The 72,089-nt window shown below is 43.5% G+C and overlaps 1 protein-coding gene across 1 annotated transcript; it reads right to left on the reverse strand.

Moving 5' to 3' along the window:
* Nucleotides 1-2,652: 2,652 nt before the first annotated feature.
* GOLPH3 (golgi phosphoprotein 3) lies at nucleotides 2,653-38,693 on the reverse strand. Its single transcript, XM_073620684.1, has 4 exons — nucleotides 38,290-38,693; nucleotides 16,960-17,091; nucleotides 10,891-11,005; nucleotides 2,653-4,963 (listed from the first exon to the last, which is right to left on the reverse strand). The coding sequence occupies exons 1-4, from the start codon at nucleotides 38,482-38,484 to the stop codon at nucleotides 4,539-4,541; spliced, it is 867 nt and encodes a 288-aa protein (XP_073476785.1). The 5' UTR covers nucleotides 38,485-38,693; the 3' UTR covers nucleotides 2,653-4,538.
* Nucleotides 38,694-72,089: the final 33,396 nt, after the last annotated feature.

Genomic DNA, 72,089 nt, shown 5'->3' on the forward strand with positions numbered 1-72,089 from the left:
TTATCTGATGAATTCTAGCAAAAATAAGCTACTGAATCTTCAAAGTCAGAGAACTTGTGTGATTTTTTGTTTTATTATCCCCAGATAACTGCCTTAACAGTAAGGCTCGGTTCACACTGGTGCACTGTCCACGGATGAGATTTACACTGCAGTGTGGTGCGAATCACATGCAGTGTCTGTGCGATGTGAACTCAGCCATACAGGTTGTATGGCGGAATATGCATCGCATTTGGACCAAACTCGCACAGGACCTTTTTTTGGTCCGCACCAGAATCGGATCACATGGGTGTGAACACACATGCAATCCAATTCCTGTCCGAATTGACAGTTCGCACTGCAATATGCCAACTGATTTGGGGGTGTCAATAACATTCTATTGACACTCCCAGCAGTTCGTACTGCCTGCGAGTCAGGCACGATGGTAGGAACCTGCAGGGGATTGGCAGGGTTCTTGCATCGCACCAATGTGAACCGAGCCTCAGTGATCTTCAAAACAAGTCCTCAATGCCTTATAGTTGCAGGCACATCTCATGCTCAGAGTTCACAGCAAAAGACCTGAAGTGGTAAAGTTATAATTGTCGGCGCTCTCACACTCTGAATCATAAATACTCAGTCATGCAACACAGTACCCAAATTAAATTGTAATTTTTTCACACAAATAGAACTTTATTATTTCGGTGGTATTTAATCACCACTGGGTTTTTTGGGGGGTTTTTTGAGCTACAAATAATAATAAAAAAAAGAATGCAAATTTTGAAAAAAAGTTTTTTCTTCCCGTCGGTTATAAAGTTTGTTAAAGTAGTAATTTTTCTTCATACATTTTGACCAAAACGTATTCTGCTACATTTCTTGGGTAAAAAGAACCCAAATCAATGCATATTATTTGGTCTGTGTGAATGTTATACCTGGTACACATGATTTTCATGTTTGTCCGATCAGATAATATTGAATGAACTTTCGTGATCGGCTCTCGAAAGCGGTGTACTAAATGATCTGATTATCGTACGATTGCGTCGAGTACAGTATTTTTCATACGATTATGGTGCCAATCCAATTCCTTTTTGGAAAGTAAAGTAGACAATCCAAGGTGTTTAGTAAGAGTAAAACTTCAAAAGAGTTTTTGAAGTTGTAATTTTTTTCCCCCACAATTCTTTGGAAAAAGTTAATAAAATGTGTTTTTTTATTTTCACAAAAGTTAACACTTGCACACGGCATAGGCCTAATTGCAACTACACCCCAAAATACATTCTGCTACTCCCCAAGTATTGCGATACCACGTGTGAGACTTTCACAACCTGGCCACATGGAGAAGCCCAACATCCAAGGAGCACCTTCAGGCATTATTCACTTTAAACCCAGGCCTTCTTCTGACACTTTTTTTACAAGAAAAAAAAAAAAAAACAGTATTTTTTTTTTTGCTAGAAAGTTACTTGGAACCCCCCAAACATTATATATTTTTGTAGCAGAGGCCCTAGAGAATAAAATGGGGGGGTTGCAAATTTTTATATCACATAGTATTTGCTCAGCAGTTTTTCAAATGCAATTTTACACATAAATACACTAATTAATTTCAATGCAAAAAGAATATAATACCCACATTTTTGGTAAAATATGGTGTTGTGCCAGGTAAATAGATACCAAAACATGTCCGCTTTAAAATTGCACGCGTTTGTGAAATGGCGCCAAACGTTGGCATTTAAAAATCTCCATAGGTGACGCTTTATAAGACTTTATTGGTTACTAGTTTAGTGTTACACAGGAGGTCTGGTGCTAGAATTATCACTCTCACTCTGATGTTCTCGGCAATACCTTGCATGTGTGGTGTGATCGCCATTTACATATGCGTACGGGGCAGTGTATGTTCGCCTTTTCAGGCGAGCATAGGGGGGCTCTTTACATTTTTGATTGACAGATGTTGATCGTCCACTGGTGGACAGTGACAAATGTTTTTGTGCACTGGGACACTTGGACAGACAGTGGTGTTTGGTGTACTGTGTGGGGATGGTTGCAGCACGTGTGATCTCTGTAACTGAACACTAAAATCATCAGTTACGCAGAGCTGTCACAAGCTGCAGCATCCCCTGCTCCCCCTCCCCGAACTGGGAGAGCAGACACAGAGACGTGTCTCTGTTTACACTGTTTTATGGCTGTAATTAGAGATAATCACATTATTTGGGAGGGCCAATCACAGTGCCCATGTCCCGATCTGTGATGTGCTGTGTCTGAAGTACACAGCCATCAGAGAATTGCGCTGCTGTGTGGCCTTGGGACCGTGTGCAGGCACCCGTTCTGAGCGATTTATGGGTACATCCACTCAGAACGGGTAAGCTCCCACCTGCCCAATGTACATAAATTGCCGGGTGGGAGCTTCCCCATTCTGAGTGGACGTACTAATATGCCACTCAGAATGGGTGCCTGCGCACTGCCCCAAGGCCGTGCAGTAGCGCGATTCTTTGATGGCTGTGTTCTTCAGGCACAGCACATCACAGATCGGCGGCGGTTAAGCAGTAATCAAAATACAGAATAGTTAGCAAGTAAAACTGTGAAAGTCTACTTACAAATAACATAATTTATGCATTATTGACTCAGACCCATTTTGGAAACAAATTTAGCACAAGTTAAAAACAAACAAAAAAACTCCATGAACACCTATTTCAGGCACTTTAAAGATCATAGTTTATTAACCGTATAATAAAAAGCTAGTATACAGAGGGAATCTGATAACTGCAACGATTGTTACCACCTCATTTGTGTCATTTTCATTTACCATTCAACCTCTAACAAAGTCGCATGCCACGCCCCCTTTCCTGCGCTGCTCCTGACACCACTGTGTGTACAGGTCTCAAATGCAGCAGGGGATGAGACTGCCCATAAAGCACCAATCCATTCTATGAACAACTATGGAAGCAATGTGAAAGGCAAATAGCGCTCAAACATTAATGTGCTTAGCCACATAATTTCACATACATTTATTATAATTAAAAAAAAAAAAAGGAAAAAGAAATTAGTGTTTTCCTGTTTTGTTTCTTTGTTGCAAAAAAATCTCTGTAGCTGCAAATGAGCACGTGCAACTATTGTTTTAGAGTGACAGTCTTGATTGCATTTAAGCCTATACAAAAGACAGTATCAGGGAAATGCGTTGACCTACATGAAAACAAATTAAAGGGTCGCTGCACCAAACACTGATATTTCAGTTACAAGTAGACTCTGATGGGCTTCATTGAATTCTGACCTCTTCCCACCCTTGGGGTACTGCAGTAGCAACATTTTGTTGCTGGAGCTCCCACCTTCGTTGCCACAGGGTCTCCCCAAAAGGAGGAGCCCTCACAATGTCTGTGCTTTACTTCCATAACATATAGTAAATGAAAGATCAGGATCAGGCAGCTTAACTGCAGAAATTTGTCATCCAGAGTTCCAGCATTAGTCCACACTGCCACAGTCTCACTCCTCCCGATTCAGAGGTAGAAATCCCTTTGTACTGCATTCTCAATAACCCAAAAGGAAATAAATCAGGAAGAGTAAAACCCCTATTTCTTGCCGTAGTCGAGTGGAACTCTGAATTCATACAGAGATCATGCTGCCAAGAATTTTTGATGGATGCAAACCTGCAGCAGAAATTGAAATATCAGTACTAGGTGAATTGATCCTTTAAGATAAATAATGTACCCAAGAATTGCAATTGCAAAAAAATTCACATAAAAAAATAAAAAAAAAAATAAAACACAATGGAGGACAACTGAGCCACGAGTACATGCCAAACATGTAAAAATAATGGTACATGTGCCACAACAAATGTGGGTCACAGCTCACTGCATGTTCTCACTTTTAGCCCTGAGAAAATCAGAGCCTGAAATGTGTTGGAGACTGGGGTTTGACGTCAGATATACCACCAAAATACTTAGGAATTTCTTCAACTATACAACTGGAACTATGTACACAATTTAATGGAATGTTTTCCCCCCATCCCAAAAATGGCTTCCAGAGACCATGGGATCATTTACACTAAATACGTAAAGATTTAAAATTTTGATTGACAGATTTACAAAAAAAAAAAAAAAAGCATGAGCACAGCGAAAAAAAAAAAAAAAAAATGAACAAATTTCAGGTGTGTAAAAAGTGGAGAAATGGAGCTATTTGAACTTTGGTGACTGCAAGGCCCTTTCGTGACAATTCTGCTTATTTGTAAACCATCTTGTTGGATTCCTCAGAGGAACTTGAGGCAAAACAAACCCAACGTGCATCCCAGTGTGTCCATCTCCATCACAATTGATCTAGGCCTTCGATAACCTTAAGCCACGTTTTGAGATGCACAAATTTAAGGAGTAGTGTGATGCCAATATGGCAATAAGTATTTGAAATCTCTCATCAAGCTGTCTTAAACCAGTCCAGGTCCTGCATACAATTCAACGTCTTTCTGCGACCAGTCAAACAAGCAAAAAGATAAAATTACTGAAAAAGAAAAAAGAAAAAAAAAAGAAGAAAAATGTCAAGCAGAGACAACTGGTTTGACGTAGAACGAACACTCCAGTCCACTAGGTTTATTTTGTGAAGGTGGCCACCACGGCCCATAGGATTTCATTAGCGTTTGGCTTTGCGGCCTCTACTTCCGGATCCAGGTCGAGCAGCTGCCGGACTCGCTTCATGGCCAGCTCGTACTGGTCGTCCAAGAGGGGGGCGAAGGCATTTTCGATGACGTCAGAAGAATGAGCTAAATAGATGAGGGCCAGCAAACGTTTATCCATGCGGTGAGGATCCTTCACCCACTTGTCAAGCACGGCTTCCTGTACCCTCTTGATAAGACGCTGCTTGATGTTGTTGTTGGTGAGTGGGTGCGTGGTCATGTCAAACAGCAGGAAGTTTTGCTTCTCAGTTGTCAGGACACCCTTTTCTACAAGGTTTTTAGCCAAGCGTTCTCGCACGTTTCGTAACTGGAAATGGAGCTTCAGAGGGTTCCAGGTCTCACCTGAAATAAAAAAAAAAATATATATATATATATATATATATATGCAAGATGATTCTTAAAAAAATCACAGGGCCTTCCCATAACATTCTCTTTCCTGCCTGACTGAAACCAAATGGAGTCTTGTTGGAATAAAATGGGTGTAAAGCTCTGCAATTAAAAATGAATAAAGCATATCCTTCTTTAGTTCGTACTTGTTTCAATTCAAAACACTTGTGTGATTTCTGTTTCCTCCTTCATTCCTCGGCTAACTGCATGAGTCACTTCTGACAGGCGGTGCAGACTACACTGGATAGAGGCAAAGGGGGCTCAAGCACACAGCCTGTGACTGAGAGCCTCAAATGTGCATATTTCCTTACAAGAGGGGGTGTGTTCATTCCCTCCACTCAGGTCTCAGATTACATTCAGCTCTCCTCTCTATGCTGTACGTTGTGTGACAGCAGATCCTCACCTCCCTGAATTTTGACATTTAGAAATACTTTGTAAACGGTGCGCTTTAGAAGGCTGTAGAGGAGAGAGGGCTGCAGATAAACAGCTGCAATTTACACAGGGGGAATAGTTTTATTTCGGTGCATTGCCTGAGGCCAGTCACTTTACTGGGTATATGTAAGGGTTTACAACCACTTTGTTACAGGAATGCGTTTTAAAAAAGGTCCAGAAACAGCTTTGTTCCAAAAAAAAAAAAACAAAAAAAAAACAAAACCTCAAGTGGACAATAGAAAGAGGGGCCAAGTTGTACCTGGACCTCCAACATTGGTCAGGCTGGGTTCACATACATGTAGGGCCGATTTCTGTGCAGGGTCCGGTGCGGTTTGCATTCAGCGGTCCGGGACTTTTTTTAAACTGCACCACAACTGGCCCGCATATGTGTCTTAACCCAATCCTGTCAGTTTTAAAATTTTCATAGACGCACATAATTTCCCTAATCAAAGGTTTAGATAAATAAATAAAAATAAAGTGTGTGTGAAATCTAGCAGAACTATCCAGATTTCTAAAAAGCAGGGACAGGGTTGACAGCCATATATTTCAAAACGTATCAGTTCCGTTAAAGAGCAAGTCCAATCAAATTATAGGGCAGGATGTTTTAAAATGAAGAGCTTCTAAAATCAAAAACAACTAATAAAGAGGAAGCTTGCTTGTAGGCCAAGCCATAGAAGGTTATGTAGCAGAGTTTGCCTCTTCCTCTGTAGAGTCTACAAATATATTCATGCTAAGTGAAACGCATTAGAGGGAGTAGACAGGGTGGTTTTCCTAGTACCATGTGAAACAATAATACATTGGCAAACAGTGCAGAGTGTATTTCATTTTTCTTGTTTATGTATAATAGAGAGAAAAGCAGACAAAAGGCATTTTGACCTCGAAGCAATTGTGAAAAAGGTTCTGTGCGAGTTTAGTGTGATGCAGTGCGATTTTGTGGCCCATAGACTTTATTGGACACGCATCAAAACCGCATCTGTGTTGTTTTTTTACCTAGGATATGTGCTGGTTGTTAGGATCCGGCATCTTACCAACCAGTGACTTCTTTCAGCTTCTCAACAACGATGAGTCATCCCCGCTGTCAGCATAATGTGAATAAAAAAAAAAAACACAGCATGAGCATGGGGTTCCTCCTCCAATCCATACGGGCTCTTTTTTTTTTTTTTTTTTTTTTTACAGAGCCAGTATGGATTGGTGGAGGAACCCCACGCTCACGCTGGTGTTTTTTTTTTTTTTTTTTTTACAGAGCCAGGTCTTTTATTCACATTATGCTGTCAGCGGGGAATCTAGCTGACAGCAGGGATGACTCATCATTAGGAAGTCGGCTCTAACAATTGATGACTAATCCCTGCTGCTGACAGCAGGAATGAGTCGCAGTACTAAAAACTTGCATGCAACTCGCTGCTGCCCCTTGAAATCGCTCTGGAAACCAGATTGAAATTGCACCCCTTCAGTGTGAACCTAGGCTTACAGGCACTAATTGCTTAGCATGCTGCACATATATATGTGCAGTAACTCACAAAACTGAGTACACCCCTCACATTTTTGTAAATATTTTAGAATATCTTTTCATGTGACAACACTGAAGAAATCACACTTTGCTATAAAGTAGTGAGTGTACAGCTTGTATAACAGGGTAAATTTGCTGTCCTCTCAAAATAACTCTGGGGGGAGAACCTCTGGGGGAATCTAGGATGGAAAAGGACCTGGGGGTCCTAGTAGATGATAGGCTCAGCAATGGCATGCAATGCCAAGCTGCTGCTAACAAAGCAAACAGAATATTGGCATGCATTAAAAGGGGGATCAACTCCAGAGATAAAACAATAATTCTCCCGCTCTACAAGGCTCTGGTCCGGCCGCACCTGGAGTATGCTGTCCAGTTCTGGGCACCAGTCCTCAGGATGTACTGGAAATGGAGCGAGTACAAAGAAGGGCAACAAAGCTAATAAAGGGTCTGGAGGATCTTAGTTATGAAGAAAGGTTGCGAGCACTGAACTTATTCTCTCTGGAGAAGAGACGCTTGAGAGGGGATATGATTTCAATTTACAAATACCGTACTGGTGACCCCACAGTAGGGATAAAACTTTTTCGCAGAAGAGAGTTTAATACGACTCGTGGCCACTCATTACAATTAGAAGAAAAGAGGTTTAACCTTAAACTACGTAGAGGTTTCTTTACTGTAAGAGCGGCAAGGATGTGGAATTCCCTTCCACAGGCGGTGGTCTCAGCGGGGAGTATTGATAGCTTCAAGAAACTATTAGATAAGCACCTGAATGACCGCAACATACAGGAATATACAATGTAATACTGACACATAATCACACACATAGGTTGGACTTGATGGACTTGTGTCTTTTTTCAACCTCACCTACTATGTAACTATGTAACTCAACACACAGCCATTAATGTCTAAACTGCCGGCAACAAAAGTGAGTACACGAGTACACCCCTAGGTGAAAATGTCCAAATTGGGCCCAATTAGCCATTTTCCCTCCCCGGTGTCATGTGACTCGTTAGTGTTACAAGATCTCAGGTGTGAATGGAGAGCAGGTGTGTTAAATTTGGTGTTATCTCTCTTACTCTCTCATACTGGTCACTGGAAGTTCAGCATGGCACCTCATGGCAAAGAACTCTGAGGATCTGAAAAAAAGAATTGTTGCTCTACATAAAGATGGCCTAGGCTATAAGAAGATTGCCAAGACCCTGAAACTGAGCTGCAGCATGGTGGCCAAGACCATACAGCAGTTTAACAGGACAGGTTCCACTCAGAACAGGCCTCACCATGGTCGACCAAAGAAGTTGAGTGCACATGCTCAGCGTCATAGCCAGAGGTTGTATTTGGGAAATAGACGTATGAGTGCTGCCAGCATTGCTGCAGAGGTTGAAGGGGTGGGGGTCAGCCTGTCAGCGCTCAGACCATACGCCACACACTGCATCAGATTGGTCTGCATGGCTGTCGTCCCAGAAGGAAGTCTCTTCTAATGATGATGCACAAGAAAGCCTGCAAACAGTTTGCTGAAGACAAGCAGACTAAAGACATGGATTACTGGAACCATGTCCTGTGGTCTGATGAGACCAAGATAAACTTATTTGTTTCAGATGGTGTCAAGCGTGTGTGGCGGCAACCAGGTGAGGAGTACAAAGAGCGGGGATTATGCTCTGCTTCAGTATGCCACAGTACATGTTGGCGTTCATGGTTCCCTCAATGAACTGCAGCTCCCCAGTGCCGGCAGCACTCATGCAGCCCCAGACCATGACACTCCCACCACCATGCTTGACTATAGGTAAGACATCTTACCTACAGTCAAGCATGGTGGTGGGAGTGTCATGGTCTGGGGCTGCATGAGTGCTGCCGGCACTGGGAAGCTGCAGTTCATTGAGGGAACCATGAACACCAACATGTACTGTGGCATACTGAAGCACAGCATAATCCCCTCCCTTTGGAGACGGGCAGCATGGTAATATTCCAACATAACGACCCCAAACACACCTCCAAGACAACCACTGCCTTGCTAAAGAAGCTGAGGGTAAAGGTGATGGACTGGCCAATCATGTCCCCAGATCTAAACCCTATTGAGCATCTGTGGGGTAGCGCAAGATCTCTAACATCCACCAGCTCCGTGATGTCATCATGGAGGAGTGGAAGAGGACTCCAGTGGCAACCTGTGAAGCTCTGGGGAACTCCATGTCCAAGAGGGTTAATTAAGGCAGTGCTGGAAAATAATGGTGGCCCCACAAAATACTGACACTTCGGGCCCAATTTGGACATTTTCACTTAGGGGGTGTACTCATTTCTGTTGCCAGCGGTTTAGGCATTATTGGCTGTGTGTTGAGTTATTTTGAGGGAACAGCAAATTTACACTGTTATACAAGCTGTACACTCACTACTTTACATTGTAGCAAAGTGTCATTTCTTCAGTGTTGTCACATGAAAAGATAGAAGAAAATATTTACAAAAATGTGAGGGGTGTACTCACTTTTGTGAGACTATATTAGAGCTGAATCGTTAATTGCGATTTTTTCCTGTTGTGATCTTGACAAAAAAGTGTTTCACGATTCTTGCCATGCAAAGAATTCTCTCTGCTCTTCTGAAGCCACAGCCATCAAAAGAAAGGAAGAAAAAAAAACGGGCAGTCTGCCAAGACTTAAAACATTCTTTAGCAGTGGAAATAAGTCTAAACATTGTGTTAACTTCCTGTGTACTTCGTGGTTTTTGTGGAGAGTAGCGTGGTGGAATTCGCACATATGTGAAACATATGTGAACCATCAATGCGATTCAAGAACGATTTACATTGATGTCTATGGAGACAAAATTCGCAACGCAGTAAACTCACACAAGACCCTTTTTTTAATCGCATCGGTAGAGGAATCGCAACGCATGTATGTGAACGACCGTCATTGAAAAACAATGACTTTAGGGGTGACATGTGAATTTAAAGTGTTTTTGACGCATCACATTCGTCATGAACTTGCATCAATGTGAACTGGGCCTAAGGCCCCTTTCACACTGGGGTGGTTTGCAGGCGTTATTGCGCTAAAAATAGCGCCTGCAAACCGCCCCTAAACAGCCTCCGCTGTTTGTTCAGTGTGAAAGCCCAAGGGCTTTCACACTGAAGCGGCGCGCTGGCAGGAGAAGAAAAAATCTCCTGCAAGCCGCATCTTTGGAGCGGTGAAGGAGCGGTGTATTCACCGCTCCTGCCCATTGAAATCAATGGGACAGCGCAGCTATACCGTGGTAATACTGCGGCTATAGCCGTGCTATACGAGGGGTTTTAACCCTTTTTCGGCCACCAGCGGGGGGTTAAAACCGCACCGCTAGCGGCCGAATACCGCAGTAAAACAGCGCTAAAAATAGCGCTGTTTTACCGCCGACGCCCCCTACTGCCCCGGTGTGAAAGGGGCCTAAGTGAGGAAAGTTTAAACCACTTAAACACTAAACCTTTTTCTGACTTTTGTTGGTTTCAAGTTAAAATCATTTTGTTTTTCTATAAAATTACTTAGAATCCCCAAACATTATATATATATTTTTAGTAGAGAACCTAGAGAATAAAATAGTGTTTGTTGCAATATTTTATGTCACATTGTATTTGCGCAGCGGTCTTTCAAATGCAATTTTTTTGGAAAAAATTACTTGAATTAAAAAAACAAAAAAAAAACACTAAACCAGTAAAAGTTAGCCCAATTTTTTTCTATGATGTGAAAGATTTTACATCGCGAGAATTGTGATCTTTTTATTCTAAGCAAAAAAAAAAAAAAAAAAAAAAAAATCGCGATTCTCATTTTGGCCAGAATCGTGCAGCTCTAATAAAATATTATATAGATTATATATATATATATATATATAAATAAAACACATTCTTTATGCTAGGATCACAGCAAAATCTAGTGCATTAGATTACAATAATGTGTTGCAGACATTTATTCAACCCCTGTGGGTGTGTTCACGAACATACCACTAAGAAGTTCAATCCAGCTCTGTACAGTCTCTGGGGTCGGCGTTTCCTTTATATGTTTTAAGGCTTCATCCAGCATGACATCCCCTGTCGGAGCATCAGATTTGTAAGTAACCTATTAAAATTAAGATGCATTTTGTTAACAGCCACAAGTGCAACCCAGAATATATCCCTTGCTTGTTTGATACCACTTTCTAAATAACACAAGTAAGGAGTCTTGTACCCTCTCTAACCACATCAGCCCCGGAAGGATTTACACACTTCCTGACCAGGCCATTTTTTGCGAAACGGTATTGTGTCGCTTTAACTGACAATTGCGAGGTCGTGCGACGCTGTACCCAAACAAAATTGATGTCCTTCCCCCCCCCCCCCACAAATAGAGCTTTCTTTTGGTGGTATTTGATCACCTCTGCGGTTTTTATTTTTTTGCACTACAAACAAAAAAAAGGAGGGACTATTTTAAAAAAACTTTTTTTTTTTTTTATAGCAAAAATTAAAAAAACAAAACCACAATTTCTTCATTAGCTTGAGCCAATATGTATTCTGATATATTTTTGTAAAAAAAAAAAAAAAAAATGTCGCAACAAGTGTGAATTGATTGGAGGTGGTTCTGGCCAGCTCAGTAGATTGCTTTAAGATAGGCCTGGATACTTTCCTAAATGTACATAATATAACTGGGTACTGACATTTATAGGTAAAGTTGATCCAGGGAAAATCCGATTGCCTCTCTGGGATCAGGAAGGAATTTTTTCCCCTGCTGTAGCAAATTGGAGCATGCTCTGCTGGGGTTTTTTGCCTTCCTCTGGATCAACTGTGGGTATAGTATTGGGTATATTGGATTGTACGTTTTTTTTTTTTATGGTTGGACTGGATGGACTTGTGTCTTTTTTCAACCTGACTAACTATGTAACTATGATTGGTTTGCGCAAACATTAGAGCCTTTACAAAATAAGGGATATATTTATGGCATTTTTTTTACTAGTAATGGAGGTGATCAGCGATCTTTAGCGGGACTGCGACATTGCGGCGGACAGATCGGACACTTATTTGGGACCACTGACATTTATACAGCGATCAGAGCTAAAAATAGCCACTACTTACTGTATAAATGTCACTGGCAGGGAAGGGGTTAACACTAGGTGGCGATCAAGGGGTTAAGTGTATCTTAGGGAGGTGTTTCTAACTGGGGGGGGGGGGGGGTGTACTGACAGGGAGTAGAAAGATCACTGTTCCTGATCACTAGAAACAGCAGATCTCTACTTTCCTGACAGAACGGGGATCCATTTATATTGGCAGATCCCCGGTTCTGCGCCGTACAGCTCCGGTGATTCGCGCAGCAGTGCCAACCTGCTCCTGCATAACGATGGCGGCTGCTCAGCAAGCAGTTAATCACTTCAGCTCCAGGCCTTCTTCTGATACTTTTTGTTAGAACCAGTCTTTTTTGCTTAGAACCCCCAAACACACACACACACATATATATATATACACACACACACATATATATTTTTAGCAGAGACCCCTAGAGCAGTGGTTCTCAACTCCTGTCCTCAGACCAGGTTTGCAAGATAACTGAAATACATCACAGGTGATATTTTCTGCTCAGTGATTACAGTATTCTAGTCTGCATCTTCCCAAACTGATACTTAAAATCTGGCCTATTACTGGGTCCTGAGAACAGAAGTTGAGAACCACTGCCCTAGATAATAAAATGGTGGTAGTTGCAATTTATGTCATACGGTATTTTGCGGTGTTTAAAAAACAAAAAAAAAAAAAAAAAAAAACACGTTTAGATTTAGATTAGAACATTTTGCAAACAAATAATTTTTCTCTTTCACTGAAGTTTGCTGAAGAGGCTGCACTAAATGTGCACGGATAGGCTGCACTGATGCAGTGATAACAGAGCGTGAGAGGCGTGGTTCTGGGAGAACATCCGTGGCACGGTTAGGAAGTGGTTAATGCATTTTAGTGCAAAGAAACAAAATATAAAACCCAATTTTTTGGTAAGGTATAAAAGATAATGTTACTCCAAGTAAATGGATACCCAACATGTCACACTTTGAAATTGCACATGCTCGTGGAATGGGAACAAACTACAATACTTAATCTTGATAGGCGTTGCTTTAATTTTTTTTACAGGTTAGCAGTTTTGAGTTACAGAGAAGGTCTGACGCTATAATTATTGCTCCTGCTATAACATTTGCAGCAATACCTCACACGTGTGGTACAAACACAGTTTACATATGCGTGCTCAATCTACATATGCGTTTTTTACACTGTCCCTTTAAAAATGTTTTTGGATCACTTTTAAATGTAAACACACCATGTGATAATAAAGCATGACAGGTCCTCTTTATGGAAACATCTGGAGTCTATAAGACCCCAGATCTCTCCTCTACCCTTGATCTGATGCTTTCCAAAAAATAAATAAAAATGCTCATCCACCCTAAACCAAAAGTGACGTCATGACGTCATTCCCGGCCTCCTAGATCAGGTGAGGGGAGACGATATCTTTCCTCGCTCTCCATGGCCAGCCGATCGTTTCCCAGGTACACCGGAGAGAACAGTAAGCCCGAGAAGCACCGGGGAGCAGATGAAAGACACCGTTGCTTCTAAAAGCGATTCAGTGGCTACTCAACTGCTCTAATCGCATTTAGTGAAAATAGAATTACTGGCTAAAAATTTTAATAAAAGGGGTTATGGCTGACAGCTGCAGCCATAGCCCCGGTAAACCACTTCAAACCCATAACATAAATGTACGTTAGGGGGTCTTGAAGTGGTAAATAAAAGGTGCAACCTTATGGTCAAATCCGGAACTGCACCATGACATCAACATCTCAAGGCAAGAATGAATAACCTTTAAATCAAAGTCGTGGGCTATGGCTACACAGATGTTTTCTATATGCAGAAATTTAAAGCAGCCTCCTTCCCCCCTCCGCTGATTTGGCACCTTTTGGGGGAAATGGGTACCTGGTTTTGACTGTGGCAAACTCAGATGGAAGTTCAGCTCCTCTCCTCCTTCCTGAGCAGCCAGCTCATTCATAGAGTGCATGCGCAGTAGGGAACTGGCTGTGTAGCCACAAGGCTCCACTGCCGGTTTCCCTTAATGGAGATGGCGGCACCAGCACCCAATTGATTTCCTGGATTCACCTGACTTAACCGCTGGATTCCTGGACAGGCAAGTGTCCTAATATTAAAAGTCACAGTATTTGTTGCTGCTGACTTTAAAATTTTTTTGTGAAGGAGCCTGGAGCTCCGCTTTAAAGCTGACCTCCAGGTAGATGAAAGACCAATATTGCAGCTCTTTTTAAATTACAGCTGGAGTAAGTACCTTAATTTGACCTGATGTCGGCATGGTTCCGTCCTCTACACAGCAACATTCAAATAGGGGAGGGAGAGATAGAAATAGTAACCAATCAGCTGTGTTGAATGTAAATATGTAGACAAGCAACATGCCAATAGGAGAGAGCAGAGAGATGACCTCACATGTCTGCTGCTGCTCTTTCTTTGCCCAGTCAATAAACTAGGGGTGGGAGAGAACACCAATGTATTTTTTTTAATTAACAAGGAAAGTAGTGTGATCCACCTGTCTGTGCAAAATCTTAGAACTGGATTGACAAAAATAAAAATGTTCATCTCTGTATGAAGCTGCACGTTAAAGTTCAGCCCTAACTGCCTGTTGACAATGATCTCATTGTGTGGCATTAGCACAGATTTTATATATAGCAGCAGTGACTGGTCATTGTTAGTTAGAGGAACCTCCTGCACAGAGGCAAAGTACAGGCATTGCTTCATGCTGGATTACAACACAGATCTGGAATATACACAAAAGGCATCATTCAAGTATGAATACACCAATCAGCAATAATATTATGACAGGTAAAGTGAATAACATTGACTACAATGGCACCTGAAAGTGGGTGGGATAGATTAGGCAGCAAGTGAACATGTTGTCACTAGAGCTGCACAATTAATCGTTAAAAAATCGTGATCTCGATTCACCTCCCCTGACGATCTCTCCTGCTGAGTTTGACGATTCTTTCATATAAACAAGTGGAGAGATTATCTGCTCACTCAGCTGTCAAAAGAAAACATCCAGGCATTCTGCCAAGTTTAGAACTTGAAACATTGTATCTAACTTCCTTCTTAGATCAAAAGGGATAAACTTCTCTGTGTAAACAAATAACCTGGGCAATCTGCCAAGCTTTAAACAACCTGTAAATGCAGGAAGTTTAACCACTTAAAGTCTAAATCTTTTTCTGACACTTCTTTCTTAAGTTAAAATCAATATTTTTTGCTAAAAAAAATTACTTGGAACCCCCAAACATTAGAGATAAAATATATATATATATTTATTTATTATAATATTTTATAATATGGAATAAAATGGCAATTGCTGCAATATTTTATGTTGCACTGTATTTGCCCAGCAGTCTTTCAAATGCAATTTTTTGGGAAAAAATACACTTCAATAAATAAAAAAAAAGAAACAGTAAAGTTAGCGCAATTTTTTTTGTTTTAATGTGAAAGATGATGTTACGCCGCGAGAATCGTGAGAGAATCGTGATCTATCCTCTAAGCAAAAAAATCGTGATTCTCATTTTAGCCAGAATCGTGCAGCTCTAGTTGTCACTAAAGTTGATGTGCTGAAAGTAGAAAAACCAGGCAAGTGTAAGGATTTAAAAAGACTTTACAAGGGCCAAATTGTTATGGGTAGATGGCCAAGTTAAAGCAACTCCAGAACTGCAGCTCTTGTAGGATTGCTCCTGGTCTGCAGTGGTCAGGACCAACCAATAGTGGTCCAAGAAAGAAAAACCTGAACCGGCGACAGGTCATGGGCAGTCAAGGCTCGCTGATGCATGTGGGGAGAGAAGGCTGGCCTGTGTAGTCTATTCCAATAGAAGAGTTACTGTAGCTCAAGCTGCCAGTCACCAGCTCTCCGTTTGTTCTGATAGACGGGTGTCAGAACACACAGTGCATTGACATTTGTGTATGGGGATGTGTATCCACAGACCAGACAGGGTGTCCACGCGGAATCCACAGACAAAATCGCTTACAAAATTGCTTAAAATGGCCATGTAAGTGCGGTGCCCATGCTGCCCCATGTCCACAGCCATAAGTGCTTACACAATGGGCATGTGAGCATTAACTCGGGTCTACGTGGCAAAAAAAGAATGTGGCCTGGTCTGATGAATTCAAGAATGATTTGAGCAACACGAGTTAGAAGTGACAACTTAACCCACAAATTCCCCAGATCTTAAATGGAACATCTGTGAGTTGTGTTGGAGAAACACGTTCGATCCATGGAGACCCCCCTCAACACACAGGACTTAAAAAGTGTGTAAACCTCAGACATGAAATATAAACAAAGCATATCCCTCTATAGTGTGTACTAGTGTGCTTATGCCTAATCACTTCTGACAAGTTTTTCTGACACCAAGTAAAAAGATTGGTGACAGGGGAGGGACCTCCAGCATATTGAGAGCCTCAGCTCTGTTCCTATGTGCAGGGGGGTCTCTTCCCTTTAAGCAGCTCTCAGAGCGCTCCTCACTGAGCTCTGCAGTGAGGAACTTCAGCTCTCAGCCCCCCCCCCCTCTTTTTTTTTTTAAACGCTCAAACAAGCTTTATAAATTCAGCACTTTGAATGGATGAAGAGAAAAGAAGACTGCGAATAAACAGGTACAACTTATGTAGAAGGATTTGTTTCATCTCTGTGTATCACCTGAGCCCAGTCACTTCACTGGGGATATGTAAGGAATTACAACCACTTTAAAAAGATCTGCTACTGACAGCTTGATGCCAGATACCACAACATGCCTTCAGAGGTCTAGTGGAGTCCATGTCTCGATGGGTTATAGTGTGTGATCATAATGTTATGGCTGATCATTGTATACATGGCTGTTGCATTTAAATAATGTGTGTTTAACCCAGATTTCAACTTTTTTTTCTACTTGCATTGCACTATAAAGAAGTAGAAATTTGAATTGCTCAGGGCTTGTTAGGAAACAAAAGAAATACAGGTAACACTGCTAACACGCCATAAGAGTTTAAAAACAGAAAAGTCTTTTATACCTTCCTTGACAAGAGACTTTTACGCCTCATTCCACCGGCTTCCAGGGAAATTCTACCTCGAAAGGCTAGTTCAATTAGCATGCACCCACGCAGCCCAGCAGAGATGCAGTCATTCCAGAAGGATGTGTAACCCTGAAAAGATAAAAGATTACAAATTATGGTCATCTTCTCTTGAAAGTGAAGGAGATTATGCAATGTTCAGCAGTAGATATCGACGGACTATAGCAGATTAGTAATCAGTTGCATTTTTTTATTACAAATTCCCCTCAGCTATAAAAAAAAAAAAAAAAAAAAAAAACTGTTCTAAACTCAAGTGACCAGTTATCCAGGACAAGCTTATAATACTTCACAAATCTGAGCCATTTAAAAAAGGAAGACATGCTTAAAGGGGTTGTAAAGGTAAAAATTTTTTCACCTTAATGCATTCTATGCATTAAGGTGAAAAAAAACTTTTGACAGTACCGCCGCCCCCAGCCCCCCCGTTTTACTTACCTGACGCCTCAAATCTTCGCTGCTCGTCCTCGTCATCTTCATTGCAGCTCAGCCTGGTCGCTGATTGGCTGCAGTGGATGGATTGAAAGCAGCGCAGCCATTGGCTCGCGCTGCTGTCAATCACATCCGATGACGCGGCGCGCCGGGGGGCGGGGCCGAGTGATACAGCGAGCTGGGATAGCCGCCGGCTGTATCACGGGAGCGCGCCCGCAAGCACTCACCACCATGCGAGGGAGCTCGCATTAAGGTGGTAAATGCTTGCGGGGAGGAGCTGAAACAGCCGCCGAGGGACCCCAGAAGACCAGGTTCGGGGCCACTCTGTGCAGAACGAGCTGCACAGTGAAGGTAAGTATAACATGTTTGTTATTTAAAAAAAAAAAAAATACCTTTACAACCCCTTTAAAGACGATCACCAGAACAAGCTTGTTAAATCCATCAGGGGTCCCTGTGCACAGATCATACAACTCGAGCAGTGGATTTTAACTAAAAAGTGTGTGTATGTGTATATGTATATCTATCTATCTATATATATATATATATATATATCTCTATATAGCTATATATCTATAGCTATATAATCTATATCTCTATATATCTATACATCTTTCTTTTCTGACATTGCTGGCTGTAGTTCCACCCGACCTGAAGCCTAAAAATATGGGTGTTCCCATGATTTGGGGGGAGTTACAGCCAGCACCAAGCTCTACCCCCTCTCCATTCTGCAGCATCTGACTCCTTCTGTCCTGTTCAGTACAGAGTCTGCAGAGGACCTGAATTCTGTTATTGTGGAGATGGTAAGATTGTGTAGCAAAAGGACTGCAACTCTTTCATTCACAAAAACACAAGCTGACAACAGTACACTCCAGCTACTACACTAGTCCGAGACAACCTAGGGTAGTATCAGTGTCCACTTTTTTTGTAAATGAAAGCGCTCTTTGTGAGCTGCAATCATTCACCAAACAAGCAGTGTTTCCACTCTCTTGAGCCCTGAACAACAAGTTGCAAGGCCGGATTCTGTGTAAACCAGTGGAGTCACTAGGGTTGGTGTCACCCGGTGTGGTAAAATATGGCGTCACCCCCGCCAACTATAGCCCCCCTCAGTACAGACCCCCCCCAAAGTACAGGCCCTCCCTCCACCAAGTATAGTCCCCCCTCAGTACAGACCCCCCTCCCTCCATATAGACCCCCACTAAATATAACCCCCCTCCCTCAGTACAGACCCCCACCCCCCAAAGTAACGTCCTCCCTCCCTCAGTACAGACCCCCCTCCCTCCGTATAGACCCCCACTAAATATAAACCCCCTGCCTCATTACAGACTCCCTCCTCCCTCAGTACAGAACCCCCCCCCCAATGCTCCTGCTGCTATCGATTCAGCCAATGAGGACCCAAGGCAGCGGCTGGAGCTGCTCTGCTCATCCCCGTTCCTGTTCACAGGGAACATGCTGTTAAGTGGTGGGGGGGCAAGTTCAATTAGCTTGGGGGCAGTTCATTCATTGTCCAGTCTGTAGGCTAGCAGTTAAGAAAACACCACTATTATTTCTGCAGTCTATAAAGCAGCCCATAATTTATTTATTTTTTTCATTCAGCCGGTGGGTTTAAATAAATATATAAAAAAATACTTGTTTTGGGGGAATCCTCCCTGCTGAGCCATTATATTCTGCCACCATTACATACTGATACTGACTACCAGCGATGGGCTCCGGTGTGTTTGGATTGAACCCGCCAGGAAGCCGGCATTGCACAATGCCAATCATAGGCAGCGTGTGTATGTGCAGCTGCGGGCTGTGAAATGCCTCACTGCCTATGATTGACGGTGTGCAGTGATGGCTTCCTGGCGGGTTCGATCTGAGCACGCCTGAGCCCATCATTACCAACTAGTACTCCAGCATTTCAGCGATTCAACAGAGGCCGTAGCACTGATTGTTTCTAACGTTGCCATAAGAACGGGCGACAACGGAGGAAGGTCACGCCCCGTTGTTAAGACAACTTAGATAACAACACTCTGAACAAAAATGGCGCTGTGATCCGCCTTAAATCGCGTCATTTCCTGTCAGGAGATAACGCGATTTTTGAGCACAGTACTGCCCACAGACTCTTGGGAAATGATGCGTTATTTCCCAGGAGCATAGGCGAGGGAGGAAGTCACGAGGAGCTCCGCGGACAAGGAAGTGGCAGATTATGAGGACTACACAGCAACAGGGCCTTTCTGGTAAGTCTAAAAAAAATGTTTTCCTCCAAATGTTTTTTCTAGGTTAAAAGGAGTCTTTTTATGCAAAAAAATTTTCTAGGGGGGTGGAACTCCGCTTTAAGGCTGCATTTACACCTGAGCATTCCATGAACAGGCATCACACTTGTGGGTGCCATTCATTGTTTAAAAAAAAAAAAAAAAAGCCGATGTTCGATTTTATGCGCAACAAACTGGAGTTAAAAAAAAAAAGGCGCGTGAGCTTCTTTGGTGAGTTTGCAATGCATAGACAGCCCACGGATAACGAGGGCTACCTTATGTACAAAAATGCGCACTCACAAGACACTAGGATATATTGCAGTAATTTCCTTTTTTCATCAGAGCACAGTGACACTTGTCACAATAGCCTGGTGCCTTGACAAGCCAATCTGCTATTAAGTGTCAGTATACTCAGTCATGCTGACCCGGTATGACTAGCGATCTACCAGAGGAAATGCTGAAGCCAAAACATTCGGATGTGTTGTGTGAAATGCCTGCAGGAGATAAATTACTTCTAAATAAACATTAAAAGATACAGAGTTTGTATTTAAAAATACTCTCCAATGTTTATGCCCATCATTCCAGGATGTTCAATGGCCGCTTATTCTCATGGGGGCTGAATACACTTCTGCATCTAGTTACGTATACAGTGGGGAAAATTAGGGGTGCACCGAATGGAAATTTTGGTGGTGAAACTGAAACCAAAAATCCAGGATGCACTTTGCTTAAAACCGCGACCGAAAATATCAGGTTTTTAAAAAAATATCTAATCTAACTATTATATTCAACTTTTTAATTAATATCATCAATTTAAATTAATATGAATTTATTGTTGGCAATTATTGGCACCTTTAGTGCAAGAAAGGCCAAGAAAATTGGAGTCTGCAGTCTCTGGCCACCTCTTGTATCATGTCCGCAGTCTCTGGCCACCTCTTGTATCATGTCCGCAGTCTCTGGCCACCTCTTGTATCATGTCCGCAGTCTCTGGCCACCTCTTGTATCATGTCCGCAGTCTCTGGCCACCTCTTGTATCATGTCCGCAGTCTCTGGCCACCTCTTGTATCATGTCCGCAGTCTCTGGCCACCTCTTGTATCATGTCCGCAGTCTCTGGCCACCTCTTGTATCATGTCCGCAGTCTCTGGCCACCTCTTGTATCATGTCTGCAATCCCTTACTTAAAAACTTAAACACACTGCTAATAGCAAAATTTCCATTCGGTGCACCTCTAGCAGACATGATACAAGAGATCAATGCAGCCTCACTAGTGCCTGTAAGATGCAGCCTACCAGTGCCTGTCAGATGTCAATGTAGCCCGCCATTGCCTGGATCAGAGCGGCAATCTCCCACTGTGTCACACGTTGGATTTGAATTTCCCGGCCACATGTGACAATGTCCCACCTCCTGTGATCATGTCACACTAATTTAACATCCCGCCACTGGATCAGTGTGCCGTCTATCACAGGAGGCGTGACATTGTTACTGCGGCCGCCAAGACAATTCAGGTCCGTGACACGGAAATCACGGCTCTGTGAGGAGGGACGGGAGGAGGAAGGAGGGGAGGACTGGGGAGCACCAGGATGACACCCCTGCAATGGGCGGCACCCGCCCCCATTTTTGGCTCCATTATGTGCATTTTTCTTCTTTCGGCCGAAAATTTTCGGCGGCTGAAATTTTGGTGCACCAGTAAAAACACATTATTTGATCCCCTGCAGATTTTGTAAGTTTGCCCAATCACAAAAAAAATGAAGGGTCTATAATTTTTATCATAGGTGTATTTTTTAAATGATAGAGACAGAATATCAATCAAAAATCCAGAAAAAAAAACAAAACACATGATACAAATGTTATAAATGGAGTTGCAGTTCAGTGAGTAAAATAAGTATTTGATCCCCAACCAAAACAATAATTCTGGCTCCCACAGACTGGCTACAGTATTTGCTCATGTGATACACAGATTAATCCTGTCAATTTAAGAAGGTGCTCCTAACGACATCTGTCCACAGAATCTCTTCCACTCAAATCTCACCATCATGGGCAAAACCAAACAGCTGTCAAACGACGTCAGGGACAAGATTGTAGACCTGCACAAGGCTGGAATGGGCTACAAGACCATCAGCAAGACACTTTGTGAGAAGAAGACAACTGTTGGAGTGATTTGCAAATGGAAGAAATCCAAAATAACCATCAATCACGCTCAGTCTGGAGCTCCATGCAAGATTTTGCCTCATGGGGTAAGGATGACCATGAGAAAAGTGAGGAATCCGCACAGAACTGCAGAGGAGGAGCTTGTGAATGATCTCAAGGCAGCTGGGACCACAGGCACCACAAAAACCAAAAGGTAACACAATACACTACCATGGATTGAAAGCCTGCAGCGCCCGCAAGGTCCTCCTCCTCAAGAAGGCACATATACAGGCCCGTCTGAGGTTTGCCAATGAACATCTAAATGATTCAGAGAAGGATTGGGAGAAAGTGCTGTGGTCAGATGAAGCCAAAGTTGAGCTATTTGGCATTAACTCGACTTGCGGTGTTTGGAGGAAGAAAAATGCTGACTGACCCAAAGAACACCATGCCTACAGTGAAGCACAGAGGTGGCAACATGATGCTTTGGGACTATTTCACTGCTAAAAGGTACAGGCCGACTTTGCCTCAAAAGGGGCCAATGGACGGGGCCACGTATTGTAAAACCTTGAATGCGAACCTTCTTCCCTCACCCAGAACACTAAAGATGGGAATTAATGATTTGGAGAAGATCTGGACTAAAAAGAGTATACCAAAATCCCTCCTGAGATGTATGTAAACCTGGTAACCAGCTACAAGAAATGTCTTACCTCTGTGCTTGCTAACAAGGGTTTCTCCACCAAGTACTAAGCCATGTTTTGCTTGGGAATCAAATACTTATATTACTCACTGAACTGCAACTCAAATTTATAACATTTGTACCATGTGTGTTTTCTGGATTTTTGGTTGATGTTCTGCCTCTTTCATTTAAAATACACCTATAATAAAAAATATAGACCCTTCATTTCTTTGTAAGTGGGCAAACTTACAAAATCTGCAGGGGAATCAAATAATACATTTTCCCCACTGTACATAGGAGCAGGCAGAATCTGAGCCATGGCAACCAATCGGCTTCTATCTTCAGCTTCTTAAATTAAGCTTTGAAAATGAGAACTATAAGCTTATTGCCATTGGTTGCCATGCACAGCTGCTCCAGATTCTGGTTGTTCCAGTTTTGATAAATTCCCCTAACAGCCTAAAAGGTACATTTCCACCATTTCTCTATTTTTTTTAAAGAGTATTTTCGAATGACAACATTCTGGTCATTTCCTGCAGTCTTTAGAACAGCTGCACACCAGACAAACACAGAAGCAGAAGACCCAGAGGTTACATAGCTGAATAGAAACATCAGAACTTGTTCAGACAAGAAGGGGTAGATTTGGATGGGATTCTAAATCTGCCTCTCCTCTGAAGCCTGATCAGCACTTGGATTGTGCCTCAGAAGCGAATGGCAGGCAGTGAGGAGGCAATGCAATGCCTCCTTCCCAGCTGTTTTAACCCTATTTTGGCCAACAAATGCAGGGCGTTTGCAAAGATTCCCCGTTCACCTACATGTGTCACATTCGGCGGGCATGTCACTTGCTGATCACTACATTTTGGGTAGATTTTGCTACAAAGCAAAGCATCACGACCTTGGCATGTAAACACCCCTGCCTATTGCAGCTTAACAGGGCTCAACCATGCATTTTTAGCACCCCCCCCCCCAAACATATGTCTAAATTCAGCCTAATGAAGTTTCATTTTCACCAAGCTGACTGTGCACAGGGGAGAAGTGTCAAACTGGAAACGGAGAGGCAAAATTATCAAATATTTATCTTTGTAACTAAATTTAAAATGAGTGGATTTTAATAACAGACTCAAACACTTCTAACTTCCTATAATAGAACTGTTGAAATGTTTATTATGCCTATAACAACCAAAGCAAATGTGTGATCCTAAAGCGTCTGAATGGAAAAGCTGGTCATACTCCGATTTTTTCTTCTCTTTTTCTGCAGGCTGAACAAAAACAAAAATCTCTCCATCCATGCTATACAGTCCGGATGGACAAACCTCCTGCACCTGCAGTCGAAATACCCAAACAGTGGCTGCACCAAATTGGATGGCAACAAATTTTGCTGCCTCAGATTTTTCAACCAAAGGATGTTGGGTGGGAGGCAGATGACTGAGTGAATTTGGTTTAAAGAGGTTTCAAAGGCAGACTTTTTTTAACTTAACGCATTAGGATAAAAAGCCTTCTGTGTGTAGCAGCCCCATCTCTGTCCAGCAATATCCATGAGTCCCTTGGCCATCCATCCAATGATCAGGAGCCAAGAGGACTGGCTCAATTACATGATCGTTGTGATTCAGCAATCGCAGCGATCAGTAACCATACAACCTCCCCTATGTTTTTCTCCTTTTGAACGGAGAAACTCTCTCTCTTTCCTAGCTAGAGGAGATGTAAAAAAAAAAAAAAAAAAAAAAAAACCACACACCACACACACAAGCCTGTATAGAATAAAACATTGAAGCGGTATTAAACCCAAACCAAAAATGTAATATGTTGGAGCTTACCAATCATTAGATGTGGTGGCTGCATTCGTTTCATGTCCCCCCCCCCCCCCTGTTTTCACCTGGGGATCTGGCCAGTAACACACCTCCTGTATTAGGAGTGCCTATACTCTGGCTGAAGGAACACAGGGGGCACCTTTTGACAGCAGCAGTGTAAGGGGGGGGAGGGGGGCTGACAATGCTCCTGGGATGTATAACATATTTTGCCTAGGTCTGGAAGTAACTTAAGAATTGTAGGGGAAAAAAAAAGTTTAAAAACACAGGTAAATATGATATACTTTACTGTATTTAATAATTAATAATGTTGGAAGCATAGGGATTAAAAAGAGTCGAGCGAGAGCGATTCACTCTAGGGGTTAATACTTATTATTGTTTGCTAAAATTTTGTTCTATCCACAGTATTTCCTTTTAACAGCATTCTGTTGATTTACAAGCGGTTTTAGGTTTCCAGGACCTTCCTGAATTTTGTATGTGGTTTTATTATCTCCAGATGCTTATTTAACATCCCTAGTTTGCTAAATACTTTAACGCTCAACTTACACACATACTGCATGACCCTCTTCTCTGCATTAAAGTGATTGTAAAGATCCAGCACTGTGCACATCCGCAGCAGCTCTTCTCCCCAGTCCCTGCTCTCAGAGGCTTGGCCATTGGTTCCTGCTGCTGTCAATCAAAACCTGTCAGCAGGGGGTGGGGCGGAGCTGGGCTGTGTCACAAGCAGCCCCCACGAGAAGCAGCTTGCTATTGGGGGCACTAGGCGGGGGAGCCAGAAGCGCTGGTGGAGGACCCGAGGAGGATCCAGGCTGCTTTGTGCAAAGCCATTGCACAGAGCAGATAAGGACATGTTCATTATTTAAAAAAAAAAAAAAAGCAAACCTTTACAATCACTTTAAAAATCTTTGCAATTTTATGTTGAGGAACAATATTCTGAAATAGTTGGACAATTTTTAGATGCAGCTTTTCACAGACTGGTGAACCTTGGCCCATCTCTATTTCTGAAACCACTGACTCTCGAAGATACTCTCTTTATACCCAATCACGTTTCTGACCTGTTGCCAATTGATCAAATTTTTTGGAAAATGTTCTTCTAGCTTTAATTAATGTTCTTCCGCCACTTTCTTCGCCAGCTTTGTGGTGCCCTATCCCAACTTTTTTGAGATGTGTTGCGGCTATCAATTTTAAAATTACCTTATTTTTTTCTCAGTTTAAACATTTGATATGTTTTCTAGTGTGAATAAAACATGGGTTTATGAGATTTGAAAATCGTTGCATTCTGTTTTTATGTAGATTTTACACTGCGTCCCAACTTTTTTGGAATTGGGGTTGTAATTTGAAGCTGAACTGTATTGCATAGTTGCATTGGTCCAGCATGGACAAGTGTAAGTACGCATATCTCATACTTGAGCAATTGCTGTAGAAGCTGCCAATACAGGGAGAGCAGCAATCTATAGGGTCCTGTGCCGATCTGCTTTCCTTCTGCATAGTAAACCACGAGAGGTTGCTCATTTGGCAGAGCCATTTTTCTGATTGGAAGAAGAAGAGGTAGAGATTTGTGCCTTTCCACCTTATCCAATAAGAGAATGACTTGCATTCAATAAAGTACAAAAAAAAAAACAAAAAACACAAGGCATTTTGTGAATGATGGTAATGCTGAATGCCAAGTGAGCAAATTACAGGCATATTTAGCAACCCATCCAAAATGTCTGTGTGTGAGAATGTAGTCAATAGTCACATAAAAATAATGTGTTTTACCTAAAAATGGGATGGGGGAGGATGTGGCCTATAATTAACAAAATTAGGCAATGTTCCAGCTTTATAAGGGTTTTTTGCTGTGCCTCTGCTTGGAAATTTTCCCAATACTTACTGTGTGGTCAAGGAAACAGTAAACAAGCAAAATCTCTAAAATGAATAAAGAGAACAATTACTGTACCCGCTAGAGTGGCAAAATATTCACCTAATACCTCAGCTCTTTGTTTTCGAGGATGCCCAGAAATAGGCACATATTTACACATATGATGGACGTGCCCAGTAATCCAAACCTTCTGGAAGGAAGTCTTCGTGATTGCATCTAAAATATTTAAAAAAATAATACAACCAGATCCATATTTAACTTTACTTAATCTAAAACCGGAATGGTTAACACTCTCTCAATTCAAACTTATGATCCAACTAATAACGGCTGCAAAACAAACAGTGGCCAAGGCATGGAAATCTCCTACATTGGTACTAGCAGAAAATTCACAGAATGAATAATACAATGTCCCATGCTAAGATGGTAGCCATCGATCAAAATCAAATTCCAAAATTTGAAAAACTTTGGCATCCTTGGATAAAACAACAGTTCCTGTCAAACTTCAATGACTCTGTCCTGTTGCCATGGTAACAGATTAAATGACTTACAGAGACACCCATTCTAAGGCTTCAAAGAGAACTAAAAAGAATAATAAACTGACGAGCGGGACAACCTTGTGGACCATACCTCTACCTTTCAACCCTTTTTCTTCTTTCTCTTTCCTTTTCTCCATCTTACGATTAAAGCTCATTATCAGAATTTATTTGACCTATATACACTCTACTTGTAAACAATATGTATAGTAGGTATAAATCATTTAAATACCTACAAAAGTAACTAAGGAAATGATATATATCTTTAATTTAGGTTTACGTGAACCCAATGTTTAATATTTGAAATTTCATAATATTTACCTATATAAACCCTACTGTAAAACAATGAGCTTACTTTATAGATCCTTGTAAACTTACTTTATGTATCTTTATAACATTGTATACTCAATAAACTTCTTTTGACAATGAAAAAAAAAAAAAAGAGAACAATTACTATAACTAAAAGGCAAACATTTATTTTTTTCATTACGATATAGTAGGAGGAAGATAAAATCCACTGTCAGTTTTTTTCCCCCCAGCTGTGGCCAATTATGGAGATTTCCTTTAACTTCCTGTCTTGTAGATTCAACAGGAAGTGAGAGAATATATTTCTATTGTGAGAGAAATCCCCCATTTAGACAGTTACCACAGGAGCAATTGTCCCTATTGGAAGGTTTCCACTCTATTTTTGTTCTAGTGGTAACTCACAATTTTGGAATTACCATCACTTTCATTCCCAGAGACTTCAGGGTTCAAGACAATTAGATAGGGTGATACACTCTAAGTTGGCAATTGTCCATATTCCCATCACATACATTCCTGCAATGGACTTTAAAGTAATGAGTGCTGCAGCAAACACCAGCTGGAGACTGGAACATGCATAGTACAGTGTAAATATCTGCCAGCACACCATGAATCTTCAGAATAAGTCCGATTGTTTTTTTTTTTTTTATTGCAGATTCCAGAGCCATGGGGGACCCCTTTGTCACATGCCTGTCAATCTCTGAGAAGCAGACAGCTGCTGTGCCTGGATGGGGCTGGACTGTGTACATAGCTGTATAAAGTGTTACTAAACCCAGCATTCACTATATCTGGTCTCCCACAGAACATGGAAATGCAATAGTTTTAATAAATATAAACTGTTAAAATACCTTTTCACATCAGCAGTATATAGCAGTCTCATGACTTCTACCAGTGTCCAGCAGAGTTCTGGTTAAAGCTTGTAGGAGGAGTTTTTCCATTCTCCCCTGATTCTCCTATCGGGCTTCATGACCCTCTGTCTGGACAGTGCTGATTGGCAATCTCCCAAGAGGAAAAAAAAGGCTCTAGCAATACACACCAAACTGAGCACGTGCAGAGTGCCCTCATATCTCTGTACTGTCAGGAGATAGATTGCGGACTGTGGAGGGGGGGGGGGGGGGAAATCAGAGACGACAGGATCAAACAGCCTTTTTACACAATGCAGAATATTAACCTCTTGGGTTCCACAGTCAGTATAACAAGCATGCTTTAGTGCACATACAGATTGATTTTTCTGTTGTGGGTTTAGTAACACTTTAAGGGCAGTATGTACCCAGGCACCAATGTCTGGAAGGCTAGAGCCATAGGCACTGTGGATAAACTCCCAGTGTGCATGAGGCCTCAACAGTGAAAGCAAAAAGACCCTAAATCTATATTAATGCCCATTATCCTCTGCACATCAAAAAATCAAGCCAAGAGCCAGTACTGTGAGCCAGCTGGGCTCCATTACATGCGATGGCAATCTAAAAACATGTCAGCCACTAAGGAATAGAAGGGGGTGTTAGTTACAAAAGGGAATAGGAGAGGAGGACCACACTTATGGAGATAAGCATCCAAAAGGCAGACTTTACGTCACAAGGAAGCTACAGGTGATGTTTGTGTGGCTCCGTAATGTGGCAGAACGTAACAGAATAACTTTTGGCAAATATGAATTTCAACTAGATCTTTAAATATTTTTTCAGAGATCCTAAAAGTAAGTTGGTGTTTGCCACCCATAATGAAGTATGATGCACTTTTTCTATCTAGTTTTTTCAGAGATCTATTTTAAGCGTGGAAGGCGAGCATTTCTAAAGAGACCAGGTACATTTATTTCTATTTTTTTTTTAAAAGGTCTGAAGGTTAGGTGCTGAATGCATTTTGTGTACATTGCCTACACATTTCTTCATCCATATTATGGGATTATTTATAGAAAAATAAAAAATATTCAATGTGTGTTTTTTTTTGCTGTCTGTGTCCGTTAGGTGATATTTCCCTTCACGTCTTACCCCCCAAGACAACAGCAAATGAGAGAAAATATCACTCCGAGGTGAGGAAAAATTCCCCCCATTAGTCAAAAAAATTTGATTTCCCACTTTTTTCTGGTCACAGAGATGACTCAAAGGGTAAAAAAAAAAAAAAAAAAAAAAAAAAAAAAAAAAAAAGCTATAAATTTATTACCCAATAAGCATTGTGTGTATGGAAATACTTTCACATTTGTAAATTGAGAAGCGGGAGGATGTCATTTTGTAGGTAGACAAATGGCATGAATCAGTATGCCTTAACAAATGAGAGCAACCAATTGTAGCAGAACTTAAAGCGCTTGTATCCCCCGCTTTCACATTTTCACCTACAGGTAAGCCTATAAGGCTTACCTGTAGGTAAAATGAATATCTCCTAAACCTGTACGGTTTAGGAGATATTCACCTTGCATATGCAGCCGCTGACGTCAGAGGCGCATGAGCTCTGAAGGTCCGGCAGAAAATCAGAGCTCCTCGCCGGAAAGAGGACTCCAGCGCGACATCAGGGCTCCAGCCACTCACAGCACCGGAGCCGCGAACCCGGAGGAAACGGCGAGGGAACATGTCGGCTCCCTTAGCGGTGACCGAGAGGCGATGCCATCGCTTCGTTCCAAGGAATTTCATAATGAGCTAGTATGCGGTGCATACTAGCTCATTATGCCTTTGCCTTATAGTATTTTTATTGCGGGCATACGACCGCTTTAAAGCAGAACTTCACACCTATGCAGTTCTGCGAGCTGCATTAATTGCAGGGTCACAGCAGCCCATTCATTTGAATGGGCTGCTGTGCCTCCTGAAAAACAGGGAAAAGGTCCATGCACCATTTCTGGAATCGCAGCCCACACAAGAACAAGTGCACTATGGTTCCCCATGTGGTTGCAACTCCCAGTGTGTGCGATTAGGATTAATGGCACCTGCAAGCATCTAATGCGTGTGGCTACGGGTACGGGTCTGAGAATAGCAGAAGTTGCCCCACCCCACAAACTCCCTGCCTGCAACCTCCTGGAACACCACCACACATTCTAGGAGGCTGCGGGACCAGTCTGAAATCTCAGCATGTCTTTCACAGCTAGTTCCCCACTACGCATGCGTAACGGACTGCACTGGAAACAGCTGCCAGCATGACGCCAACACATCCGGCATGAACAAGCTCTCTCACACTGGACTGCTCTTGAGTTTTGCGGAAATTTCTCCTGTGCATACAAGTCACGTACACAACTATTATTTTCCACCAATATAGGACAAGGGTGCATACAATGTACAATACAATACAGCTGCGGATAAATGAGAAAAAGCCTGAAGTTTTAAAGCATATGGAAACGTTAAGTCAAAGAGTCATTAAAAAAAAGTAAAGTTATAATGGTTCAATAGGAAAAAATATTTCTCAACAGTTTAAATGTGTATTCATCCATAATACTAGGCGACCTTGCATCCTGGTACTATGGAAAGTTAGGCAATACTACAAGAATTCAGTCTCAGCTTATTCATACGGGCACTAAAAGCAAATGGAAAAAAGAATGCATAGTAAGAATAGCAGCAATTTAAATTAAAAAAAAAAATAGGTGGCACTGGTGGGCAAATGCTGGGACCGATGACCCTTTTACAGAAGCCGGTTATCGGCTTTACTCTTTTCTCCTCGCTCTCAGCATGAGGGGAAAAAAAAGTCAATAAATGGCTGATGTTTAAATCATGTGATCAGCTGTCATTGGCTGACAGCTGATCACGTGGTAAACCATGAGTGGCCCTTTACACTGATCTGGGACTCGGCGATCACAGAGCACGCCGCAGGAGGCAGGCAGCGCAAGCACATCAATGGACGCCCTCCTGGAAGTGTAAGCCCGCGCTGTAGCCATCTTTTGACTATAGTGTTGGCGTGAAGTGGTTAAGGGAGATCTATATCTCCATACAAACAGCAGTGATATTTGACAATCCAATATAAGCTTACTTAAAAAGTCCCACAGGTTACAGGAAAGAACTTTGTTCGATTTTCCCATCAACACAGAGCAGCCACCATATAACCATATTGCGATAACTGCAAGAGAATCTGGCAGGCTGGTTGTACCCAAGTTGATTAATCAACTACATTCAGCCTGCCCAATAACAGTTCGAATATCGGCTGGTTCCTGCTAAACGGGCCGAGATTCGAACCGTGTATGGTCGGCCTAAGTCAAGCAATTCAGTAAAGGAGACAAGATCGGAGAGTCATTAAATGCTGTGGGTTAGATCCTACCCTTCTGTACCTTCACAAGTAAAATAGATATTTTCTTACACTTTTAAACATCAGATTTGGAATATTGGCAGGATGTCTAAATATGAGGTTTCAAGTCTAGCACTTAGGCTTTAGTCTTCTGCAGAGGAATATTATATTCTGTGCTCAGGTTCAAGTGTGCAGCTGACACTTCAACAAATTCCTTACACAAAGAAGAGCCTGTTGCCTCTCCATACTTTATTCATAACATGACATCCATATAAGCCGTCTTGTTGCCAACAACTCCACACTGGTGCTTGTTCTAAAACCCTACCTGAAAGATCTGCCAAGTCTGTGGTGTACATTAAAAAAAAAAAAAAAAAACTATGATATAAAACTGAGAACATGCTTAAACCAGCTTATAGTGAAATAATGACGTTTGACAGAAAAAGGACTGCAGAGGCAAAGCCAAAATACATTCAAATCTAAATTTTTTTTTATGTCCGAATAGAAGGTAAAGAGTGAAAGGTCAATGGGGCTAAAAGAGGCGGTCCAGCTCCCCCCCCACGAAAAAAATTTAAATTCAGCAGCTACAAATACTGCAGCTGCTGACTTTTAAAATATGAACACTTACCTATCCAGGGAGCCCGCGATGTTGGTATCGCAGCCGATCTTTGGATCAGTTGTCGGGTGCAGCCGCCACCATTCCTGGTAAGGGGACACGGCCTTTCGGCTTCACAGCCGGTTCCCTACTGCGCAAAGCATGCTGTGTTTTCTAATTGGTTCGCCGGTGGAGGAAGAAGGAGGCCGAAGAGGTGCCCGTTCCCCCCTCCCCCATGAAAGGTGCCAAATGTAGCACCGGACGGGAGGGACGTATAAGCAGAAGAAACTTTGCTTTAAGGCCCATTTACGAGCATTGCAATGCATTGACATGGACTGCAGTAAGGCAGTCGATTAAATTTTATTGGGCACCGATGTAACTCTGTAACACATAATAAAACTTCACCTTAAATCCCAATGCTACATCACTTCTGCAATTTGTCTACTGCTTGTCCCACATCCTCAACTTTCTGTCCTGGTATAATAATAGGCAGGTCTCCTGGTCATACATTCCTGGTATATAGTGCACACGTAGGTCTCCCTTCTTCAACTCAATAAAAACACAGACAAGCTACACTTCCGCTCATAAAAGCTAGGCTTATCCAAATCACCATACTGCTCTGGAAGAAGAAGAAAAAAAAAAAAAAAGATAAATCTGACAATTGAGCCCCCCACTTTCCAACCTCTCAAACCTATAATAAAAATACTGCAATCGTCGCTGACCTCAATGCCCCCTTCTATTCTGTAAATAACGGTAGGCCCTTCCTGATAATATAAGACTATGTGGTCATCCTACTCACCTCCCTGTTCTGGTATATAAGGTCCCTATCACATGGGGCAGATTCCGTTCTGATCAGCAGGGGATCAGCTCACATATCCCCTGCTGATTGGAGCAGAGCAGGCAGGTGATACGTGTCTACTCAGTGCCTGCAGAGCGGACAAAGCCCACTCTGCTCTATGGGCAACCGGAAGTAAACAGACTCCGCTGTCCATTTACACCCTATTAGCTCCAATCTGAGCGACCTAAAACGGGAGGGGACAGAGCAGACCCAAAGATAGGCAGGTATAAACAGACAAGTCCATTCACAGGCGCCTGTCCATAGGGATGGCTAGACCTTCCGATCAGGTCTGTCTAGAAGAATTAAAGGCGAACCTGATCAGAACACTTAAGTAAAAGGTAATGCTAGCCCTCACCTCCCCATCCCGGAATATTAATAATGTCCAGCCCCCTCCTCACCTCCCCATCCCGGAATATTAATAATGTCCAGCCCCCTCCTCACCTTCCCATCCCGGAAAATTAATATCCTGTCCCTTTCCTGACCTCCCCATCCTGGAATATTAATAATGTCCAGCCCCCCTCCTCACCTCCCCATCCCGGAATATTAATAATGTCCAGCCCCCTCCTCACCTCCCCATCCCGGAATATTAATAATGTCCAGCCCCCTCCTCACCTTCCCATCCCGGAATATTAATATCCAGTCCCTTTCCTGACCTCCCCATCCTGGAATATTAATAATGTCCAGCCCCCCTCCTCACCTCCCCATCCCGGAATATTAATAATGTCCGGCCCCCTCCTCACCTCCCCATCCCGGAATATTAATAATGTCCAGCCCCCTCCTCACCTCCCCTTCCCGGAATATTAATAATGTCCAGCCCCCTCCTCACCTTCCCATCCCGGAAAATTAATATCCTGTCCCTTTCCTGACCTCCCCATCCTGGAATATTAATAATGTCCAGCCCCCCTCCTCACCTCCCCATCCCGGAATATTAATAATGTCCAGCCCCCTCCTCACCTCCCCATCCCGGAATATTAATAATGTCCAGCCCCCTCCTCACCTCCCCATCCCGGAATATTAATATCCAGTCCCTTTCCTGACCTCCCCATCCTGGAATATTAATAATGTCCAGCCCCCCTCCTCACCTCCCCATCCTGGAATATTAATAATGTCCAGCCCCCCTCCTCACCTCCCCATCCCGGAATATTAATAATGTCCAGCCCCCTCCTCACCTCCCCATCCCGGAATATTAATAATGTCCAGCCCCCTCCTCACCTCCCCATCCCGGAATATTAATAATGTCCAGCCCCCCTCCTCACCTCCCCATCCCGGAATATTAATAATGTCCAGCCCCCTCCTCACCTCCCCATCCCGGAATATTAATAATGTCCAGCCCCCTCCTCACCTTCCCATCCCGGAATATTAATATCCAGTCCCTTTCCTGACCTCCCCATCCTGGAATATTAATAATGTCCAGCCCCCCTCCTCACCTCCCCATCCCGGAATATTAATAATGTCCGGCCCCCTCCTCACCTCCCAATCCCGGAATATTAATAATGTCCAGCCCCCTCCTCACCTCCCCATCCTGGAATATTAATAATGTCTAGCCCCCTCCTCACCTTCCCATTATGGAATTTTTAATAAATATCCAGCCCCCTTCCTCACCTTTCCACCCTGGATTATTAATAATGTCCAGGCCTCTCCTCACCTCCCCATTCTAGAATATTAGGTAGCACTGGCTGCAGGGGATATGAGAAAGCGCCAGCAACAGATGGGCCATTGGAGCCTATGGGTGACATAACTGCTCCAGCCTTTTACTAGCGGTTGTTGGAGCGCTCTCTCCTCTCCCCTGCATATGACCGACAGAGGAGATCACGCGACCGGGCTGAAAATAGGTAATTATATACATCTTTCTTACACAGGTTAGTTACTATACACGTTAGGAGGGGGGGGACAGTTTTAAGGCTAGTTAGGTGTAGGATAAAATTTCACTTTAATGGCAGAGCTCCTCCTCACTTTCCTGTCCTGGAATAACAAAGGGTCAGGCCATACCCCCCCGGTATAATAATGGCAGCCCCTCATCACCCTGTCACGGAAAAATAATAATGTTGTCCCTCCACCTCACCTGGGTATAATATTGTCAGGCCCTCCTCACCACCTCCCTTGTCCAATAATTTCATCCCTCAACCTGGTATAATATTCATGTCAGGCCCCCTCCTCTCCATCCTGTATTGGTGTATTATGAACGGAATCCCCCTCCTCGCTTCCCTGCTCTGTTATTATTATTATAATAATAATAATAATAATAATAATAATAAATGATGATGTCAGCCCCCTCCTACCCTCCCTGTCCTGGTATAATAAATTATGTAATACCCCCTCCTTACCTCCCAGTCCCTGTATATTAAAATGAATGACGGGCCCCTGTCCACCTCACCGTTCTGGTAAAATATTTATAATGGCAGCCCCCATTCCTTACCTTTCTGTCCTGGAAAACCAATAATGCTTACTTCCCTGTTCTAGAATTTTTAATATGCATTTCATCACCACCCCCTCCCCCCTCCTGTCTAGGAATAATAACCTTCTCACCTTCCTGTTATGGAATAATAATAATAGAATCATTTAAGCACTCCACCTCTCCTTAGGCCTCTTTCACACAGGCTTTCCGATTAGGTCCTTCTGTCAGTTTGTCAGGCGGATCTGATCAGACGCTCTATTCACCCCTATGGAGTGGCTGATGTCAGTGGTGACATGTCCGCTGCTATCCGATCCGTGAAATCCAAAAGGGGATGGTGACCCTATTTTCCATCCGTATAGCAAATCGGATGAAAACCGAACAGGCGGTCCCATAGAAGAGAGCGGGGCTCTGACAGGTTGGTCTCAGCACAGCGAGAGGAGACGGATGTGTCATCCGCCTGCTCAGCGGGGGATCAACATATCAATCCCCCCCGCTGAGCAAAACCGAGTCCACCGGGCGGATCACCCGTGTGAAAGGAGCCTTACTGTCTTGGAATAATAAAACAAATGTTGTTATAGTGCATTACAGAATAATGTCAGGCTCCCTCTGTAAAGGGTTAATTATTATTATTATAATACAGGATTTATATAGCGCTAACAGTTTGCGCAGCATTTTACAACATGAGAGCAGACAGTACAAGTACAATACAGGAGGGATCAGAGGGTCCTGCTCATTAGAGCTTACAATCTAGAAGGGAGGGTCAAGTAGAAACAAAAAATGTAATAACTGTGGGGGGTGAGCTGATGGAAAAAATGAAAATACATTATGTTAGGTGTGGGTAGGGTAGGCCTCTCTGAAGAGAAGGGTTTTCAGGGATCGTCTAAAAGCTAATAGAGTAGGAGATAAGCGGATAGATTGGGGTAGGGCATTCCATAGGATTGGAGAGGCTTTGGAAAAGTCCTGGAGGCGAGCATGGGAGGAGGTGACGAGGGAGCTACAGAGCAGTTCACCCTTTTTTTTTTTCTCTGAAAAAGGTGAACTAGCACCCTCCCCCCACTCCCTGTTGTACTTGCCTCCATGGATGATGAGCTGTCATTGCCCACACATCTACTGCAGCAGTTCAGGGATTTCAAATCCTCACCCCCCTTCTTTCTGAAGGGCTTCCGAGACAGATCAGAGCGATTCTCTGTGCCGGCGCTGACCAATCAGAATTGCTCTGATCCATCCTGGAAGCCTAGCAGAGAGAATAGCGGGAATTTCAAATCTCTGGACCACTGCACTGGCTGTGTGGGCGCGGACCGCCCATCACCCACAGAGGGAAGTAAGGTGGTGACCGGGTGAAGAGATTATACGGCGTTACCTTACCTATTCATTTTTTCTTTAAAAGGCAATCTTACACTTTAATCCCCTGTCCTGGTAAAATAAAGTCACATAAACCCCCCGCCGCCCCCCCCCCCCTCATCATTTCTCACTTCCCCATATAGAAATAATAATGACTGAACTCCTCCTCACTTCCCTTTTCTGGTATAAGAATCATCATCAGGTCACCCCTCCCCCCCAACCTCATTGTCCATTATTATTAAGAATGTCAGACCCTCCTCACCTCCCAACAACAGTAGCTCCCCCCTGATATAAGAATAATATCACCCCCTCCTGGTATAATAACATAATCACCTCTCCCTCCTGGTATAATAATAATTAAAAAAACAAACAAAAAAAAAAAAAAAAAAACCATTACCCCCTCCTGGTATTATAGTAAATAATAATAACAACAATATCTCCACCTCCTGGTATAACAACAAAAATAATTAGACCCCCCAGTATAATAAATAACAATAACAACAACAATAATAATAATAATAATAATATTAGGGCTGAAACAACTAATCAATTAATCGACAACTAATCGATTATGAAATTAATCGATTACTATTTTCATAATCGATTAATCGGCCAGTAACATAATGGGGTTAAAAATAATAAAATTACCCCTTTATAGTACAAAAAGAGCAAATAATCGCTACTGTAAATATTACTTTCACAGTTCTACAGTAAAAAAATCAACCCCTTACAGTAGTGATCATTTGCTTTTTTTGTACTATAAAGGGCTCATTTTAGTTTTTTTTAACCCCATTATGTTACTAAACATTTTAGACCTGGTTTACATCTTTGTGTTTTTTGGTGCTTTTTTCAGAAACACACTACAATTCATTTAACATGGTTTTCTATGGGACACGTTCACAACTATACTTTTTTCAGCCGCTGCGTATTTGGAAAGGGTCAGGGACTTTTTTTTTTTTTAACGCAAAACGGTGCTTTTTTGGTTCAATATACTTCAATGGAGAAGCTGCAGAAAAGCATGTAATTCGTTTTTGCAGCAATTTGTATTTTTTAATCTGCCCAACAACAAATTGGCCAAAAAACTGTATTTCTCTTCTAATAGTGTATATATAGTATATCTCTTCTGTCTGTTATTCTCAGAGTGGATTTAATATTTTGCTCCCTAACTATATAGTTGGTTGTTTATATTTACCACTGCATAGAGATATTTAAGAATACATTGTTTTTTTAAAAAAACTTTACATACTAACTAAATTACACACCACACTTTTTTTTAAGGTTATTAACCGATTAATCGAAACAATAATCGACCAACTAATCGATTATGAAAATAATCGTTAGTTGCAGCCCTAAATAATATTACTCCCTCCTGGTATAATAATAAAAAACACACACACACACACACACACATTACTACCCCCCCCCCCTCCAGTATTAAATACTACCTCCTACTCCTGGTATAATAATAATAAAAATTACACCCCCACCCCAGTATAATAAAATAATACCTCCCAGGTATAACACCCCCCCCCCCCCCCCCGTATAATAATATCACTCGCACCTAATATAATAACAACATAATATCACTCCATCCTGGTATAACAGAATGAAAGAACAATAAAGCATATCATCCACTACTGGTATAATAAAAAAGGGATATAATTATTATTCCAGGAGGGGTGATATTAAAAAAAATATATTATTATCACCCCCTCCTAGGTATAATAATATAAATATTTCAGAACCGGTATAAGAATATCACCCTCTTTAGGTATTATAATACATAATACCCCCCACTTCTGCTATAATAATATCACCCCTCTTCTCTGGTATAAAACAAATACAATGATTGGTATAATATTAGAACTCTCCCTCTCTCTTCTGATATAATAATAATAATAATAATATCACATCTCTTGGTGTAGTGATGATAACAATGCTCCTCTCCTCCTCTCCTCACCTCCCTGTCCTTCAGGCCCAGTAGTAGGACCTCCTCCATGAGGGTGAGTCTGGCCTCCTTGTCCCCGGCCCGCTCCTCGCCCTCCTCCTCCTCTCGGTCCCTGTCCGGGTCCTCGGTCGCCCTCTCTCGGTCGCTGCGGGAGGCCTCGGTCCGGCGCTGCACCAGGCCGGAGTTGCGCTGGGTGATGGTACTCATGGTGAGGGGGGGGGGTTCTCCTATGACACGGTAGACGGGCGGGGGAGGGCTATCTGGCGGCCCGGTCTCCGCTCATCAGGCCGCGCTCTCCCCCCGGGTCTCGCTCTCTCCGCTCCGCCGGCTCCGGGTGAGGAGAACACAGCTGGTGATAGGAGCTGTCTCCTGCTCCGCCAAGATGGCGACTGCCGGTGACGTCAGCGGAGGATGTGGCACTGACACGGCGAGGGGAGGAGACTGGGCGGAGGGCGGGGGGTGACATCACGGCTGAAGAGAGCGGGAGACCTAGAATGTGAGGGAGGGCGCCACCTAGTGTGTGCACATGACATCGACATCACACCTCAACACTGTGCCCAGACCAAATACATCCCGGTGTCATCTCCTCACATCTGTACTACTCACCATTGTTCTGTGTGATAGGACACCGACCATCCTAATGTCACATATATATGACGGGGTTAGGGTTAGCCTAGGGTTAGGATTATGGCTAGGCTTATACTTAGGGTTATGGCTAGGATTATAGCTAGGGTTAGGGTTTGTCTAGGTTTAGGATTATGGCTAGGGATAGTCTAGAGTTATGGTTATGGCTGGGTTCTGGTTAGGGTTATGGCTTGGGTTAGTCTAGGGCAGGGATATGCAATTAGCGGACCTTCAGCTGTTACAGAACTACAAGTCCCATGAGGCATAGCAAGACTCTGACAGCCACAAGCATGACACCCAGAGACAGAGGCATGATGGGACTTGTAGTTTTGCAACAGCTGGAGGTCCGCTAATTGCATATCCCTGGTCTAGGGTTAGGGTTATGGCTAAGTTTAAGCTAGGGTTAGGGTTAGTCTAGGATTAGGGTTATGGCTAGGTTTAGGGTTATGGCTAGGTTTAGGCTAGGGTTAGTCTAGGATTAGGGTTAAGGTTAGGGTTATGGCTAGGTTTAGGCTAGGATTAGTCTAGGATTAGGGTTAAGGTTAGGGTTTAGGCTAGGGTTAGTCTAGGATTAGGGTTAAGGTTAGGGTTATGGCTAGGTTTAGGCTAGGTTTAGTCTAGGATTAGGGTTAAGGTTAGGGTTATGGCTAGGTTTAGGCTAGGGTTAGTCTAGGTTTAGGGTTAAGGTTAGGGTTATGGCTAGGTTTAGGCTAGGGTTAGTCTAGGATTAGGGTTAAGGTTAGGGTTATGGCTAGGTTTAGGCTAGGGTTATGGCCAAGGTTAGGGTTATGGCTAAGGTTAGTCTAGGGTTAGGGTTATGGCTAGGTTTACGCTATGATTATAGCTAGGGTTAGGGTTAGTCTAGGGTTAGGATTATGGCTAGAGTTACAGTTATGGCTAGGCTTAGTCTAGGGTTAAGGTTATGGCTAGGTTTAGGCTAGGATTATGGTTAGGATTTGTCTAGGATTAGGGTTATGGCTAGGGTTAGGGTATAGGCTTAGGCTAGGGTTATGGTTAGGGTTATGGCTAAGTTTAGGCTAGGGTTAGGATTATGCCTAGGGTTATGGTTAGGGATAGTCTGGGGCTAGGGTTATGGCTAGGTTTATGTTAGGGTTATTGCTAGAGTTATGTGTAGGGTTAGAGTTATGACTAAGGGTAGTCTAGGGTTAGAGTTATGGCTAGGTCTAGGCTATGATTATAGCTAGGGTTAGGGTTAGTCTAGGGTTAGGATTATGGCTAGGGTTACAGTTATGGGTAGGATTAGTCAAGGGTTAGGGTTATGGCTAGGGTTACGGTTATTGCTAAGGATAGTCTGGGGCTAGGGTTATGGCTGGGATTATGGCTAGGTTTAGGTTAGGGTTATTTCTAGAGTTATGTGTAGGGTTAGGGTTAAGGTTATGGCTTGGGTTAGTCTAGGGTTAGGGTTTTGGCTAGGTTTAAGATAGAGTTATGATTATGGCTAGGTTTAGGCTAGGGTTATGGCTAGGGTTAGAGCTCATTTCTCTTTCAGAACGGCAACACGAACAGAGATGGATGAACAATTTGCTCGGGAGGGGCTTTTCGGCAGAAGGGATGGGCTGGGACAGTGGTCAAAAAGCAGACTATGTGATTGTTTGTTCTTTACAAAGTTGCAAAAAAGTCACTTGTATATCACGCAGGTGCGACTTTTATGCGACTTTTGAGGGTTTCTAAGTCACACAGATATGAACGGTACTTATTGGGAAACATGGGATGTGACATGTGATGCGACTTTGGGGTCCAAAGTCACATGACAAGTTGCACAAATGTGAATGGGGTCTAAAGGGTTAGTCCACCTTTACCAAAAAATTGCCCATGGCCTCTGTAGATAAAAACAAACTGTGCAGCTTTGAGACATGCTGAGTAATGCAGTCGCTATAGGCTATTTATTCACCTCATGAAGCCTAACTGAAAAACTTCTAGGGTGTTGCTAAGGACATTGCTAAGAGACTCCTAGCTATTTCTGGTCCTTCACCATCACAGGAGTGAGTTCTTTCTCTGATTCAAGCCCCCTCACATGCTCCTTCTCTCCCCTCATGCAGTAGCTCTGAGCTCAGCATTTGAGAACTCACTCCTGTGATGGTGGGGGTGAGCAGTAAAAGCTAGCAGTCTCTTAGCAACGTCCTAGGAGTTTTCCAGTCAGGCTTAAATAGTCTACACCTAAAGCAAAGACACTATTCAACTTTAATCAGAGCTGCACAGTTTGTTTTTATCTACAGACGCCCATTACCAGCATAGGCACTGCCAGTTTTTTTTTTTTTTGGTAAAGATGAATTAACCCTTTAATGGAATCCTATACATGGTTGTAGATTTCATTACTTCTTCACTAATATGAGAGATGACGTTGCTACTCCTCCAATATGAGAAATGACATACCCGTTCCCCAAATATGAGTGATGATATCACTTCTCCACTAATATGAAAGAAGACATCTCTGCTCCCCAAATATGAAAGATGATATCACTCCTCCGCTAAGATGAGAGATGATATCTCTGCTCCCCAAATATGAAAGATGACACCTCTTCCCCAATAATATGAGAGATGACAGCAATTCTCCATTAATATGAGGGGTGACAATACTTTTCCACTAATGTGAGGGATGACATCAATTCTCTCCCAGGTTAAGGGATAACATCAGTTCGGGGGGGGCACACTTACATCTCTGGCCAGGGCAGCGCCACTCTGCCAGTCCCAGCCACTCGCCACCATGTGGGGGCTACTGCAAAGCTAAGTAAAGGCCCACTGCTGTCCCAGTGGGGTCCGGGCCTGCTACAGGAGGGCTGGTTGTACCCCCTATCGGCATCCCTGTCCATAGATATATAACACTACCTGTGCATGTGTACAGATGCAATTCTCGGTACACAGACAGTCTGTACGCATGTGCAGGTTTACACAAGTAGCACCCTATACCTGCTACAGCGTCACACAGCCAATACATGTCTATGGGGCAGCTGTACACTGCTCCTGGGCTTCTGTTAGGAGAATTACAGGTGAATATGTGCTGTATGACCCTCTTGCAGCCGTGTGCATGAGCTGATAGTCTTGAAAGATCCCCACAAACCATATACAGTACCTGTACTACCTGTACTACCTGTATATATATAAATATGAAATAGCATAGCAGGGTGATTTTTTTTACTTCACACGATAGACATGCAAATGTTTATCAAAATTAGACAATAGATAAAAGTAAACTACGAGGTTGATTTAACTGCTTCAGCCCTGGAAGATTTTACCCCCTTCCTGACCAGAGCACTTTTTACGATTCGGCACTGCGTCGCTTTAACTGACAATTGCGCGGTCGTGCGACGTGGCACCCAAACAAAATTGACATCCTTTTTTTCCCACAAATAGAGCTTTCTTTTGGTGGTATTTGATCGCCTCTGCGGTTTTTATTTTTTGCGCTATAAACAAAAAAAGAGCGACAATTTTGAAAAAAATGCGATATTTTTAACTTTTTTCTATAATAAATATCCCCGAAAAATATAAAAAAATTTTTTACTGAGTTTAGGCCGATATGTATTCTTGTACATATTTTTGGTAAAAAAAATCGCAATAAGCGTATATTGATTGGTATGCGCAAAAGTTATAGTGTCTACAAAATAGGGGATAGTTTTATGCCGTTTTTATTGTTAATTTTTTTTTACTAGTAACGTCAGCGATCTGCGATTCTTATTGGGACTGCGACATTATAGCGGACACATCGGACAATTTTGACACATTTTTGGGACCACTGGCATTTATACAGCGATCAGTGCTATAAAAATGCATTGATTACTGTAAAAATGTCACTGGCAGTGAAGGGGTTAACACTAGGGAGCGATCAAGGGGTTAACTGTGTTCCCTGCTAGGTGTTCTAACTGAAGGGGGATGGGACTTGCTATGGAAAGAGATAGATCGGTGTTCACACTTTGTATGAACACACGATCAGTCTCTTCTCCCCTCAGAGAACCGGGATCTCTGTGTTTACAAAGCGATCACGGGAGCCCGGCGGACTCGCATCGGTTCCGGGCCAAACAGCGGGCACGCGCCCCTAGTGGCCACAGGGGGAAGCGACGTAAGGTAACATCGTTTCGCCCAGCCGTGCCATTCTGCCCCAGTACAACTGCGACGGCTGGTCGGCAAGTGGTTAATAAAGGCAAATAAACTGCGCAGTGCAGTTGCACTCATTTTCCTTAGTAAATGTATTATGGTGAAGCTTCACTTTGTAAAGAATACCCAGTCAGATGCAAGGGAAAAAGTTTGGGTTCTCTGTTCTGTGCCTCAACTCCAAGAACAACCTCAGCCCTTATGGGCAAACACTTATAAGAACACAAGTGTAGATACATTTAACCACTTAAGCCCCGGGCCATTTGGCTGACCAAAGACTTTTTGCGATTCGGCACAGCGACGCTTTAACTGACCGCTGTGCGGTCGTGCGACGTGGCTCCCATACAAAATTGTCGTCCTTTTTTCCCCACAAATAGAGCTTTCTTTTTTTGGCATTTGATCACCTCTGCGTTTTTTTTTTTTTTTTTTGCGCTATAAACAAAAAAAATAGCGTCAATTTTGAAAAAAAAAAACACACATTATTTTTTACTTTTTGCTATAATAAATATCCCCAAAAAATATATAAAAAAACATTTTTTTTCCTCAGTTTAGGCCGATATGTATTCTTCTACATATATTTGGTAAAAAAAAATCGCAATAAGTGTTTATTGATTGGTTTGCGCAAAAGTTATAGCGTCTACAAAATAGGGGATAGTTTTATGGCATTTTTATTAATATTTTTTTTTTACTAGTAATGGCGGCATTTAGCGATTTTTATTATGACTGCGACATTATGGCGGACAGATCGGATACTTTTGGCGCCATTTTGGGACCATTCACATTTATACAGCTATCAGTGCAATATATATCGGCGGGAGCCGGTCGGCAATCGGTTAAAGAGGTTGTAAACCTCTGAAAAAAAAAAAAAACCTGCAAGACAAAGGCATAATGAGCTAGTATGCATCCCATACTAGCTCATTATGAAATACCTGAATCGGCGCTGGCACTCCGAGTACTCCGAGTACACAGCGGACATCTTCCACCGGAGTTACTTCCGGGTTCGCGGCTCCGGCACTGTGATTGACTAGAGCTGCGATGATGCGGGAGCCACCGGTCATGGCACGAGTCCTGAAGAAATGGCACCAGCAGCCGTTTCTTCAGTGCTCATGCGCCAATGACGTCGGCAGCAGCGCATATATTGAATATCTACTAAACTGTGCAAGTTTAGGAGATATTCAAGGTACCTACAGGTAAGCCTTGTTATAGGCTTTCCTGTAGGTAAAAGTGGTGTTACAGAGTTTACAACTACTTTGTCAGCTGTGAATTAACACCAGGAAATAGACACAAGACCGTTTAGTGGTAAATTAACTCAATGCATTGGTACGGGTTGGAATAAATGGTGGTTTAAGCATAAATTTACACACAGAAGGTAGGTTCAGACACAGCCCACTAAACAGTATAATCACTATGCCAATGTAACTTAGAATAGAGTTCTGTACCATTAGACTGGGATTAACTCATGAATCAGCAAAGTCAGCAATAAACAGTACATAAGCATTACCTGCAATGTGAATAATAATACTATAACTAATCTAAAGAGCACTATAGGAGAATGGCTAGGATATGGTCCAATGTCCCCTGACAGGAACCTTTTAGCATAAACAAAAGGTGATGCTCTCTGTGTAGCAGCTGTAAAGGTGCCGTCTTTAGTCCTATCTCTTCAGCCGGCTTGCATTGGGGCCCAGTTGTACTGTTTGTCCAAATGAGAATAGTCCCAGTCAAGTCTGCAGGCAGAAATAATGCTACCAGATGGCTGTATGTTCAGTTCCTAAAGTGCTCAGACTCTCTAGCAGCAGATAGTAAACCCCTGCAGCAGCAGCAGTTCACCAGTCCCAGTGATATTGCAGCTAACCATCCAGTCACACACACAGATTAGTCCACTCTCTGCTCTACACCCAGGTGACTCTGTCTGTCGGCATTCCCGAAACTCAGCACTTCGGATCCTGCGCAGGCCGCAGGTATGCAGCAGTGATGGTGCACACTGGACATTGATGTGCACTCTCCAGGCTCCCTCATGGCAAGAGGAAGCTGTGTCCTCTACAGCCTGAGAAAATGCAGCTCTCTCCCCTCCTCCTGGCAATCTCTCTCTGGGAAATGCAGTTCAAAAGCTCTTGATTACAGTAGAGTCTCTCTCCTCTTCCTGACTGAGTCTACTGAACTCTTCCTGCTCAGCAGCATCCTCCTCTTCATGATACAGCTGCTAACCAGTTCAGCACTGCAGAACAGCAACTATGGAGACCAGCTGCAGACAGTGGTTCTTCACTTGGCTAGTAAGAGTAAGGGAGGGATACAATCAGTGTTTATTTTGCCATCTGTGTTCCATTGTGGAGATTTCCCTTAATTTCCTGTCCCATAGCCAAAACAGGTAGTGAGGGAATCTCTAATTGTCACCAGGGTCACCAGAATTAGTGTCCCCATTGAATGACTTCCCCTCTACTCCTATTCTGACAACAACCCAAAATTTGGAATTTGTTTTCATACTCAATGATAACAGTAAACAGGACAAATGGAGAGGGTGAATCTCCCTAATGGGGTCACAGACAGTAATGAAAACCAGACAGGGAATCTAATCCCACTCAATTCTATCCAAATAAAAACATTTTTTATACATGCCCAAGTGTTCCGTGCATCCCCATGTAGGCAGTCCCATTGCTGTCAATTGGGACGCAGTGGCTGCATTGACACAGCCGTGGTTCCCAATGTGGCGTGTCTATGGATGCACACAGCCCAGCGCAGGACTGTACTTGTATTGGTGCCCCCTCATCGCTCCTGGCTCCCCCCCCCCTTCCGCTGAGTGCCCCCATTGCAAGCCACTTGCTATGGAGAACCTTGTGCAGGCTCGCTCCCAAGCCCCCCTCTGTGTGTTCATAAGACACATAGAAAAGGGCTCGGCCACACCCTTGCTCCCTCCTCACTGGCTCCCGCTGCTGTGTCTGAGCCAATGAGAAGCAGGAGAGCTGAGAGAGCTTCGGCTCTCATGCACATTTCTGGATCAAAAGCGGCTCAGGTATGTATTTGGGGGGGGAGGGTTGTGAGGGGAGATGAATGCAGATTTTCTTTTTATCTTACTGCATAGAATGCAGTAACATAAAAAAAAAAAAACAACTTCTGCATTTACAACTACTTACTTTGAAATGCATACAGCCTGCCTCTTTTTTTTATCCAGGCATAGTAGTATCACAGCAGGCCTCCCAACCTCCTTTTGTCAGTGTGGTGGACAATGAACAACTTCTTGTTTTTTTCAAAATGCATATATTCTTAGAAAAACATGGGAGATGATTAATTTCCTATAAGCCTTGACTAATTTTGTGCTTTTCAGAAATGTAGACTCTTTAACTATTTCAGGTTTTGGCTTTTTTTTCTAATATGCCTAAAAAATGGCAAAGACTGGAGGCCACAGAGCTAAGAATAAGAATATATGTATACATATATAAAAAATAATATATAATAATATATACTGTAATATAAAATAAAAATCAGTCTATTCACTTTCCGGAAGATTTACCCCCTCTTCATGACCAGGCCATTTTATGCGATATGGCACTGCGTTATTTTAACTGGCAATTGCACGGTCATGCAACGCTGTACAAATTACATTTTTTCCCCACAAATAGAGCTTTCTTTTGATGGTATTCGATCACCACTGTTTTTTTTTTTTTTTTGGGCTATAAACAAATAAAAAAAGGCCAATTTTGGAAAAAAAAACAATATTTTTTACTTTCTGCTATTAGACATATCGAATAAAAAAATTAAAAATCTATTTTTTTCATAATTTAAGCCAATATGTATTCTGTTATATATTTTTGGTAAAAAAAAATCCCAATAAGCGTATATTGATTGGTTATAGCGTCTACAACAAATGGATTATTGTACATATATACTGGAATTGTTATATATTTTTTTCTTTATACTAGTAATGGCAAAGATCAGCGACTTATAGAGGGACTGTGCTATTGCGGCGGACAATCTGACACTAACTGACACTTTGTGGGAACCAGTGACACTTATGCCGTGTACACACGAGCGGAATGTCCGACAGAAAAAGTCAGACGGGAGCTTTTCATCGTATATTCCAATCGTGTGTATGCCCCATCGGACTTTTTACGTTGAAAATTCTGACGAACCTAGAAAGAGAACATGTTCTAAATTTTTCAGACGGAACTAATTCCTATCGGGAAAACCGCTCGTCTGTATGCTGTTCCAACGTATCAAAAACAACGCATGCTCTGAAGCAAGTACGAGACGGAAGCTATGGGCTACTGGCTATTGAACTTCCGTTTTCTAGTCCCGTCGTACGTGTTTTATGTCACCGCGTTCTGGACGGTCGGAATTTGGTGTGACCGTGTGTATGCAAGACAGCTTGAGCGGAATTCCGTCGGAAAAACCTTCAGAGTTTATTCCGACGGGAAAACCGGTCGTGTGTACAGGGCATAAGACAGTGATCAGTGCTAAAAATATGCACTGTCACTGTACTAATGACACTGGCTGGGAAGGGGTTAAACATCTAGGGAGATCAAAGGGTTCAATGTGTACCTAGCCAGTGTTTTTATGCGTACAGTGTGCTGATTTCACTAAGGGATATGCTGTATTTTATTCCCTGCTTTGCAGGGAAACAAATTCCAGCACATCCCCTCTGACAGGATGAAGCTCTGCATTGTTTACATCAAAAAAGTAAACAGAAGTGATGTTAAAATCTTCTGTTAAAACCACCACCAAAGGACCCCCAAGGGTGTATGCTCACTATACTGACGGGCCCCGATATTTAGGGTAATAGAAGCCTCACATTGCATAGGATGTTAAATCAATGGCTGCAGGTAGATGCCTCAGTGGATTTGACAGTCAGCATGACACAAGTCAAAAAGAGAAAAACAGCTTCATATTGTTGACCATAAAGAAAACGTTTTACTTTATTTAAAATGTGTATGCAGTCATATGGATGAACAGGATTACAGGTTCATAGAAAGTAATGAACCACCACTTCCCTCAGGTTTCAATTCAGTGTACCGTCAAGCTGCACCAAGGAAAAGGATAGCAGAAGCCAGCAATTCATTAAGTCTCACACTCTCTCTCCTGTATCCATGTAGCTCCGCCCCACACATTTAGTCTCATCGACGTCAACAGGTGCACCATTTAGTTATTGATTTACAATTTTTGATGGTTATTAGAATTTGTGTTATTTGTATCTATACAGTATATATAAAAGTTGTTTTGAAACATGTATTATAGTAGGGGTGTCCAACCTGTGGCCCAGTGGCAGCAGGCGGCCCAGGATGGCTATGAATGCGGCCCAACACAAAATCGTAAACTTACTTAAAAATTTTGATTTTTTGGGGGAACTTTTTGTAAAAATGTGTTTACACTTAGTGAACACATGTAGCCAAAGAACAATTTGACAGTGTCTCTTTACTAGACTTTTATAGGTTTTATAATCCCAATGAAAAATATCCCACTCTTCAAAATCGCGCCTTATTCATGTCATCATTTTTGGCAACACCTACTGTATATTTCTGACCTTTCTTATTTTATAATAAAGAATATTAGAAAAAATGAATTTTTATTTCTCAGATAGGTACATTATCTATATCACTGTGACTGTTACATTGCGATCTGTATTGGAACATGCCCTCATCTTTTTACATTTGTCAGCATGAATGTGGCCCGGTAATGGAGCAGGCCCCCCTTGCTGCTTACACCCATACCAGAACATCAGCATTTCCTTTGGATGGCTTGTATATATAGCAAAGGTTTGGCTGTAGCCGAAAACATAGATGCGGATTGTTCCGTTTTATATATACCTCAAATTTGCAAAGTATATACAAATCTTCATCCATTGAGACTCTTTATCAGTTTTGTACCGCAATGTGTAAGCAGGGCCTTAGATAAGGGGCTACCACCAGTCCTCCTGAATGGAGCCCAGGCCAGCAGGGTGAATCAGATATGGGCAGGACGGGTGATTGGTACGGCGGGGGGAAATTACTGGAACCATTCCCCTGTATAGCTCACTCTGCAGTAGCTGAAAGCTGACTTCTTCTCTCCTTCTTGTTGGCTTTCAGTTGCTGCAGAGAGCCATACAAAGGACCGGTTCTAGTAATTGCCGCCCCCACTATACCGATCACCCTGCCTGTGCACCATACATCTCCCCCTGCTGCTCAGGCCCCCCTGTGTGCCCTCCCTGCCCATGCAGCGCTGCTCGTTTCCCTCCTCTTCTTCCCACTGGCAGCCGCAAGCACACAATAGGATCTGGGAAACACACACACAAGCAAAGCTGCTCCAGGTGAGCAATCAGCCGTCCATCTACTGACCACTTGAGGTGAAGGTGAAAGTTAACGTGTTTCGTGCTACAGCTAGTGCTTACTCATGACCGAAGATTGAGATTGAGAGTGGGGGAAGGACTAGCTAAATATGTCATATTTACCAGCCTCTTCCTTTCCTGAATGAACACAATAAGTGATCGGTACCGATCACACATTTTGTTCATTCATAACTGAAGCATTGGCTGTATGGGGCCCCGTGTCAGGTTGTCTGTGTGGGGCCCTTTGGTTTCTAACAGCAGCCCTGTGTGTAATAAAGTAATATCCAACTGGAATGTCGAGGGTGATCTTGTGTTAATTTATATGTGATCCACCGTAACAGCTGGTGCTGTTTAAATATGAATTACAAGCCTTCACCCGGCACCAACTTTTACCTAGGATATTTACTGCTATTTACCTAAGGAACATCTCAAATATTTGATCTCTGTTTTTTCTAAGGATCACTGGCAGCAGCTAAGTGACAATATGATGATAGCATAATCCGAGAAATTTGTAGTTTATTGTACAGAACGTGCACAATTCATTAAGGTAATTTTTTCTGGATTTTAGGCAACTGTCATGTTGGGTAGGTGCAGCAGTGTGGCAGGCAGAAGACACGCAGAGTCCCGATTTGCAAAGAATGTTGTTTTGAACAGTAACTCAACAGCACAGCAAGCCTGGCAGGGAGCTCATCCGTCCAGAGCATGCAGAGGATGACAGCGGTCAGAAGACTCGGGGATGCCGACAGCATCTGCTACGGGGAGCGAAGTGTGACCTGGCTGGTCCACACCCAAAGGGGCAGCTTCCTGAAGAGGTAGACGTAAGCCCTGCTCTCTCTTCCTACTCCACCAGAACCTTTCCCTACAGCTACCACTGTTCCTGTCAGACAGGGAACCGGTCCTTAACCAGTCCACTCGCATAAAGCGTACAAAACCCAGGGGCAAGAGTCTTAAATAGACTCTGCCTGACCTAAGATGGCTGCCAGGATCACTGCCCAAGTGACCGAGGAAATAATAGAAAAACATAGCTTCTCTTGACTTCCTCTCCCATCTGCATTGCTGCTGTGGACGAGCGTCACCTGCAGTGGAGAAAGTACACTGCGACTGCCTACAATCACCCCCCCTTTGACAGATGCTGTCCTCAACATTGAACAGAGCAAAGAACAATGTAGCATAAACACAATATGATCACAACAGAGAAACTTCAAACAACATAAACAAAATACTTTGCAGGGAGTTGTCCATGGTTAGACCATAATGAACAGCAGACCCCACCATCCCCTGGGTGGTCACCATCAGAGTCCTTGTTTGCCACAGGTGGCTCTGCAGACTCAGGCTGTTGGGGGACAATAGTGTCAGCAATACCCCCCTCACCCAGGCTGGGAGCAGAGTCCTCAGAAGAGTCCAGAAAATAAGCAGGGCCCACAGGGGCATCTGGACTGTTCACAGGCACTGTGATAGGGCTTCTTTCTTCCAGCTCTGCAGCGACCAGAGGTTCTGGTACAAGAAGAGGCAAGTACCATTCGGCTGGGATATCTTGTACTGGTGGAACATGGAGCTTTGTTCTTCTCTATCTCCAGCGGGCTTGGTGGAGCAATCAGAGTCGCCTTCTAATAGGATTGGGACCCTCTGAGAACACATCAACACTGAGGTTGGAGGAAAGGGCTGCTTCTCTACCCAATGGGGGGGTGCGCTCCCACTTGGGCTCCAGTTTGCTGCCTCTTTCGTACTTTGTGTGCTTTACCAACACCTGGTCCAGATATTAGATATGGTCCATAAACATTTTGGAAAAAATTATGATAATTTCAAGGTAGACTAACACAGTCTCAAAATTGAAATCTTACAAACACCTTTCCATCAAGCATTGAAACTTACTGGGGGGGGCATTGCTCAGTCTGAAGGGCATACCATTAAATTCAAATAGTGCTAGGGGCGTAATAAAGGCAGCCTTTATTTGGTCTTGTTTGCTTACTGGAACTTGCCAGTAGCCGCTTGCCAGATTGAGCGTAAAGAAAAACTTGGCTTGGGCTTGGCCAAGTGTCATAAGTGACTCCTCCACCCTGGGCAACAGGTAAGCATCCCGGTGGATGCAGACTTTTATGTTGTGATAGTCCACACAAAATCACAGGCTTCCATCCTTCTTTCATATCAGGACAACAGGGGCAGCCCATGGGCTGGTTGGCACAGGGTTGGGGGAATATGTTGATACCGCTCCCAGATGGGTGGAGCGCCCCCTGTATGAATTGGATGGTTTATTGCCTCTGTGCAGCTGTAGTCCTTGGAGCTGGATGCAAAGACCAGTAAGTGCTTCTTCAGTCGTTGATGAAGAAGTCACTGTTGTGGTAGAGGATAGTCCTGGAAAAGAACTGCCAGCTGTTCCAGCAGTAATTTGTATTGTGGCTCATTCAGGGAAGTTATAGCTGACTAGCTCTGCACACACTGTTTCCACTCCTGGCTGGGCCTCAGAGATGCAATAATCGGGCACCACCATAGGCGTGCGCACAGGGTGTGCCGGGTGTGCCCAGACACGCCCTAATCACCCCATGCACATTAGTGTTATCGCTCTGTGTAGCAGCATAAACAGGGGATAGATCTCCCTCTTACTGGCTCTGCCATAAGAGAGTTGTTTATGCTCTTCTCTTTCACTGTGCCGGCAGGGAGATCAATGTGCCGGGGTCATATATATGTAGACACCCGCACACGCATGTGTGTTTGAGCTTAAGGGTGCACACCCTAATGCAATAGGCTGCGTACACCTATGGGCACTACATAGAGGTCTGTGATGGTGGTGTGGTTAGGGAGCGGGATTGGGGAGGTCCCCAGGTTTATAATCTGAACCGGCACCACCTTTTCTTTGTGGCCCTTGAACAAGGTGCGGGCAATCAGCCACTCCCCCGGTACTATTAGGTCCTTGCAGGGTTTCACCATTACCATGGCCCCTTGCAGCTTCTTGTGAGCCTGGATGGGCAAAGACCAGACTACCTCCTGGAGGAGTGCCAGGAGTAACTTCTGCTTTGGAGGCATGCGGACAACCTCCACTTGTTCAGGCTGTCTTCCAGCTGCCTGCTGGTAGGCCTTATAGGCTTGGATCATGCTAAGCCGGACAGTCGGACAGTCTGCAGATCACAGCCCTGTGTAGGCCACCTTGAATGCTCAAACCAGCAAGCGGGGTAGGTCCAAATCTTTTAAGGTGTTCATGGCCGGGACGATAGGTACTGCTGAGCTCACTGGGTTGCGAGTCACCACAACCCATACACTAGTCGAGTGTTCCACTAGTCATCTATATGTGTCAGGGAAGTCATCCACAGAATACAGCTGATGCTCGCAGGCGCACACCTGTGCGCAGGCACCAGCAAGGGATTCGCAGGACAACCACAGGCGCATCAGTAGATGCGCGTGTGCGCACGCGCCTGTCATCAGAACTGGCACCAGATGGCCTATTTAAACACAGACTCAGTACTGGCTGGTCGCTGCTTGGTCTACAGCGTGTACCTGAATTCTTGCTACCTGTGTTGATTCCTGATTATCGTTCCGGCCTGCTACCTGACTTCTCTCCTGCCTGCTGTTTATACCTGATCTGCCTACCTGCTGCCGAACCTGCCTGTGACCTGACTTCTCTCCTGCCTGCTGTGGTACCTGATCTGCCTAGCCGTTGCCTAATCTGCCCGTGACCTGACTACGTTCCTGCCAGCTGCGTCATCTGATCTGTCTCTCTGCTGCCGAGACCTGCCAGTGATCCAGCTATGCTCCTGTCTGCTTCCAGTCAAGTCCAGCTGTCCACCTGTGTGTTTCCGGCAACTTCCTGCACAGACTTCGGGACTCCCATAGGCACCCTTACTCCACCGTGCTCCAGCGCCAGATGTTCCACTACCAGCGGCCCTTGAGCCGGAGTTGTACGAGAGGCCTTCCTCTACACGTCAGGCTCACCATCAGGTACGTGACAATATGTATCTTCACCCAGTTGATGCCTTCCATCAGAATGGGCAAGTTGTTGGCCGCCTTTAGGGACAGTCAGGAGGGGTCTAGCTGGCCTTGTGTCTGGAACCGCTGGGCATAGAACTCATACTCTATGATTGTGACTTCAAATCCCATGTCGATCAGACAAGAGACCCCTTGATCACTGAACTTGGTGTGCCCATAGTCTCTGATCTGGTGGTAACTTCTGTTGATGGTCCTGGGGCTCGTGCCTTAGCCCCGGGAGCCACTAGTTTAATGGTGGTCAACGGATGCTGCTGGATTAAGGCCAGACATCGTTCTTGGCTATGTAGCAGTCTCTCCGGCTTCCAAGGGCCTGATGGTGACCCCCAGAGCCAGGGAGAACTGACATTCCTTTTTTTTTTTTTTTTTTTTTTTATTTAATGGTATGCGACATACAATGAAACGATAACTTCACAGAATATGTAGTGTAAACAAAGTAGCCTACACATGGACATCCGGTAGTATTATCTGAACAAAAGATAAGTAAACTCAAGATTACATAACAGAAACAGTTCTTTTTCAGGGTGTAAGTTACTAGGCATAGTGGGTGTAGTGCAAGCTGAAAAGATTGGGTGCCAGTCACTTTTTGGAAAATGAACAAAGAGAGTTTTATTTCTCTTAACGGGAACGATCGGGAGAGAGGGTTTAGGGCACAGGACACCCCTAGGCAAATGCAATAGCAACTCCGCAGACAAAAATAGAACTAGGCAGACAGCAATACAGATAAAGGGCCTTTAAGCTGAATGCAGTAATCTGTATCTTGTAGCAACTGCTATCTCCTATGGCAACAACTTCTCGCACAGTAACCCACTGTAGATCTTCCAGCCTAACTCACAGTATCCCACTGTAGATCTTTAAGCTCAGCTCGCCATCTCTCACTAGACTTCTAGACACTAGACTTCCCAAGCTTTACCCACAGCTAACCGCTGTACTTTATCTTCAAGTTTTACTTACAGCTACCCACCGTACTCCTTCAAGCTTTACTCACAGCTACCTGCTGCATTCCCGGATGAGTCTCCACTGAAGGCTCCCCTCGGGCTGAGCTTCTAACACGCCCCCAGCTTCGGGTTTAACTTTGACTGCTCATCCTTTGCAGAACCCTGAACTGCTGGATAGGCCTTAAGTGTACCTAGCAGCCAGCATGCCTCCTGGCTAGGCCTCAGGCTTCAGGCCTAGCAACCAGGAGCTTCTCGACTCACACCCACCCAGGCTGAAGCCTTGGGCGGGAAGAACCCCGATCACCTGACTCCCCCCCACATAAATAGCCTATCCCAGCATACACAGCGGTTAAAGAAACTTCTGCTGATTGGCTGAGAAAACCTATTTACCCATCACCTGAATTTATGGTAATCCATCATTCCAATGCCAAAGGCAACAGTGCCACCTATTGACATAAGAGAGAGACTGTATAACAAGTATTTTTAAATCTTGTGACGTGCTAATGGTGTACCACACCCACGTGAAGAATCAAAAATTGTGGCGCTATCCTAAACACACATGTGTTAACACTCTATCCAGTGCAAAAAAACTAATCTAGTAAGCACATTATTTCAGGTGCAAAAAAAATTTATAATAAAAAATCAAAAATCAAAAATGAATGAATAAATAAAACAAATAAATGCATTAAATTAATACAATACCTAAAGTGACTTAGTGTTAATGATAACAAATTAAATGTGTGACTCCTTCTTCAAATAATAAAAATAACTAACACCATACACATTAATAAAGTGACTAATGCATAAAGTCTGTGATAAATGCACACATATGTGTGAAAAAAGTCCGTGATAGTGGTTCAATAAAACGCAACAACTGTGCCACAGCAAGTCCTCAGTGTTTCTCGATATTAAATGGAACCTTCCACCACACCTCTGTGTTCCGTGCTCCCTCTCCCAATAGACAGTCTCTCACCAGCTCTCTCTGCCTCCACTTTCGTATGAGGCTAACAAGCATAGGAGTATCCAGGCTACCAGCAGGGGTTAGGTTTATTCCATCCAGAGATTTCCTCCATATAAGAATGAAAAAACTCCCAATAGTGTGATAACGTAACAACTTTTAATAACACACACTTCAAATAGCACTTCAAAAGATGCACTCACATTGTATAAAAACTATAAAAGCACAGCACAAATCCAGGGCAATCAGCACACTGTAATATCAACACAGCGATCTGGACAAGCCTCCCTGGGGGGTATGCGGTCACGGCGGACCCTGTCACAGCTGGCGTGTCAGAAGATTCTCTCACCCTCTCCTCGCTCGCTTGTCCACCGGACCCTCCGTCTCCCCTGTTAGGCCAACCTCACCGATCGCTTGCTCCTGTCACCTAGTATGTAGTAATTATTCTCCGCTCGGCCACGCCCCCGACATGTTTCGCTACGTCTGTAGCTTAATCATGGGATAGGCCGCTCTAAGCATCAATCTCCTTTTATATAATCTCCTCCCCTCCATTCAAGTAGAGGGATCACAGTGTCCATGCGCATCCTGTGTGTCTCGCGCCTGCGCAATCCGAGTGTCCCCGTGAGCGCAAACCCCCGCTGTTCATACAGGCCGGTCTGTAGTGTGTAGTACAACTGAATCAGACTATCGGCAGCCCTCTACTAGATTAACCATATTACTGGCAATCTCACAAAGTAATAGGTGATTTAACATCATTCTAGCGTTCTGACATGTTTTTCCAACATACTTTATGTGCTGTAAAACTTATTAAAATATGCAATATTACTTCAACACATATATTAAAATACTCCAAGAGCTATCTAATCAGGTTGTTATTATCACAACTAATTAGTGTTTAAAAATTCAATATCCACACAAGCAGATGAATTAAATATTGCATGCAAAGTGGTATAATGTCATAGATGGGAAAACTTAGGCTCCAATAAAATGTTATAAAAATATTGTAGAAATATTAAATTTCATAAACAATATTACCAAATACATCTGGTGTAGCTGATGTATAGGAAACGTATAAAAATTAATAAATAGATAAATATGGCTGGGCTGAGCTTGACATATCCCAAAAAAAATATCCCAAAGGGCCAGCTATTGCGGATCCGTCGGAATTGCACTCTGAAGGAGGAGTGGGATGTGTCCGGAGGTGCTCGAAAGTTATCCAGGACCAGCGTGGAGCACAAGTGGCCGGCGTTTGAGGCCGTTCGTAAGTAAGAGTCGTTCGTAACTTGGGTGTTCGCAACTCGGGGACTGCCTGTATATATTGCTAGTGGCATTTGTTTTATTATTTTTTTGCAAGTTTTCCTTCATATTTAGTTAGGCCTTGCTAGTTAATTACTTTAAAAAAAGGGTGCCGAACCCTGGTGATCTTTGATCTCTTTCGTGTTGTTGGGGTATATCTCCAATTCCCAAAGGTTGCCTACCCCTGGGTTAAGTGAATAACATTAATTATCTTGTTACAATGGCATCTGAAAGTTAGTGGGATATATTAGGTGAAGCTGATGTGTAGAAAACAGAAAAAAATGGGAGTTGCATTACAAGGGAGCATTGGAAGAAGGTGGCCTGGTCTGATTAATCATGTTTTCTTTTACATGTGGATGGCACCAGGATGCAGTATGGGAAGAGGGCAAGGCTGCAGAGGCAGTGTGATGCTTTGGGCAATGTTCTGCTGGGAAATCTTGGGTCCTGCCATTCATGTGGATGTTTCTTGACACGTACCTGCTGATAATCAATCCCCGCTCTGCACTGGTGTTTCCTGACATGCTGGTCTCATGCTGGTCCTATGGGAGTCCCTGACTGGCGGTCCCTGACAAGCAGCACTGTTGGTCCTTGACATGCTGGTCCATGATAAGCGGCACTGGTGGTCTCTGGTGGTCCCTGACAAGCGGAACTGGTGGTCCCTGACATGGTGGTCCCTGACAAGCGGAATTGGCGGTCCCTGACATTTGGCACTGGTGGTCCCTGACATGGTGGTCCCTGACAAGCGGCACTGGTGGTCCCTGACATGGTGGTCCCTGACAAGCAGAACTGGTGGTCCCTGACATGCTGGTCCCTGACAAGCGGCACTGGTGGTCCCTGACAAGCGGCACTGGTGGTCCCTGACGAGCTGGTCCCTGACAAGCAGCACTGGTGGTCCCTGACATTCGGCGCTGGTGGTCCCTGACAAGCAGAACTGGTGGTCCCTGACATTCGGCACTGGTGGACACTGATAAGCTGCACTGGTTTGCATTTATATTAAATGTATTAATTTCATTTAAATTTATTTATTTAAGGCATTTAAATTAATATTATATTAATATGCATTTATAAGGCTGTAACCTATCATACCGTGTGTTATGTATGGCTTGCTGGCTGCAGAATGAGGCTTGTGATTTACGTTGAAGTGGGTGAGTCACATTTACTTGTACAAGCCCAATGTACCTCCCACATTCACTTCCATCCCAAGGATTCATGGGAAATGTAGGCCGATTACAGTTAGTGCCGGTTCACACAGGGGCGGCACGACTTGCAGGTCGCCTCAGCGAGGCGACCTGCAAACGACTTCCGAGGCGACTTGCAAAACGACTTCTGTACAGAAGTCTATGTAAGTCGCCCCAAGTCGCCCCCAAAGTAGTACAGGAACCTTTTTCTAAGTCGGAGCGACTTGCGTCGCTCCTATTAGAACGGTTCCGTAGCACAGAACGGGAGGCGACTTGTCAGGCGACTAGGTCGCCTGACAAGTCGCCCCTATGTGAACCGGCACTCAGAGAGAGAGAAGAGGATATAATGCAATCACTTTTCTAACACCTCTTCTTGGGCAGAATAGATTTTTAAATCAGAAAACTGACTTCCTGAAAATTCAATCAGCCATATCTCTTAAACAGTAAGAAATTTCACAAATGTAATAACTATTCAGTGTTGTGTGTGTGTGTGTGTGTGTGGTACTAATGGGGGATTTTTTAAAAATCCCGGATTTATGCTTTAATATTAGGTGGGTGGTCAAAAAAGTCATGGCTGATCGGTGTATATCTGTCTATATGAGATATTTGTATAGTACTGTATGTCCACAATTTGTCTCTCAACTAAAAACAAAAAGAAACACTCCTATGGCCACATCCATATGGTTAGGTTATCAAAAGAAAAAAAAAAGGGGGTTCATCAAGGAGCCCCTGGTCGGACTTTAAGGCACAGCAAACCAGAGGGATAGTATTCAGTATAATAATATAATACATTTTATTCAATACATAAGTACATATACATTGTGAAAAGGACATTGACAAAAGCATATAAAAATCATCTATATAAAAATTCACATGATGTGAGCCCCAATGCAAGGATCAGTAGATTCTTTCTGGTGTCTCTAAACGTTGCCTGCAGACACTGTGTGGGAACAGCTGCAGCTGTCAGTTTGGAACTTTGTACTCTCAATGTGAGCAGAGAGAACAGAGCCTCCAACCACCCTGGACACAGCCAGTGTGCATCCATGGTCAGAGTTTTGGCCGCACACAATCGGGCAGTTGGTATGCAGCCGTTGCACAGAATTTTGTTGCGTCCAGAAGCAGCCTTTAGCGCAGCTGTGGGAATGAAGCGTGTCGCACACATGAGGTCCCACTGAATCTATTGATATAGCTCTTCGATAAATCTTTAAGGTGATATTTTGTTTTCTTTAAAATAACTGTAGCAAGGTCTCAGGCCTCCTTCGGTCTAATGAGAAACTCCAGGGCCAGAGATAGCGGACATCCTTCTGTATGTAGTGGGTTGTGAGGCATAGTGGGTGCTTCTTGGATGTAAATGAGGTTTTATTTCTCTTAACATTCCTTTTTGTATTTTTGGGGGGAGAGTGGGTTAGGGGCAGGGTACCCTTAGGTAGTTGCAAACTCAATTAGCAGACTCAGAGACTTCAATAGGAGGACAGCTGTGCAGGGAAAGGCCTCCAGCAAGAAGCCACACCTGCACATGCAGGAATGCTGTCTCCTATGGCAACAGTCTTTAACAGTTCCTAACACAAACGGTAACAGTTCTTTCAGCTTCACTACAACTTCTCCTTGTAGTTCTTCCATACACTGAGCTCTCGCTCTTTCACTAGACCCTCTGATTAACTGAATCCCTCGAACGCCTTCAATCCTCATGGTGGTATCTTCCTCAAGTGTCACCCATGCTTCTCTGCTGGGTCCCTAGCTTGGCACTCTAGATTCCCCTCAAGCTTCACCCACGCTGGCCTGTTCGATCCCCAGCTTGACACACAAGGCTGCTCTGCAAGCGTCACCCCCGCTGGCTGGGTCCCTGGCTTGATTCCCACTGAAGCTTCCCGATTCTTCACCGTCCCCGGTTGGTGAGAATACTGTTCCGGTACTTGCTTCAGTTACTCACTGTGGTCCCTGGTAATAAGGCAGATTGTCCCCTTCTGGCGACAGCTTCCCCTCTACCTCCAACCATGACGGGTTCTCCGGCCGGCAGAACCGTCACTTTTGGTTGGACTGCAAGCCGCAGTCCCAACCCTGCGCTGTTCTCTTGGCAGGCAGCCAGATGTGCCCAGGATAGGCCCAATCCCCAGGCAATACGACACACGTCCACCCAGACAGCACTCCAGGTGGCACAGAACAACGAACACCTGACTCCACCCAAATATATAGGTTCTCCCAGCAGACCAAGGTATTCAAGAAAACCCCTGCTTATTGGCTGAGATACCTCACATACTCATAACCTGAACTTGGGCTGCCCTTCTCATATCTAGTACCACCAAGTACCCGGCCACCTAGTGGTAGAAGAGAAAAGTGCAACAAGGCCAAACTTAGGGAGAAATCAATAGATCTCTATCAGTCAACCAGGACCATGCACTCCAGGCAAGTAAATTTGTGAGGCGCTCCCTGCCTAAACTACAGGGTGCTACATAACAAACATGTCATACTTACCTGCTCTGTGTGATGGTTTTGCACTGAGGCGCCCTGATCCTCCTCTTCTCGGGTCCCCCTCTGGAGCTCCTGGATCCTCCCCTCCACAGCAAGCCGCTTGCTATGGGGGCTCTCGTGCTCATGCCAGAGCTGGTTCTGTGTGTCCATAAGACACACAAGGTGGAGCTTGGACCCACTCGCTGCTTTCTCCTCACTGGCTTGGATTGACAGCAGCAGGAGCAAATGACTCCCGCTGCTGTATCTAAACCAATGAGGAGTGAGAAAGCCTCAGGTCTCATGCAGATCACTGGTTAGAGATCGAGCTCAGGCAAGAATAAAGGGGGGCCAATGGGGGAGCTGCACTCAGAAGGTTTTTTATCTTCATGAATTGAATGGTGGTTGTACACGCTTTAATTTTACTAGCCAATGGATGTGTAATTTGATCAAAGGAATTGACTAGGCATAATTTCCATTCCAATCTATTTAGAACATGTTAGGTCGCCCCTCAGCATTGAGATGCTTTCATCATGAATTTGCTTGTATTTTCATCAATCAGATTATGAGACTGCAAGGTAAAAACGGAGATGCAATTGGTAACTTACAATTGTATTGTCCAACTATCAATGGAAATCCACTTGTGTGTCACGTCATCCTTGCGTGTGTCATATTGATTGATTTATAAACTACAGATTGATTATTTCTGGATGGATAAAGAAATGGATCATTTATCGAAGCCAGTATGGCCAGCGTTAAATGACAATAAGATGTGTAAGGCCTCATTCACATGGGCACAATGATCAGTATGCCCATGCAGAGGGTCATGTTCACCCACCCGGGAGGCAGAAGTGGTCCATTCAGCTGCGTGCAGCCAGCCAATTCAAAATGAATGACAGGCAGACAGCTGAACAGTTTTTCCCACGCATCCCTGAGTCTAATAGATCTGTGCATCCTGCCAGGCTTAACCCACCTATGTAAAAATTGCCATACCTGGAATTCATCTTTAACTACTTTATTACCAGGCCATAGCCGAAAGATGGCTACAGCACAGCTCTCTTGTTCTGGGTGGGTGTCCATCATGGACATCCTCCCAGAACATGCCTCCCATGCACCCCCTGGGGCTCGCATCAGGCACACTCTGTGACCGCGGTGTCCTTTGGACACAGCTGATCACAGATCGAGCTAAAGGGCCAACCACAGCGGCCCTTTACCATGTGATCACGTGTATCCAATCACAGCTGATCACATGTAAACAAACTTGTCAGTTATTGGAATTCCTTTCCTCACGCCTGTCACTGCATGAGGAAAGGAGAGCCGATGAGCGGCAAGGCTGACAGGGCACATTTACACTGATAATTAGGGCACTGATGATCAGTGCCACCTCATCAGTGCAGCCTCATTAGCGCACATCAGTGAAGAAGAAAAAATACTTATTTGCTAAATTTTACAACAGAAACTAAGATTTTTTTTTTTTTTTTCTTATTTGTTTAGCAAAAAAAAAACCCAGTGGTGATTAAACGATCAAAAGAAAGCTCTACTGGTCAAAAAAAAAAAAAAAAGGAGGATAAACATTTCATATGTGTACAGTGTTGTAGCATGGCCAAAAGCAGGGCTGAAGACCTTCTTTAAGAAACTCATTTCATATTTAGATAGTGGTGAGGACCTTAGATTTTGGATTTTCTACGGTTGTTTCCATTGGTTCAATCCCATTGGAATATAATTCATATTTTCTTCCCCCTGGGCCAATAAGCCCTCACTAGGGATGGTCCCGATGTTCGAATCAAACGTAAGTTCCAATCGAACATCGGGTGTTTGTTCGTTCGCAAACAAACCGAACATATGGGATGTTCTCGGCAAATTTGAGCGCCACGGAGCGCCCCCATGATCCACTGTGAGATCGCAGTGCATTTATGGCTGCTGATTGGCCAAAGCATGCACCTGACCTGCATGCTTTGGCCAATCACAGAGCGATCTGCAGTGAGAGCCATGATTGGTCAAAGGCACGCCCCAGATTTTATAAGGCTCCTTACACGGCGGCCGTATGTAGTATGATACATGGAGGAGATTGAGAAAACATGAGCTAGATTAGGCAGGCTAGTTAGTGGTGTAGAGCCAGTATATACAGTGTATATATATATATATATATATATATATATATATATATATATAAAAATAGATATACAGTGTAGACTATATATGCAGTGCAGGCAGTGTATATATATACATACACACACACACACACATATATACATATACATATACACACACACACACACATATATATATATATATACACATACATACATACATACATACACATACACACAGTGTACAGTGCAGTCAGTGTAGAGTGTATATATACAGTGCAGTACATATAATACAGTGCATTGAAGTGGTTAAGGGGAACCCTATGACAGAATTAAGAAAAAAATAATGGCATGGGTAACCCCCCCCTCCCCCCAAGTCCATATCAGGCCCTTCGGGGGGGGGGGGGGGGGGTATCCACTTGATTTTTTACCTATATTGCCAGAAGCCGACAATATATTACAGCCGCGAGCAAGTTTAAATGACATCTTTTCCTTTAGAAATGTAATTTTGCTGCGGCACTGTGCTACACATCACACAGATGCGCCAATTTACAGGCAAACTAAGGGGACCCCCCAGCACGATATTTAACCACTTCAGCCCCGGAAGGTTTTACCCCCTTCCTGACCAGAGCACTTTTTACAATTCTGCACTGCGTCGCTTTAACTGCTAATTGCGCGGTCATGCAATGCTGTACCCAAACGAAATTTGCGTCCTTTTCTTCCCACAAATAGAGCTTTCTTTTGATGGTATTTGATCACCTCTGCCGTTTTTATTTTTTGCGCTATACAAATTTTGAAAAAAAATGATATTTTCTACTTTTTGTTCTAAAAAAAATCCAATAAACTCAATTTTAGTCATACATTTAGGCCAAAATGTATTCGGCCACATGTCTTTGGTAAAAAAAATGTCAATAAGTGTATATTTATTGGTTTGCGCAAAAGTTATAGCGTCTACAAACTAGGGTACATTTTCTGGAATTTACACAGCCTTTAATTTATGACTGCCTATGTCGTTTCTTGAGGTGCTAAAATGGCAGGGCAGTACAAAACCCCCACAAATGACCCCATTTTGGAAAGTAGACACCCCAAGGAAATTGCTGAGAGGCATGTTGAGCCCATTGAATATTCATTTTTTTTGTCCCAAGTGATTGAATAATGACAAAAAAAAAAAAAATTACAAAAAGTTGTCACTAAATGATATATTGCTCACACAGGCCATGGGCATATGTGGAATTGCACCCCAAAATACATAAACCCCCCCCCCCAAATGACCCCATTTTGGAAAGTAGACACCCCAAGCTATTTGCTTTGAGGCATGTTGAGTCCATGGAATGTTTTATATTTTGACACAAGTTGCGGGAAAGTGACAAATTTTTTTTTTTTTTGCACAAAGTTGTCACTAAATGATATATTGCTCACACAGGCCATGGGCATACGTGGAATTGCACCCCAAAATACATTTAGCTACTTCTCCTGAGTACGGGGATACCACATGTGTGGGACTTTTTGGGAGCCTAGCCGCGTACGGGGCCCCGAAAACCAATCACCACCTTCAGGATTTCTAAGGGTGTAAATTTTTGATTTCACTCTTCACTGCCTATCACAGTTTCGGAGGCCATGGAATGCCCAGGTGGCACAAACCCCCCCAAATGACCCCATTTTGGAAAGTAGACACCCCAAGCTATTTGCTGAGAGGCATGGTGAGTATTTTGCAGCTCTCATTTGTTTTTGAAAATAAAGAAAGACGAGAAAAAACATTTTTTTTTTTCTTTTTTCAATTTTCAAAACTTTGTGACAAAAAGTGAGGTCTGCAAAATACTCACTATACCTCTCAGCAAATAGCTTGGGGTGTCTACTTTCCAAAATGGGGTCATTTGGGGGGGTTTGTGCCACCTGGGCATTCCATGGCCTCCGAAACTGATAGGCAGTGAAGAGTGAAATCAAAAATTTACGGCCTTAGAAAGCCTGAAGGCGGTGCTTGGTTTTTGGGGTCCCGTACGCGGCTAGGCTCCCAAAAAGTCTCACACATGTGGTATCCCCGTACTCAGGAGAAGCAACAGAATGCATTTTGGGGTGTAATTTCACATATTCCCATGGCATGTTTGAGCAATATATCATTTAGTGACAGCTTTGCGCAAAAAAAATTAAAAAAAAATAAAAAATTGTCTCTTTCCCGCAACTTGTGTCACAATATAAAATATTCCATGGACTCGACATGCCTCTCAGCAAATAGCTTGGGGTGTCTACTTTCCAAAATGGGGTCATTTGGGGGGGTTTTGAACTGTCCTGGCATTTTATGCACAACATTTAGAAGCTTATGTCACACATCACCCACTCTTCTAACCACTTGAAGACAAAGCCCTTTCTGACACTTTTTGATTACATAAAAAAATAATTTTTTTTTGCAAGAAAATTACTTTGAACCCCCAAACATTATATATTTTTTTAAAGCAAATGCCCTACAGATTAAAATGGTGGGTGTTTCATTTTTTTTTTTCACACAGTATTTGCGCAGCGATTTTTCAAACGCATTTTTTGGGGAAAAAACACACTTTTTTAAATTTCAATGCACTAAAAACACACTATATTGCCCAAATGTTTGATGAAATAAAAAAGATGATCTTAGGCCGAGTACATGGATACCAAACATGACATGCTTTAAAATTGTGCACAAACGTGCAGTGGCGACAAACTAAATACATTTTTAAAAGCCTTTAAAAGCCTTTACAGGTTACCACTTTAGATTTACAGAGGAGGTCTACTGCTAAAATTACTGCCCTCGATCTGACGTTCGCGGTGATACCTCACATGCATGGTGCAATTGCTGTTTACATTTGACGCCAGACCGACGCTTGCGTTCGCCTTAGCGCGAGAGCAGGGGGGACAGGGGTGCTTTTTTTTTTTTTTTCTTTATTATTATTTTTTTTTTTTTATCTTATTTTAAAACTGTTCCTTTCATTTTTTTTTTTTTTTTTTAAATCATTTTTATTGTTATCTCAGGGAATGTAAATATCCCCTATCATAGCAATAGGTAGTGACAGGTACTCTTTTTTGAAAAAATTGGGGTCTATTAGACCCTAGATTTCTCCTCTGCCCTCAAAGCATCTGACCACACCAAGATCGGTGTGATAAAATGCTTTCCCAATTTCCCAATGGCGCTGTTTACATCCGGCGAAATCTAAGTCATAAAATGCTCGTAGCTTCTGGTTTCTTAGGCCATAGAGATGATTGGAGCCACTCTGGTCTCTGATCAGCTCTATGGTCAGCTGGCTGAATCACCGGCTGCATTCTCAGGTTCCCTGTTGAGACAGGAGAGCCAGAGAAAAACACGGAAGACGTTGGGGGGGGGGGGGCATTCCCTCCCACTGCTTGTAAAAGCAGTCTAGAGGCTAATTAGCCGCTAGGATTGCTTTTACATGAAAGCCGACCGCTGGATGAAAAGAATGATACCAAGATGATACCTAAACCTGCAGGCATCATTCTGGTATAACCACTCAAAGTCGTGAATGGCGTACCTGAAGACAAAAAAATGGTTAACAATAAAGCACAGTAAAAGGTAAAGTATAAAAAATTGCATACCTGAAAAGCAAACATGATAAAACATAATAACAATAAAACATTGCAGAATAGAATACAGTAAAAAAGAGCAGAACAATAGAGAGAGAATAGAGAGAGAAAGAACAATAAAACGACAACTATTATTTTTTATTTTATATTTTTGTTTGTGTTTTTTTTTTTTTTTACACTTTTTTTTGTAACTAACTTTTATAACTGTAACCGGTTCCAGGTTCGGGTCTCTCAAAATGCGATGGCATCTTGGGAGACCCTGTGAAAGTGTGCCTAGTCTGTGCAATGCTGTACCCTACGCTAATACTCAACTAGTGAATGGTAGCGTTCAAAACATTCACCAATGCAAAGACCAGGATTGTCAGGACAGGAGGGACAATAATAGCGGGTGTCACGCCTATATCCGCGCTTGCTGCAGACACGACATCTTTTTTGGGGGGGTTCGTTGGGTGGGGGTACTCGGGAGGACATAAAAATGCCTCTCATGCAGCCGACTGCATTTGGTTGGGGATGTGAATGGGGGAAGTACGGGCGCTGCAGAAGTGGTGGGTTCCCAATTAGGATTGGCGAATGCAGCAGGAAGGGCATTATGGGCACGACGGGCCTGTGTTTGTCTTTTTGGTGGCAGCGGGACACTACTTGTGCCTGCCACTTCACCAGCTTGAACTGCACTTATGGGACTCGCCACGTCACCAAGTGTTACTGCAGTGCGGGTTTGACTACGACCGGGGTGTACTAGGCCGCTGGTGCTTGCCAGTTCACCAAAACGCTACAAAAAAAACTGTTAGCGATCGCAGGGATCAGGCCTGACTCTGCGAACGCTGCAGTTATGCGTTTAGTGTTTTGTAAGTGTCAGTGATCGATCGATACTGCACTTGGGTGGACTGCGCTGGGCCGGGTGGAGGGGCAAAACGCAGGTGCTAGCAGGTATCTGTGCTGATCCCGCTAACACTGCGTTTGTGGGAACCCTAAACTGCTGGGGACGCTAGTATAGATCTGATCGGATCAGATATTGATCCGTTCAGATACTATACCACCAAGGGAGGTGTACGGTGCGTGCGTGGGTGTTAGCGCTACTGGCGCTAACCTGACGCTGCCTGGGGCTGGTGCTTGTCAGTTCACCAAAACGCTACCAAAAAAACTGTTAGCGATCGCAGGGATCAGGCCTGACTCTGCAAACGCTGCAGTTATTTGTTTAGTGTTTTGTAAGTGACAGTGATCGATCGATACTGCACTTGGGTGGGCTGGGCTGGGCCGGGCGGAGGGGAAAAACGCAGGTGCTAGCGGGTATCTGGGCTGATCCGGCTAACACTGCGTTTTTGGGAACCCTAAACTGCTGGGGACGCTAATATAGATCTGATCGGATCAGATATTGATCCGTACAGATACTATACCACTAAGGGAGGCGTATGCTGCGTGCGTGGGTGTTAGCGGTACTGGCGCTAATCTGACGCTGCCTGGGGCGACGCATATCACCGCCGGGCGATCAGGGGGCTAAACCTTTATTCGGTAATAAACGGCGGGTGCCCTGACACTATAAAAAATAAACGAACTAACCAGCGTCACCCGTAACACTTATACGGTGATCAGTGGTGAAAGGGTTAACTAGGGGGCAATCAAGGGGTTAAAACCTTTATTAGGTAGTATATGGGGGTCCCTGACGCTATAAAACGCTGACGGCGAACCTAAATATTTACCTCCCTAACTAGCGTCACCAGCGACACTAATACAGCGATCAGAAAAATGATCGCTTAGTGACACTGGTGACAGGGGGTGATCAAGGGGTTAAAACTTTATTAGGGGGGGGTTAGGGGGGTACCCTAGACCTAAAGGGGGCTACCACTCACTGCCCTAACACTGTAACTGTCACAAACTGACACCATGCAGTAATCAGAAAAAAAAAAAAAAAAATACTGCTTGGTGTCAGTTTGTGACGGGGGGGGTGATTGGGGGGGGATCGGGGGGCGATCAGGGGGGGGGATCGGGGGTGTAAAGTATGCCTGGCATGTTCTACTGTGTTGTGTGTGAGTGTTGGTGCACTTACATGTCTTCTCTCCTCGGCGCTGGAACGGAAACTGCCGAGCCGAGGAGAGATGACATCACATCCTCTGCCTGTGTGAAACTACACACAGGCAGGGGAGGATTCCGATTGGCTGGGAGCGATCGCGAGGGGGGGGCCACGATCGGATGGTCTCCCCCTCGCCTCCCAACGCTCCCAGTCAAATGCCGACCGCCGCTGGCACCAGGGGGGGGGGTCCGATCGGACCCCCCGCCGGCGGGAGGCAGATCACGTACAGGTACGTGATTCTGCCTGCCCGTGCCATTCTGCCGACGTATATCTACGTTAGGCGGTCGGCAAGTGGTTAAAGGAATATTTCATTTTTATTGTTTCACAAAGTTTTAAAAACTTTTTTTTGCATTGATACATGTCCCCCTGGGGCAGTACTCTGGTCCCCAAACACTTTTTATGACAATAACTTACATATAAGCCTTTAAAATTAGCACTTTTGATTTTTCATGTTCATGTCCCATAAACTTTAATAGGGTGAGCATGTTCACTCAAACTTTTTGCCTGTTCGCATGTTTTGGTGCGAACGGAACCGGGGGATGTTCGGCTCGTCCCTAGCCCTTACAATAAGGGGCAGCTGAAGTAATGTCATGCACATTTAGGTGAAATTTGAATGCCTACGTACAGTATGTAATGATTGCTCTTAAAAACGGTGGGCTTAAAGTGACACTAAAAGGTACATTTTGTATTTTTTTTAAAATAACATACATGTCATACTTACCTCCACTGTGCAGCTCATTTTGCACAGAGTGGCTCCGAACCTCGTCTTCTGGGGTCCCTCGGCTTCTCCTCCCCGCATCAGACAACCCCTTGTGAGAAGCGCTTTCCCGGGGGATACCTTGCAGGCACGCTCCCAAGTCCAGCATTCGGCATCCATAGATGCCGAATGCAGGACTTGGCCCGCCCCCGGCAGCAGCGTCATTGGATTTGATTGACAGCAGCGGGCGCCAATGGCTGTGCTGCTATCAATCTATCCAATCAACAGCCAATCTATCCCTACCAGAGAGATGGCGCGTCCCCGTGGGACAAATTCGAGGGTTCAGGTAAGTAAAATGGGGGGGGCTGGTCACTGACAGGTGTTTTTTCACCTTAATGCATCGGATGCATTAAGGTGAAAAAAAAACGAACCTTTACAACCCCTTTAAGATCACCATCTCAGTTTACCGAGAACCTTTGAACTAAGACGAGCAAGTTAATTTTTGAAGAGTCAGTATGGAACAGACAGAAGCATACAAAGATGCATGTTTACGTTGCCACACTCACACAAACAGGATCAGAAATGTTTGCACTGTTTAAACAATGTTGACACAACCAAATTCAGGTGTTCAGCGGCAGAACTGGAAAAGAAAACTTATACAACCAGAAGAATATAAGAATTCCGAATTTGGCTCTAGGTAAAGTGGACCCAGAGTGGGCGAGCATTGGTACATAGGATACTTTGAAATCAAAGGAAATGTAAAGTACTACGGTACTGTGAAAAATAGGATTTTTATAACAGCTTACCTGTAAAATCCTTTTCTTGGAGTACATCATGGGACACAGAGCCTTAAGTAATTACTTAATGGGTTATAGGCCACCTTCAGGTGATGGACACTGGTTATACCCAATCCAAGAAGTTCACTCCCTAGATAACCCCTCCTCCTTCCAGGAGCACATCAGTTTTTGTAGCAAAGCAATATACTTAAATCCCAAAAAAGAGGGGAGGGACCTCTGTGTCCCATGATATACTCCAAGAACAGGATTTTACAGGTAAGCGGTTATAAAAAATCCTATTTTCTTTATCGTACATCATGGGACACAGAGCCTTAAGTAATTACATAATGGGACGTCCCATAGCAATGCTACTTGAGGGAAGGGAGACAAAACCCGGAGAGTAATGCCAGACTTGAGGATCTATACTGCTGCCTGTAGCACACTGCGCCCAAAGGCGATATTCTCATACCCCCCTTACATTCAGCTGATAACATTTTGTGAATGTATGCACTGAAGACCAAGTTGCGGGCTTACAGATCTGAGCCATGGAGGTCTGATGACGCACTGCCCAAGAAGCACTAACTGCCCCGGTAGAGTGCAACTTAACTTGAAAAGGGGGAAATCTTACCCTTAAATCATACAGTGGGGACGGAAAGTATTCAGACCCCCTTAAATATTTCACTCTTTGTTATATTGCAGCCATTTGCTAAAATCATTTAAGTTAATTTTTTCCCCATTAATGTACATACAGCACCCCATATTGACAGAAAAACACAGAATTGTTGACATTTTTGCAGATTTATTAAAAAAGAAAAACTGAAATATCAAATGGTCCTAAGTATTCAGACCCTTTGCTCAGTATTTAGTAGAAGCACCCTTTTGATCTAATACAGCCATGAGTCCTTTTGGGAAAGATGCAACAAGTTTTTCACACCTGGATTTGGGGATCCTCTGCCATTCCTCCTTGCAGATCCTCTCAATTTCTGTCAGGTTGGATGGTAAACGTTGGTGGACAGCCGTTTTTAGGTCTCTCCAGAGATGCTCAATTGGGTTTAAGTCAGGAATCTGGCTGGGCCATTCAAGAACAGTCACAGAGTTGTTGCGAAGCCACTCCATTATTGTAGCTGTGTGCTTAAGGTCATTCTCTTGTTGGAAGGTAAACCTTCGGCCCAGTCTGAGGTCCTGAGCACTCTGTAGATGATTTTCGTCCAGGATATCCCTGTACTTGGCCGCATTCATCATTCCCTCGATTGCAACCAGTCGTCCTGTCCCTGCAGCTGAAAAACACCCCTACAGCATGATGCTGCCACCACCATACTTGGTTTACTCCACACATACCGCTTAGAATTAAGGCCAAAAAGTTCTATCTTGGTCTCATCAGACCAGAGAAACTTATTTCTCACCATCTTGGAGTCCTTCAGGTGTTTTTTTTTAGCAAACTCCATGTGGGCTTTCATGTGTCTTGCACTGAGAGGCTTCCGTCGGGCCACTCTGCCATAAACCCCCAACTGGTGGAGGGCTGCAGTGATGGTTGACTTTCTACAACTTTCTCCCATCTCCCGACTGCATCTCTGGAGCTCAGCCACAGTGATCTTTGGGTTCTTCTTTACCTCTCTCACCAAGGCTCATCTTCCCCTGATAGCTCAGTTTGGCCAGACGGCCAGCTCTAGGAAGGGTTCTGGTCTTCCCAAACATCTTCCATTTAAGGATTTATGAGGCCACTGTGCTCTTAGGAATCTTAAGTGCAGCAGACATTTGTTTGTAACCTTGGCCAGATCTGTGCCTTGCCACAATTCTGTCTCTAAGCTCTTCAGGCAATTCCTTTGACCTCATGATTCTCATTTGCTCTGACATGCACTGTGAGCTGTAAGGTCTTATATAGACAGGTGTGTAGCTTCCATAATCAAGTCCAATCAGTATAATCAAACACAGCTGGACTCAAATGAAGGTGTAGAACCATCTCAAGGCTGATCAGAAGAAATGGACAGCACCTGAGTTAAATATATGAGTGTCACAGCAAAGGGTCTGAATACTTAGGACCATGTGATATTTCAGTTTTTCTTTTTTAATAAATCTGCAAAAATGTCAACAATTCTGTGTTTTTCTGTCAATATGGGGTGCTGTGTGTACATTAATGAGGAAAAAAATGAACTTAAATGATTTTAGCAAATGGCTGCAATATAACAGAGTGAAAAATTTAAGGCCGTCTGAATACTTTCCGTCCCCACTGTGAGTTTGAATTATAACTTGCCGAATCCACTTAGCGACAGTGGATTTTGACGCTGCCTGTCCTTTCTTAGGACCCACCGGCAGAATAAATAAGACATCAGTCTTACGAATCTGAGCAGTTGCCTTTAAATAGATTTTCACTGCTCTCACCACATCAAGACAATGTAGTGACTTTTCTTCCCTGGAACAAGGTTTTTGAAAAAAAAAAACGATGGCAGGACAATATCTTGGTTCAGGTGAAAACCTGAGACCACTTTTGGTAAAAAGTCTGGACGAGGGCGGAACACAAAATCACAGGACAAATCGAATATGGCTCTTTACAAGAAAGAGCAGCCAATTCCGAAACCCTCCTTGCTGAGGCTATAGCAACCAAAAATACGAATTCCTTGTCAGAAGGACTAGGGGAATATGTTGTATTGGTTCAAATGGCTGTTTTTGTAACACAGATAAAACTAAATTCAAGTCCCACGGGTTCAAGGGAGGCTTGACGGCCAGATTAAGCTGCGTCACCCCTTGTATAAAACCGCAGACTAAAGAATGAGTAGCAAGTGGTCCTTAAAATAAGGCCGATA

The sequence above is a fragment of the Aquarana catesbeiana genome, linkage group LG01 (assembly GCF_042186555.1).
Source record: "Aquarana catesbeiana isolate 2022-GZ linkage group LG01, ASM4218655v1, whole genome shotgun sequence".
Taxonomy (NCBI): domain Eukaryota; kingdom Metazoa; phylum Chordata; class Amphibia; order Anura; family Ranidae; genus Aquarana; species Aquarana catesbeiana.

Excerpts from the sequence above, each read along its gene's own strand:
- GOLPH3 (XM_073620684.1), bottom strand. The coding sequence starts at position 38,484 with ATGAGTACCATCACCCAGCGCAACTCCGGCCTGGTGCAGCGCCGGACC. Across the intron at positions 11,006-16,959 it reads AAAGTCTCTTGTCAAGGAAG|GTTACTTACAAATCTGATGC; the intron begins GTATAAAAGACT and ends TAATTTTAATAG. Across the intron at positions 4,964-10,890 it reads CTGGATTGAACTTCTTAGTG|GTGAGACCTGGAACCCTCTG; the intron begins GTATGTTCGTGA and ends TTTTTATTTCAG.